The 72,089-nt window shown below is 38.9% G+C and overlaps 2 protein-coding genes across 2 annotated transcripts; one reads left to right on the top strand and one right to left on the bottom strand.

Annotated features, from left to right (window-relative positions):
- The first annotated feature begins 40,947 nt into the window (after nucleotides 1-40,947).
- LOC127129279 (F-box/kelch-repeat protein At3g23880) lies at nucleotides 40,948-42,463 on the top strand. Its single transcript, XM_051058510.1, has one exon. It carries the CDS (start codon nucleotides 41,028-41,030, stop codon nucleotides 42,162-42,164), a length of 1,137 nt encoding a protein of 378 aa, XP_050914467.1. The 5' UTR covers nucleotides 40,948-41,027; the 3' UTR covers nucleotides 42,165-42,463.
- Nucleotides 42,464-45,726: 3,263 nt separating this feature from the next.
- LOC127131319 (secreted RxLR effector protein 161-like) lies at nucleotides 45,727-46,359 on the bottom strand. Its single transcript, XM_051060242.1, has one exon. It carries the CDS (start codon nucleotides 46,357-46,359, stop codon nucleotides 45,727-45,729), a length of 633 nt encoding a protein of 210 aa, XP_050916199.1.
- Between the last annotated feature and the right edge of the window lie 25,730 nt (nucleotides 46,360-72,089).

Below are 72,089 nucleotides of genomic sequence, written 5' to 3' on the forward strand. Positions count from 1 at the left end.
GAAGATGAGAAATGGAAGTCAACTGCCAATCTATCTGGACTTAGGTTAACTCCACAGATGATCACAGGAATACCAATGCCACGTTGCAGGGACTTACAATGGATCCTCACATACAAGAACAAAAGCAACAAATGATCACAGGAAAGCAAATGCCAACTTGCTGGGACTTACAATTGCAACCTCACATAAATAAAGAAAGCAAAACATGGATGTCAGATGCCAATCTGTCTGGACTTACTCTAACATACACAGTATGATCCTAGGAAAACAAATGCCGACTTGCAGGGACTTACAGTTGTTTCCTCACAATCAAACAAACAAAACCACATGTGATCATAGGAGAGCAAATGCCAACTTGCAGGGACTTACAGTTGCTTCCTCACATACAATCAAATAAATGCATCAGGCAAAGATAAGATGAGTGGCCAAGGTGATGGTCTTATACTCACTTCCATATCATAGGAGCAATGGCCAAAGAAATGGACTTACAATTGTCCTCAATGGGTAAACAGCAATGATAATGTCACAAAGACAAATGAGATGATTATGCATTGATGAGCAATTAATGATGATGAGTGCACAAAGCATGAGAGCAAACATGTGTATATGAAGCAATCAATCAATCAATCAATATCAAACAGCACACTCTATAGCCAAACAAGGAGGCTCACACAAGAGGGTTTGACTATGAAAGTCCACTGTAATGGGTAAAGGTCGCTCTTAACCTTGCCATTGAGAGGCTAAGGTGAAGCAGATGAAAAGGAGATGAGGGGTGTGCCTCATTGCTTCTATCCCTAATCAGGGAGAGCATCAAATAATAGAAAGTGGGGGAGTTCAGAAAGATGGAACTCTTTCCCCTTTATTGACTCGATTAGATCTTGGGTATTTATCTCAATGCTTCAACCATGTAATGGGAGCAAAGAGAGGACACACTGAATAGTGGGGGATAGATTGCTTATCCCTACCTTCCACCAATTGCCTTACTTGAAGGACTTTTCCTGCTTGGGACAAATTTAAACAAACACAGGCATTGCCTCTTAAGGAGGACTTCAGACAGTTTGCCCGGTCAAATAACAGACCGGGTCTCCAGACTACATGAAGAAGAAGTAATTATACCTCAAAGCAAATGCTAAATAGCAAAGCAAGCAAGTTCAAAGAACTTAAGCAACTAAAGTACCTGCAAAAGTCAAACCAATTAGTAAACAGCTCAACAGTCAAAATCCAAAGGAAATGAACCAATAGTCAACCACAGAGGGACCAATTGTGCAAGGCACAAAGACTCAAGCATATGAGTCACCTACAAAACAAAGGTTAGCACATGATAAACAATTCAACTCAATCAAATTGGAAAGGTCTTTGGAGCACTGGTGCTTAACCTGAAACAGATGAACTCAACATAAGCTTAGAAGACCACTAGGACTAGCCTAGGGTCAAAGATGGAAGAAAAAGTCAAGGCAGCAAGGAAAAAGTCAACCCAAACCAAGTCTAATCATTCAAGAAGCATCCTCAATTAGATTCAAACTTATATCATGCATCATGGTCATTTCATATGCAAAAGGATGCAAAGCATGGCAAGAGAAGCATACAAAAGTCAACAGCAAAGACTTCATTCAAAAGTCAACTCAAACATTCTCAAAAATTATGAAATAAATCACACTCAATCCTAACATCTAACATGGTAAGCATGTAAAATTTCATGGCATTTGGATGAGAGGAAGGCAGTCAAGTAAAATCATGAAGTCAAACCAAATTCAAGTAAGCATGGTGAAAGTCAACAAACATGGGTCAACTTCAAAAAATCATATCAAATTGAAAACAGAAGAGAAATGAATGAGATTAACACCAATGCAAAGCTTGAGATGTCTAGTTATCACATGTGAAATTTCATGGTCATACAATAAGATTTGAGAATTTCACAAAAGATTTGGCAAGGCATAGCACAAAAAGTCAACAAATGACCAAGTATGGAAGAAAATTCTCAAATAAATGGAAAACAGCAAGATTAATTCCAAGAAAAATCATACACAAACTAGACATGTGATAGATGATTCGTGCAAAATTTGAGGTCAATTGGATAAGAGGAAGCATGTGAACAAAAATTGGGAAAATGCATGATCATGGTATAGCACCAAATGTAACACATAACTTCAGAAAATCATAACTCTCAATCCACAAATGATAAATGCACAAACTTTATATGGAAATGAAGGTCAATGTGTCTAGTTTCACCACAAAAAATTTCAAGCTCATTGGATGCAACATGACAATTTCACAATTGAAATGGCAAAGGGTGTCATTTTGGCATACATGTTGGGAAAACAATTATCATTAAAAATCCAGCCAATGAAAAATTAATTAAAATTCACAATAAAATAGAGGACACATTCATGAGTTTAATGCAAAAAATCCCACAATTTTTGGAGTTAAAATGAATAAAAAAAGAATTATGGAAGTTGAGTGATATTTGGAGCAAAACATGAACAAGATAGCATAGCATAAGGTCAAACGGGTGGTCAACGATGGCAAACATGTAATATCCGCCTCACTAATCTAAACTGCTGCGTTTTGGGCAGAGGAAAGGAAATGTTCCTATTGGCTCTCAGCCAATGGAACCGTACATGCTGGCCAATGCACTTCAAATGTTCTGGTTCTCTAAAAACCCTAGGGTTTAACAGCCAAGTTCAGCATTCTGCTTCAACAATCGATCAAAAAACAACAACAAATGAACAGCAACATGTAACATAACAAATGAAACAATCCAGCATCCATGTCCAAATACAACAAACACAAAATATATGGATTTTCATGGGCAAGTTCAAGACAGCAACAGGGTTTTAGCAGCATGGCTTGGCATTTTCATACATATTCAATCAACATCCAAGCAAATCCAAACATTAAACGCACAACAGCATAGCATTCATGATGATGTTCACACAACAAACAGACAACAGTAAGACCAAGCAAGTTTCTGGGTTCAACAGCATGGTTCATCATGTAATCAACATTGAGGTCATGGCAATCGAAATTCCAACAACATACAACTAACATGGCATTGGCATAGTGGATCTCAAGCAATATCAACCAACAACCAAACAAACATAAATCATAGAAATTCTGGGCGTGGCAGGGTTCAAAACAGCAGCAGTATTTCATCCTTCAGTTTCATCATCATGTCGAAATCAAACAAAACATGGAAACCACATGGCAACACACACTCATGATGCTTATATAGCAGACAGCAAACAACATACATGAGCTGGATTTCTGGAAAAAGTAAAGGGTTTCAGAACAGCAACAGTATTCATCATCATTCATCATTTAAATCAACAGCACATGAACACAGCAATCAACCAATAATCAGGGCCATGAAACGTCATCATCATGCAATATTAACTAACAATCAAACCAACAAAATCATGAGAAAAAATTCTGGACATGGTAGGTTTCGAAACAGCATCATTCATCAAGCAATTAATTACAATGAAATCCAACAACAGCACATAGACAGCATGGCATTGTGATCCTCAGGCATCATGCACACATAATCCACTGTTCATTTTCATCAAAGCATATAAACCAGCTAGATTCGAACAAAAACACATATGAACCCTAAACTTCAAATCAGCATATTTCCAGAAATACACAACCAATTTAAGCAAACTATGGTTCAAAATGATCAGCACACGAAGATCCATATGATACATAGCATGGTTTAGGCAAATAAGAAAGTCGAAAATCTTACTTGATTCGAAGAACTCGATGATGCAGTGTTGTTTGAAGGCTACAGCTCGAAACAGGTGGCTTTTGTGTTTTGTGTTGATGGATGATGAAGCTATTTCCACTCCAAGATGCACAAGTTAGCTTGCAATGATTTCTGCCATTGAAGGGTGCCTTGAAGATGCAGTATTCGAATGATAGTTCCAGTTGGTAATTGATGGTTTGAAAAGCCTCTAAATATTGTCTAGAGCAGGGAGGAACCAAGGGTATTCGAATTCCTTTGAATGGCTATGCAGAATTTCTGTTTTGGCCAATATGCAAGAAAGAGAAAAAATGTATTTCAGTGTAGGCTGCTGTCAAAACTAGGGTTGCAAATGGCAGAAGAATCACTTTATATGACCTGTTTAACATTACTTAATCAAATGGTAAGTTGGTTTTTTTGCTTAATGACATGATTTGCAACTTTGCTAATTTGTACCAAAGTGGATAATGGAGGTGTGTTTGCTGCTTGAGTGGGCTTGGACAAGCTGCACAGACTATGCAAAATGCTGTTTTGTGGTTTGCTTTTGACTGCTGTACTTGCTTTCACTTATTTGAAGCCAATTGCCAATTTTCAAGTTTTTGCATTTTGGTCAAAATGATAGTGTAAGGGTGAAATGAACATGGTTTAAGGCTTTAGACAAATCACAAATGATGTATGGAAGCAATCTCAAATGGCAAAATGGTGAAAAAAGTCCTAATTCAAAAAGTCAAAGTTTGGTCAAACTTTGAATTTAAATGAAAAGGTCCAAAAATGCCATTTTGAATGGTAAGGTTTTAGGTCATGAAATTTATATTTTTGGAAAGAGGATGAAAAATGTGGTGTGTAGGAAAAAACCCCACCAAATTTGGCCTTATGGTTTGAGAGATATGGCTTGTTGAAGTTCAAAAATTGGTGAAAATGATTTGATCATATCTTGACAACCACACATGGGATTTGGGAGTTCTTGGACTTTTTGAAAATGGGAGAACAAGATCTTCAACTTTCATGTTGGGAAAAAATTCATTTGAAGCTTGTATCATGATGTAAGTTGAAGATCAAGAAGTTTCCATTTTTGGCAGTTGAAATTACAGGTCCACTTTCTATTTCTGGAAAATTTCTGATTCTACTTCAAATTCTCCCATGATGAGGTTTGACATGATAGATGAGGCTTATACAAGCATGAATGAGCTCCTTCAAATCAATTCTATCCATCAAATCTCTGATTAAATCCTCAGTTGACCAAGTTTGACTTTTCTAGGGTTTTGAGTGACTGGACCACTTCTGATGAATTCCAAACCCTAATTCCTTGAGAACTTGACTTCAAATGATGTCCCAAGACATATGAACTTTTGATTAATGATCATGGTGCCCAAATTCTGCAAGAATGGCCACCATCCATTGCTTTGATTGACTGTTGATTGACTTTGACCTACTTGCTGATGATTGCTTCAACTGCAAGCAACAAGGTTAGACTGACAATATTTTTGTACTTTTTGGTTAATAAACATGTAAAAAGCAAAGATATACAAATGCAAAGTATGCTTGGTGATCAAGAAATCAACCCACAAGGCAACCTACCCACTAGGAGGGGACAAAGGCATGCAATGATCCTTGAGGTTATGATATGAATGATATGGGCCATGAGGGATCTTAGGGCCCAAAATTGGGGTCTTACAGTTACGTACAAAGATTGGCATGAGATTCTGCCATTTGCTTTGCATGGATACCGTACATCTGTCCGCACTTCAACATGGGCAACCCCTTTCTCTCTTGTTTACAGCATGGAGGCTGTGCTCCAAGTAGAGGTGGAGATCCCATCAATGAGAGTCTTGATGGAATCCAAGTTGACTAATGCTGAATGGGTTCAGAGTCGTTATGACCAACCGAATTTGATAGAAGAGAAGATATTGACTGCCATGTGTCATGGCCAGTTATATCAGCAAAGGATGAAGAATGCCTTTGATAAGAAGGTCAAGCCTCGTGTGTTTCGAGAAGGTGACCTTGTGCTCAAGAAAGTTTTGTCTTTCACGCACGATTCCAGGGGCAAGTGGACTCCAAACTATGAAGGTCCATATGTTGTTAAGAGAGCCTTTTCAGGCGGTGCTTTGATACTTACAACTATGGATGGGGAGGATTTCACTCGTCCTGTGAATTCAGATGCAGTCAAGAAATACTTCGCCTAAAAATAAAAATAGAATAGCTCGCTAAGTTGAAAACCCGAAAGGGCGGCTTATGCAAAAATGAGCGTCTCGGTGGATTGAAAACCCGAAAGGGCGATCCAGGCAAAAGTTAGAGACATATAAAAAAATGAATATGTACCCCGCTAGATTGAGTACCTCATTCTGGGGCAATCTAGCCAAAAATTAGGGATTTGGCAAGTAACTGCATCTTGACAAGACTTTGTTCTACAATTGTTATCTGTCAAAGATTCTCGCTCAGTCATTGTCAACTGAAGCTTCAAATACATCGGATTCAGAGTTGGTGGAGAAATGGTCATTATGTTCAATGTAGCCCTTTTCCAATATATATCACCAATTTCAAATTTGTAAAGATCCATGGAGTCTTGCCATTTGCAGACTACCATTCCATCAAATGAATTTGAGCCTTTACCCAATTCTTTGCACTCTTATTTGTTTCTATTCAAACAAATGTTTTGCATGTTTTAATTGAAAAATATCATTGTCTTAAATAAATAAAATTTTCATAGATTGTTTTAAACAAAGTGAACATTCACAATGACAAAAAGGATACTTGGGACGTCTTCAGTGCTCTCCCAAGGATGGTATGATCTCCAAAAGGGTAAGACATTTGTTCATATTCCCAGCATATTCGTATCCTCTTCATCATCTTTCAGGTTGTCTCCTCCACAAGCATAGAAGAAAGTTGGTGACATCCCACCAAATCCCCCAGGGAGCTTGGAGTTTTGGATGCGGTCTCAATTCTCTAATTCCCAGTGAGTCTGTATTTTAGCATTTGTGTTATCAATTATATGGTTGTCATCCTTGCGTGGATTGACCTAAAATCCCTTATAGATTGATAAATGGAATATGCTAATCTTTCTGAAGGAGTTGGTTTTCCCTCACTTCGAGTTAGAAATTTCTCCGCCAGAGTAAGCAGGAAATCCCCGGCATAAGCGGAGTCATCATCAAGTTTGATTCGTAGCTTTTCCCCTATGGACTTGTCTACTTTTGATCTCCAGCAGAATTTGCTCCTCGACCATCCTCAGTGGGGTTGATCCCACTCTTATTCCCTAGTATAGTCACCAGCAGGGTATCCCCAGTAGTTGCCTACGGGTAATCCCCGATTTGGTCGTCAGCAGTGTTTCCCTAGTGGAGTTGTCTGATCAGAGCCCGTTTATGTTTTCCTCCCGGGCAGAGTGGTTGAAGAAGATGTTTATCTTCCCTTCCCCATCGAAGTAGTGTCCCTTTCTCCTCGGCAGATATGATTTCTTCCGCAGTGCAAGAAATGTGGTAGCATTGGAACCTTCTGATTGGTGGTTGTCCCCCACAGAGTTTCATTTCCCTCTTCGATAATTTCCCAAGTAAAGTTGCTTCTACAGCGAATTTTGTCCGTGTTTAGATCCCTGCAGAGATCTTTGCTTCCTGGTATTTGTTGCCCCCATCAGATGAGATATTCTCCAGTGGGCCTGGCTTTCTCTTTTGAGATGTAGTACCAGATGTTTGTCCATCAATTCTTGGACCTGTTTGTGTTAGATATATCTGTTTGTCAGCATTCATCATACATAAACCACGCATATGCATGTATATTTTGACATTCAGATATTCATGTTGCATTTTTTTCCATATATATCTTTGTTTGTTGTCTTCTGCTATTTGGTGATACATATTTCTTCAAGCAGATGTCGGTGTCTGATCTCTCCATATAGAGTCATCCCTATAGGCAGAAAGAGTCTACCATTTCTCTCATATTCCCCACTGAGTTATGTCTTCATGGATGATTGTTATTTTAGTTTCCTCCCAACACATGTATTGGGATGGAATTCTCCCCTGAGATATATCCTCATTGGGTTGAGTCTTGTTTCGGTGTGTCTCTTTAGTTTGTTCCTAGATCGACTCCTTTTGATATTTCCCCTGCACTTACCCGTAGCTTTAGATGAATGATTGCTCGTTAACCAATAATTATCCATCTACTCCCCGGTGGAGTCTGTGGCCTTCTACCCAGTAACCAGTAGTTGTAAGTCCTACTTCTGTGGTTTTCTACCCTCATACCGGTAGTTGTAAACCCCATTTTATCCCCTTGCGGAGTTAACCTCATTTTGTTCATCCTAACCGATGACGGTTACGCTTCTGTGGTTTTCTACCTAATATCTGGTAGATGTAATCCCCTCCTTGTTGGTTATCTTTATCCAATATTCGGTATTGATATTCCTTCACTTTTTTGAGTATATCTCCTAGTAATCGGTGATATATCTCCCAGATAATTGCCTTTACCAATGTATCCCCAACGAGTCATCTTTCATTTACCCTTGGTTGGTAATGATCGTTTCTCCCTTTGATTGATCGTCATTTTATACCTAGTATTCGGTATCATGTCCTTTCCTTTCGGTTGATTTATCCTTTATTAACCCAGTAGCCGATTATGGATAATCTTCCATGCGAGTATATTATCTACGTTCTGAGGGTAATAGATAATATATCTCATGCGCTCTTTGGTCGAAGTCTTTTGCCCTTCCCCAGTCGAGTAAGATTCATATTTCCTTATGGAATCGAATGTCCATCCTGTAATCGAGTTTTCTTTTTCAGCCCTCCTTTCGGATGATGAGTGTCTTGGAAATATTCCCCAATTCACGCTTGGTTGGTCACCTATTATATGCCCAGTAACCGATATCCCCGGTGTTCCTTCCTTTTCTTCTCCCTATTATGACTTTTTTGTCCCCTGTGGAGTCAGATTTCCTGAGTCAAAATATACCTTTTTAGGTCTTCCTCAGATGTTTTTGGATGTTTGATATCCATCACCCTCATACCGGTCTTAGATATTCATTCTCCTCGAGCGTGTTATTCTCTCACCCTCATACCGGTGTTTTGATCACATGTCTCCTTAAGCTTATTACCCAGTAACCGGTAATACCTCATCCTGTTGTTTCCTCAGATAAGTCCTGTTGGACATTCCCCAGTGAACTCCCTTAGTGGATTTTCCCCATCTGAGCCCGGATTTTCATCAGAAGTATCCTTTGTGGATAGTTTTGATGTATTGGCATATTCCCCAATACATGCATCTTTGAGTCAGCTCGAGTCCTTCCATTGATTTATTTTCATGGAATTCCTCTCGTGTTTCTCAGTAAGTCTTAAGTCGTGGCCTGCTCACGCATTTTATTCCCTTTCTTATCCCCATAAGAGTCCCCAGAGTCTCTGTCCCATTGAGTGTATTACTCATATGGATTGCTAGTTTCTCCTAATTTCTTTTCTCTTTGTGGACACATATCTCCACAGAGTATTACCTTTTGCATACATACATTTGCATCATGAGGTCTCTTAGGGACCAAAATTCGTCTCTTTGTTATTATTTAAGCCCATTCTACCTCGTCGAGACGAAGATTTTAACCTTCACTTCTCCGGCTAGAATGACCTTAAATAGGGGCATCTGTAAGACCCCAATTTTGACCCTAAGATCCCTCATGGCATCATAACATTGCATTTGCATTTTGCCTCAAGGATCATAGCATCTTGGCTCTTCCCTTTGGGTGAGAACTTTTGTGAGTTGGTTTGAGATCACCAAGCATGCTTGAATTATATATTATTGCTTTTATCATTTTATTTACTAACCAAAAGCACAAAAATACATCACTAACATCTCTTGTTTGTAGCTTGAGCAGTCACAAGGTCCAAAGCTTCTAGGAGATTCTATGCTTATTGATAGGGCTAGGAGGAGATGAAAGCAAGCATGGAAATGGTTCCCAAAGCTCTCATCCATCAAATATGCCTCCCAAGTATCTCAATTCATCATTTTGATCAAAGCAAACCAAAGGGTTTGAGGCTTGTTTCCCAAGGAAACCCTAATTCATCTATGTGTCAACGGTGCCTTGCTCATGAAGCAACCTCAATCCATGATCAAATGAAATCAAGGAAAGTTCTTTAATTCATCATTTCATGCATATTTGAACTTATTTGAGTGTCCTCAATCATCAATTCATCAAGATATGAGTTTTGGACTTGAGAAGTTGATCAGTCAATTCATCTGAGTATTTGGAAGTACACTGAGACCTAACTTTTGATGTGTTTGTCAAATGGATATGAGCCCAAGATCACAAATATTCTTAAGAACCATATGAACAACTTTCATGTTCATTAAAAATTTATTTGAAGCTTGGAAGGTCATCATACATTTCAAAACATTATAGGCCATTTTGACTGAAACCCTAATTTTGGGTCAACTTCCCAAGGACATAACTCCTCTATTTTTCATGATTTTGAGGTGGGATCAAATGAATTGTAAAGCTTAATATGTCTACTTCAAATTTTATGTTTATAAAAATTTCAAAATCCTAAAATAAATACATGTGATAATGCAAAACATTATAGGTCACTTTGGACCAAAGGTATTGAGATGTGAAAAAGTCCAACTTCAAGTGTCCATAACGTCTTCATCAAAAATCCAAATGATGCGAAATGGAAGTCCAAATTGATTTTCTTGAAAAGGTATACAACTTTGATGTTAAAGATTTTGTCATTTGGAGCTTGCATCATTGAAATAGAAGGGTTTGAACTTTGGCCATTTTTGAAATTCTCATATGTACATGTTTTGCACCCTACACTTCATGACCACTTTTCATCAATTTCCAACTGTCAAATGAAGTTTTGATCAACATAACAAATGATCCTCATGAAAAAAGCTTTCCAACCATTACTCATAAGGTTATATTTCAGTTGTGGAAATGACATTTTCGAAAGCATGAACAAGTTGGTACAATTTTGGAAACCATTTAAATTTGCATTGCATGAAATGATTATGCACAATTTGCACGACCAATTTGATTCCAATTAGCATCAGCTTGCAAATCCAAGTGGAATTGGGCCCTCCATGCGCTTGTATAGGCCCATGCATGAAGGCCCTTTCCATTCATGCAACACTTTGATCATGCATCTCAGCCATGCTTTTGCTATAAATACAAGGCCAATGCTCTTCATTTCAGCAACCTGAAGGTGCCCTAAATGCTGCACAATTGATTCCCCACCCACACTCAAAAGAAACTCATCATTTTCATTCATAATTTTCAGATCTAAACTTCAATTTCATCAATTGATTTTTAGATCTAAAGTTCCTCACCCTTGCTCTCTTTAATCCAATGATCATACTGCAAGCATTAACATCAAGAATTCGTGCCTTCAAACTCTGCAAATCAGAGGTTTACTTCAATTTTTATTTTCTTCGAATCCACTAATATATTCCTTGTTTATTGCTGTTACTGTGTTGTCTGAAGTCCTCTTCATAGAGGCAACCTTGTAGAGCTTTGAATTTTCAATTTCCAACAAGTTCAGTTGAACACCAAAGAAATTCCATCTCCGATTTCTCTCAATGTAGAAACCTAGAGTGGATTTGGTTGGCACAGGGGTGATGTACATCACCCCAGCTTTCGATTGGTACCTAGATCGTGGCTTTTCATGCACATTTATTTCTCTGCAATTTTTACCTTCGCCGGAAGCTGGCCGGAGAAGACGGTGGCGCATGTCACCGTCCAATCTCCAGATTCAATCTGAGCCATGCGTTTCCATTTCCAGATTAGATCTCATCCGTCCCATGTTATGACTTGTTTAAATGCCACATGTGTTGCATTGACTAAGGAACATGGTAGACGCGCGTGTGTGAGCCATGTGATTTTCCAACTCAATTAATGAGCTCTGCATCCAACGCTCCATGATTTTTTTCATTTTTTATTTTCTGATTTTATTTTCTTTTATTTCTTTTAATTCCATTTTATTTTAAAAATTCATATCTCCTTCATTATTGGTCCAAAAAATGTGAGACCAATTTCATTTTTTTTCTTCTAATTTCTAGTTTCTAAAAATGATTTTTAATATTTTTTATTTTATCATTTGATATTTTTTAGGAATCATCTCTTTTCTGGTTATGTTTAATTCATTTTAAATAGTTTTTGACATTCAAAAAATACAAAAATATTTTTCCAACCTCTTTGAATGATGATAGATCTATGAAAAATATTCTTATCAATTTATTAATTGATTTGAGATTTATTTGAGATTTTAATTTAATTAGGTTATTTTTATGCATGTTAATTGATTAAAAATAGTTTCTGACTTCTAAAAATGCTGAAATTTTTTGTCAAACTTTGTTTGACCTTGTTGACCTTGGGATAATTCACTTGGACTTTTCAAAGTTGATTTGAAGTGAGTTTGAAGTTTGACCTTTCTTTATTATTTTAATTCAAGTTTTATTTTAATTTTGAAAAATACCAAAAATATTTTATTTGTTTCTTGACTTCTAATCTTCATCTTACTTCTGTTTACTATTGTTTGACCTTGATCTTCTCCATCTTTGGTAATTGCTTGTTGATTATCTCATTCCATTTCCATTAATGTACTTTAATATTCTTCTTCTTCTTCTTCTTTTTCTTTTTCTTTTTTGACCAATGAGTTAAAGATTGGTGGTTAGCCTTGACACATGGGGGGTTTAACCTTCCTTGATTCAAGTCTAATTCAACTTGATCATGGATCAAGTGAGTGGCTTTGCATTAAGGATAAGTTGCTTCCTAATCAAGCAAAGAACCTAAATCAATACAAGAACATTTCTCATCTTCTTTTTGGCATGACAAGTTGTAGGAGTTTGATTCCCTAATCAAAATCTCTAACTTGTGTTGTTGCCTACATTATTATTGACCAGCCTCAGATAGTTGTGACTTCTACATAAGTCCAATTATGATTGCTTAACATAGCGCTAAATTGCCTTATGGCACACTAACTCTAACACTAACCATTAACCATTAACATTTAATTCTTGCACTTTACATTTATGCAATTTACCATTCTTGTACATATTATTCATTTGCTTTTCCCCTTTGCTCATTTGAGCACATGTTTATGTTAATGCAATTTGCCTTTTGCTCACTTGAGCACATAATTGTGTATATATTATTGTGCTTGTGCTTTTGTTTTGATTGTTGTGGACCAAATACAAAAATGGACAAAAAGGACTTAGATTCTAGGACATTCCCTATGCAAAATGGAGTAAAAAGGCCTTAATGTTGAAGATGGATTAGAAGGAACAAATATAAACTCACTCTTGTCCATTATTGATTTACTTCATGGAACTTTTTTATGTGTGTGCTTTTGTGCTAGGGAATCCTATTTGAGCCAAATTGAAGAACCATTGTCATGTGCATCAAAAGAGAGAGATCCAAGAGTCATTGGAAGATTCCTAAGAGCTTTGCTTGATTGATTTGATTGCTTGAGTTTACACTTATTTGCTTGCTTATTGTCGCATCCTGCGAAAAATCAACCGGCGAGGCTCGAAAATAAAACACACACAGAGCCGCCACTGCGCGTTATTTATCCCAAGATAGGGAAAGGAAATGCTCAGAGAAACCTGGAAAGGAAATGGTCTTGCGACCAAAGAGAAAGGGTAAGGGAGTCGGTTACGCAAGGGGAAGGTATTAGCACCCCTCACGTCCGTCGTACTCGACGGGATCCACGTCCTAGAATAAAGAATAGGTTGCTAAACATCACACACACACACGGGGAACGCAGGTGGGGTTAGGAGAAACGGGCTCGATAAGGTATCGCACCTTATGCCTACATATCTTGTCTGGAACAAGAATCAGAGCCACTGTAGTTCGGCTTACGCACGCCAAACAACACAAAACAGTTAAACACACAAGGGTGGCAAACATGGAGCCCGACGACCACTTGATGGAATTACGTCGGCATCCGAACCAAAACACACTCAAAAGGGCAAACGTGGAGCCCGACAGCCAATCATTGGACTTACGTCGGCATCCGAGCCAAAACACAATCAGACAGCAAGTAAACACACGCAAAAAAGAAAAAGGTTGCCCGGAGTGGTCTCGCACGACCACCTGCCTACATACCTCGTCTGGCACGAGGATCAGGGCGATGTAGTTCCCCTGAAAGGGACTGAATTGCTAACCAGAAACCGGGGAAAGACACACTACTAGGGAGCTGGACTCGAGCCTAGTGTTGTCATGCATCGTTTACCCTAAGTTCGGTTTTCTATCCTACTTGCATAAGCAAGCCTATCCTAACCAGGAAAGAAGCCAGCACACAAGCATACAAAATAATTCAAGCATACATCAAATGAGAACAAGCATCTCAACCAGATATCCACACAGCACGCACTATAACCAAACAAGTGGCTCACACAATAGGTTTGACTGCCGAAGCGAGTCGTCTGTACGGGCTGGGTTTGCTCTTAACCTTGCCATTACGAGGCTAAGGTGAAGCAGATGAAAGGATGAAGTGAGGATGAGACCTCACAGCTCTTATCCCTAACTAGGGAGAGCTTCTGACAAATGAGCATGGGTCCAGAATGGGGGAACCCTTCTATACTCAGAGACTCTGACACAACGTGCACTGCACGGATCTTGGGCTTGTGATCTCAATGCTACAACCATGTAATGGGAGCAAGGAGAAGACTCAACTGAATAGTGGGGGATAGATTGCTTATCCCTACCTTCCACCAATTGCCTTGATTAAGGACTTTACCTGCTTAGGCACAAAATTAAACAATCACAATCATCGCCTCTTAAGGAGGACTTCAGACATTTATTTGCCCGGCCCGGTAACAGCCGGGTCTCCAGACTACATGAAGTCAAGAGGACCTACCTCAATGCAAGTTGCTTAAGCAACGCAAAGCAAAAGTTCACAAGGAACTGAGCAACTAAAGTACCTGGAAACAATCAAACACAGTTAGTAATCAGACAGACAAACCATAAACAGCAAGTGTTCAATCAATCAAACTATACAAAGCAATGAACAACAAGGCAAGCTCAAAGCTTAAGCCCAAGCTTCACCACCTACAAAACAATGTTATGTTAGTGTACAAATATCAAACAACATCAATCCAATTAACTTGATTCATCATCCATGTGCATTATGCTTTTGATCCTGAAAAATTAAGCAAATATTAGCAACAAGACCACTAGGCTAAGCCTAGGGTCCAAAGGCAAGAAAAATTCCTAAACAGCAAGGTATTCACCAACCAAAGTCAAATTAATGTCAAACAAGAGCAAACACACTGGTCTCATGTCCATATCATTCATCATGCTCATGTTATGCACAAAATAAGGCAAACTAGTTCAAATGAAGCATCAAACATGCAAACAGAACTATTGCATTCAAATCCACACCAAAACAACTTCAAAAATTCTCAAATAAATTACACCTAAACAGGACCTAATCCAGGTATGGCACACCAAATTTCAGCTTAATTGGGCAAATGGAACCATGTCAATGAAAATCAACAAAAACAGACACAATTACATGCTCCAATTCACAACATCAATACATGAACTCACTTCAAAAATTCACAAGTTAATGAAAACAATAAAGAAATGGATGAGACCAAAACAGGGATGTCATATCATGTGTCTATAACTATCATATCAAATTTCATGACAATCCAATACCATATGAGCATTTCTCAAAAGATTTGCCAACCTATGTCACATGAACTTGCAATTTCAACCACCAGAGATGAAAAATACCAAACAATTTGAAAATGCAATGTAAAATTCCACAAAAATTCATATAGCATCTCAACATGTTAATCAACCTTCATGCAAAATTTCACATCATTTTAACAAGTATAGGTCACTCAAAAAAATCCAGCAAATTGGCATAATGAGGTGTGACACACATTGTCACACCTAAGTTCAAAAATTTGTATCTCAATGACCAGGTATCAAAAATTCATAAAGTTTACATGTAAATAAACCTCATCCAGTCCTCAATTGCCACAAAAAGTTTCAAGAATTTATTTGCAAGTATGTGCATTTCACAACTAAAATGGTAAGATGTATCAATTTTGAACACATGTGAAATAAGCCAAGGTCAAACAATATTTTTGCCATGCACAACTTTGACCAATAGGTCAAAAAAATCCTACACTCAACAACAAAGTCAACACAAAAATTTCCATATTTTTCTGAATTTTCTACAATTTTTTATGATTTTTTTAATGTGTTAATGAATTTTTTAGAATTTATTAAATTAATATAATTAATTGGATTTCATTAATGGCATTTTCGTAATTGTTGTGAACAGTACCGCGGGAAACACTACATTTGAAAGGGAAATGCAGAAAATGGATCGAATACTGTAAGTTTTCCAGAAATCTTCTTCTTCTTCGCGGCATACACGAGCTTGGAACGGTAAATGCGGTTTCGCTCATTTCATCACCAAATCTCACAAATGAATAACCGTTGGAATCGTCTCAGTGTATAGATCATGAATATATAACCTAATCAACCTACATCTAACTGTATAAACCGGATCGATCGTTTAAAGTTTCACATTCAAAGCTTCGAGTCGCGATTTCTCTCAACTCGCTCAATCATTTTATAAACCGATTGCTACATGTTAACCTATGACAAATGACCTACCCAACGCATATGACAATTAGCAAAATCGTGAGACTCGAATTTTGAGTACCTTGAGATTGCAGTGTTGGAATCGGAGCTTTCAAGGTGTTGTGACGCGAAACAGTCGAAGAACAAGCTTCAAGAAGTAGCCTGGAGCGCTCGAATTCGCTTGGAGTAGCTTCTAGCAAAAGGAATTTTGAGTCACCATGGACGGAGCTCACTTGCACAGTAGCGATTCGAAGCTCTTTTTGATTCCAACTTCAAAAACAGTTGATGATGAAGATGAGAGGAAATCAATGCAAAAAGAATTTCGCAAATTGAGCAAAAATTGAAGAAGTTTGATGAATTTTTTTGGTTTTGTGTTCTTGGAGAATTCTTGAGAGAATGAAGAATTTTCAGATCTGTTTTGGGGAATTGTGTTTTCTGTTATGATTTGGAAGTGATTAAGCTTATATATTCATGACTAATCCAAGCCTTAATCACACCAATTAACAAAATGCAAATAATTAGTGAAAGTGGTTATTTTCAAGCTAGGGGCAAAATTGACCTTTCACATGCCAGCTCATGACAGCTCAATGCCACCTCATACACCTTCTAAACACCTGTCATGAGCTGTTGCCACTTGTTGGATGTTCATTGGATGTGTAATTCTCATTTTCACTATGTGATGGCTAATTGTCCAATTTTGCAATTTCACTTCACAAGCCAATTTTCAAACCATAAGCCTTTGCCATGTTATGATGATTCCAACAATTTTCAAATACCATTTATGAGGTGCTGCAAAAATCCCCACTCAAAAATTCCAATTATTTTGAAAGTTGGACAATTTTGCCCCTGGTCCATTTTAACTGTCCAGTTGAAATTTGACTTTTTGCATTGGCCACTTTTAGAAAAATCCAATTATGCACCATGAAAGTACATGTCAAATGGAGTTTGTGCATATAAAGAACTTGCAATTTGGCCAAACCATGTGGAAATTATGGCCTCCTGATTATGGGTCATTTCTGAAATTCACTGAGCCCTAATTTTCCAACCATACATGGGATTTTCAAGTTCTTGGACTTTTTGGAAAGGTGAGAACAAGACCTACAACTTTCATGTTGAACAAATTTTCATTTGAAGCTTTTTTGGACACGTGGTCTTGAGGTCAAAAACTTTCCATTTTTGGAAACTTCAGTTACAAGTCACTTTCTATTTTTGGCAGTTTTTGTCCTGGCTGGATTTTCTTCATTCTTAAGCCTTGAGATGTCAAATAACACTTGTTCCAACATGAATGAAGTGTATCCAACTCATTTCCACCTCCAAATCCATCAGATCATGTACAGTTGACCACAGTTGACTTTTCAACTGATAGATGAATCAGGCAATGCATAGATCAATCTGAGCCCCAATCTTCAACTGAAATGGCTCAAGGGTGAAACCCTAGCCTCAATAAGCACAAAATAATCACATAATGAACCCCATAACCATCATAAACCCCATCTCCTGACTATGCCCTGATTGGCCCAATGCAACTGATTAGGGTTGACCAGTGGTCAAAACCCTAATCTCAAGGAATGAGCTTCAATCTTCTGATGACATCCAACCATGATGATGATGATATATCACTTCAATCAAGATGAAGACCAACATCCATTGAGAATCATAAAACCCTAATTCACAGTCCAATCCTCAGATGGCCCATGATCAGTCAATAAACCCTAGGCTTGCACTCTGACTTCCTCATCTTCTGAACAAGACTTGAGAGGATGACTTGCACAATGTAACCACATGATATGCAATATGCAATGCCTAATGACCTACAAATGTATGCAATATGTTAATGCTAGTCCCAAGAGAGGAGGGCAAATTTTGAGGTGTTACAGCTGCCCCTATTCAATCCACTGTGAACCTGTTGATACGAAATAGCCTCGGCTTTCGGATGATCAGGATGAAGAGTGATTGAATACCCAGAAACAGACGAACGATTTGCACTCTGATGGGAAAATAATTAACAACGCCTGTCAGCATCGGCGTAGAAACAAACTCGAAAAACGTCGACCTGGATACCAAAATAAATGGTAACACAGGGATAACCATGGTCTGATCACCACTCATCCACGCGGGATTATTATTCTCTTCTTTTTTCATGCTTTTCTTGAACCCCGAAATTTTCTCTATTTTTCATTTTCTTGAACCCCGAAAATTTTTCTCTGCGCAAACGATCCTCGGATCTCTGCATTTGAACCCCAGAAAATGCCTCAGCACTCCTTTTTGCCAAAATAATGAACCCCAATCTCCAGTTTGAACCCCAGTCGCCTGACGATAACTCGCGATCGCCAATATGAACCCCGTTCTCCAGAAAATGCCTCAACATCTCCTTTTCTCCGTTTGAACCCCGTCTCCAGAAAATGCCTCAACATCTTCTTTTCTCCATTTGAACCCCGGAAAATGCCTCAGCATATCCTTTTCTCCAATCTCTCGTGATAATTCCGCTGGCAACGTCGGAAATAACACCAAACCACTCTGAGGGCGACATGTCAGAGGGTAAACCTTCATAAAGAAGGCAGCATGTGTAACTCTTCCTCAGAAGACACCTATAACGACCTCCATTGGCCTCAGCCAGAGTCTAAGGTAACACATGAACAGAAGATAATCCTAAGGACCTCATCCCGGATATAATCTTCAACTCCATCTCCATTTGAACCCCAGAAAATACCTCAGCATTTCCTTTTCTCCATTTGAACCCCGAAATCGCGTTGATCGCGTAACGTCCTCTGATTTTATTTCCATCTCTGCTCGACGGAAAAATTTCCTCCAATATCGCACTACTGGGGAACACTGTTGATCTGACGTCATGATGCTAAACTCCTCAGAGTAACACCTTCACCCTCAGGCGAAATAAAGACTCCAAGCGGTAACCACGGCTTGAATTGCGCTGAACGCCAAACATTTCCCATCTCGGCTTGACGGAAAACAATTACTCCTCCAGTATCGCACTACTGGGGAATATCTTCGATTCAATCACGATGCTGAACTCCTCGGAGTAACACCTCTTCACCTTTGGGCAAAACCACTTCTCGAACAGTAACCACGGTTTGAGACTAGCTTATGCTTGCAATGATGAATGATCGATTTTTTTCTGCGTAATGCTCCATAATTATGGAAATGCTACGCGACTTATTATTTTTTCTATGAAATATGCTATGCTTACGCTACATGATGAATGCATAAAAAAGTATCCCCCTTAAGGGATTCTGCTGGGGAGCACGAGACACTCCGTTGAGGAACTCGTCAATACTCCGATCTCCACCCTGATGGGGAATATCACTGCTGCTGGGATAAAGGTAACCCTTGCTGGGGAAGCACCTCCTTTGCACCCAATCCACTCGAGAAACCGCTGGGGATAATTACCACCAACGCTCTGCGGGGATACAACAGTCTTGACTTGCTAGGGATATCAATCCTGACTCCGCTTCGGGAAAACCCTCACAGATACCTGCTGACTTCACTGGGGAAATGCTCACAGATACTCCGCTGGGGAAATAACAATCTCCAGACTCATCTGGGGATGCATCACTCTATCACCTGCGGGGCAACCATCCTGACCCTGCTAGGGAAACGAATACTACTCCGCTGGGGACAACCCGCGCAACCCATAGGTAGAATCAACTCAGCTGGTGATGCAAAAATCCGTCCGCTACGGGACTTTGTTCAATCCACTGGTAGGATGAACACTGCTGGAGATATATTTCATTGAAACCCGCTCCACTCGGGGAATAACAACCTTCGGGCCTGGCTGCTGAGGAAACACCGTTGTAAACCTGACGAGGATAACCACCCTCCTGACTCGGCTGGGGAATCCACAGACATTGGATCTGCTGGGGAGCTAGTCCTATGACTCTGCTTGGGGACCTAGCTGAGGAAATGAGAATAGTTGGCACAGAACACCCGTCGACTCCTCGAACCACGGTATCTACCTCCAACACTCATATCAGCTTTCCACATTTGAGAATTCCCAGACTCGTCTGGACCTTTTCTGCTCCATCATCTTGTATTCCAAATCGCTCCGTGCTCAACGGAAAGCGTGCTCCTAGGATTCATACAAATTTCAATCTTTCGACTTTGAAGAGTCTTCTTGATTATCAACAAGGATCGTCGGACGTCCCAACGTCACCTCACCGTTCCTTTATTCATTCGTTCCTGAGCGAACTCTGCGGGGAATTACACACTTTCAAGTCTTCCGACTTTGAAGAGTCTTCTTGATTACCATCAAGGATCGTCGTACGCCTCAACGTCACTTCGTCATTTTTCATATATTCGTCCCTGAGCGAACTCTCTGGGGATCTATTACAAAGCTTCCACATCACAACCTGCAAGTGAGTGAAGAATATCTAACAGTTCCTGCAAAACAGATCATTAGATAAAACCGTGCCCCAGGCGTGTCAAGATTTCAACACTTGGGTCACTCAACCTTCCAAATAAGATTTCAAATTTTCAATCTTATAAACATGCATTGGAAGGAAACCTGTATGTTTTAAAATGCAAAGATTCTTTATCAAAATAATCGGACGTTTTTGCAATCAAAGCGGTAATGAAAGACAAAAACAAAATTATTTGACTGAATGTGCATTTTATTGATTGGAAAAGTGTGGCTCAAATGAGCAATACAAAGGAAGCAATTCCTGAAATGAGGTAATTGCGCACAAAAGGAAAAATCTATCCTAATGGCAATGTGAAACCCGTGATCTCATCGAGTTCCAACTCGGTTACACCCCATATGTCCTCAGACTCTCCATGCTTTCCGCCTTCTGAACAAGACGATTCCAACTGATCCCTACCGGGTATTATCCATGATGCTTTAACCAAAGCGCAAACGATCATGCTAGACGCAGTTGTTCGTTTCAATCCCTCTTTTGCCTGGACCGCCCTTTCGGGTTTTCAGTCCACCGGGATACCCATTTTTGCCCAAGTCGCCTTTTCAGGTTTTCGACTTGCCGGGTGTACAGTTTTTTTCTTTTTATCCCTAATTTTTGCCCGAACCTTTCTTTCTGTTTTTTGGTTCGCCGGGATGCCCATTTTTGCCTGGACTATTTTCTTCTTTTCGTCCAGCGGGTCAATTATACGAAGTATTTTTTAACTGCGTCCGCATTCACAGGGGATGGAAAATCCTCGCCATCCATGGTCGTTAACAACAAGGCTCCACCAGAGAAAACCTTCTTGACCACGAATGGACCTTCATAATTCGGTGTCCATTTGCCCCTTCTATCGTTTTGAGGAGGAAGGATCCTTTTCAACACCATATCACCTACGTGATATACCCGAGGTCGCACCTTCTTGTCAAAAGCACGCTTCATCCTTTGCTGATACAACTGCCCATGACAGATGGCTGCTAGCCTCTTTTCCTCTATTAGGCTCAACTCTTCATACCGGGTCCTTACCCATTCAGCCTCTTGCAACTTCACATCCATTAGGACTCTTAAAGAGGGAATCTGAACTTCCACAGGTAATACAGCCTCCATCCCATATACCAATGAGAAAGGAGTTGCCCCAGTAGATGTGCGCACCGACGTGCGATACCCATGCAACGCAAACGGCAACATCTCATGCCAATCCTTGTAGGTTACCACCATTTTCTGCACAATCCTCTTTATATTCTTGTTGGCTGCCTCAACCGCCCCATTCATCTTCGGACGATAGGGAGAAGAATTGTGATGCTCGATCTTGAATTCCCGGCAAAGCTCTGCCATCATCTTATTATTCAAATTAGAACCATTATCAGTAATGATTCTCTCGGGAACCCCATATCGGCAAATGATGTCTCTCTTGAGGAATCTGGCAACAACCTGCTTCATCACATTCGTATAAGAGGCTGCTTCTACCCACTTGGTGAAGTAGTCAATAGCCACTAATATGAACCTGTGCCCATTCGAAGCTGTAGGTTCTATCTTTCCAATCATATCAATGCCCCACATAGCAAACGGCCATGGAGACGACATCAAGCTTAATGGATTTGGAGGCACGTGCACCTTATCTGCATAAATCTGGCATTTATGGCACTTCCGCACGAAATTGAAACATTGGGCCTCCATTGTCATCCAATAATAACCTGCCCTCAGCAGCTTCTTCACCATTGCATTCCCACTGGCATGGGTACCGAACGAGCCTTCATGAACCTCTTTCATCAATTGGCTTGCTTCTGCATCATCAACACATCTGAGCAAGACCCAATCAAAATTCCTTTTGTACAAGACCCCATCCTTATTCAGGTAGAATACCATGGCTAACCTCCGCAGAGTCTTTCTATCCTTCTTAGATGCTCCCTCAGGATATTCTTGCGTCTCTAGATAGCGTTTGATATCGAAATACCACGGCTTCTCATCATCAGACGCTGTATCAACAGCAAACACATAAGCCGGTCTATCCAGACGACCAATCTCCACACTGGGGAACTGATTCCACCTCTGCACCTTAATCAAGGCGGCTAGAGTAGCCAAAGCATCTGCCAAAGGATTCTCCTCTCTGGGCACATGATGCATCTTCACCTTAGTGAAAAACGTCAACAATCTCCTCGCATAATCTCGATATGGAACCAAATGAGATTGATGCGTATACCATTTCCCGTTAACCTGATTTATCACCAGAGCTGAATCTCCATAAATGACAAGGTTCTTGATTCTCAAATCAATCGCCTCCTCAATACCCATTATGCAAGCTTCATATTCGGCCACGTTGTTGGTGCACTCAAATGTTAGCCGGGCAGCAAAAGGAATGTGAGATCCTTTCGGCGTAACCAAAACGGCACCAACACCGCTTCCATTCACGTTAACGGCCCCATCAAACATCAGAATCCATTCGGATTCAGGGTCAGGCCCCTCCTCCGGGATCGGTTCCTCGCAATCTTTCGATTTGAGAAACATGATGTCCTCATCAGGGAATTCAAACTTCATCGGTTGATAATCATCAATAGGTTGCTGGGCGAGGTAATCAGACAATGCACTCCCCTTAATCGCCTTTTGAGAGGTGTACTGTATATCGTATTCAGTCAAAATCATTTGCCACCTCGCAACCCGTCCGGTCAATGCTGGCTTCTCAAAAATGTACTTGATTGGATCCATCTTGGAAATCAACAAAGTGGTATGAACCAGCATGTACTGCCTTAGTCGGCGAGCAGCCCAGACCAAAGCACAGCAAGTTTTCTCGAGCAGTGAATATCTTGTTTCACAGTCGGTAAACTTTTTGCTAAGGTAGTATATGGCATGCTCTTTTCGACCAGACTCGTCATGCTGCCCCAATACACACCCCATAGACCCCTCGAGGACTGTCAGGTACAGAATTAATGGTCTTCCCTCCACAGGAGGCATCAGAATCGGAGGCTCCTGCAAATATTCTTTTATCTTTTCAAATGCCGCTTGGCAATCATCATTCCACCTGACCGTTTGATCTTTTCTCAACAACTTGAATATCGGTTCATACGTGGCTGTTAGATGAGATATGAACCGCGAAATGTAGTTCAATCTACCTAAGAAACCACGAACCTCCTTCTCTGTTCTCGGCTCAGGCATTTCTTTTATCGCTTTTACCTTTGCAGGATCAACCTCGATTCCTTTTTCGCTTACAATGAACCCCAGCAATTTACCGGACCGCACTCCGAACGTGCACTTGTTCGGATTCAACCTCAGTCTGAACTGTCTCAACCGGTCAAACAACTTGGCCAAATCTACCAAATGCCCCTCTTCTGTTTGGGACTTTGCTATCATGTCATCAACATAGCATTCAATTTCATGATGAATCATATCATGAAACAAAGTCACCATGGCCCTCTGATAAGTAGCACCGGCGTTCTTGAGACCGAATGGCATCACCTTATAACAAAAAGTACCCCACGGTGTGATGAACGTTGTTTTCTCCATATCATCTTGCGACATTTTGATTTGATTATAGCCAGAAAAGCCATCCATGAAGGAAAACACCGAGAATTGAGCTGTATTATCTACCAGCACGTCAATGTGAGGTAATGGAAAATCATCCTTCGGACTAGCTCTATTCAAATCTCGGTAGTCCACACACATTCTCACTTTCCCATCTTTCTTCGGGACTGGCACAATGTTCGCAACCCATGGCGGATAATTAGTGACAGCAAGGAAACCAGCATTCCACTGCTTCTGCACTTCTTCCTTAATCTTCATCGCCATATCAGGTCGAGTTCTGCGCAACTTCTGCTTCACTGGAGGACAATCTGTTCTCAACGGTAGCTTGTGCACAACAATATCGGTATCCAACCCTGGCATATCCTGATAAGACCAGGCAAAGATGTCGACGTATTCTTTCAACAATGCCACCATTCTGTTCTTGACACTTTCCTCCAAAGCAGCCCCGATTTTCACTTCTTTCTTAACCTCGCCGGTACCCAGATTCACGACCTCAATCTGTTCCTCATGCGGCTGAATCACCTTCTCCTCTTGTTTTAACAACCTGGCTAATTCCCCTGGCAGTTCACAATCTTCTTCGTCTTCTTCTTCAGCAAGATAGATCGGATTGTCGAAGTCATATGAGGGTGTAACAGGATTGTTATCAATGAGATCCGGAGAGGAATCGCATCTGCATGAATGTTGATTCATGCATTGCTTTAGAACCGGTGTGAGAAAACAAAAAAGAAAAATGAAAACATTGCCATTTTTATTTGTTTTTAAACTGCAAAAATAAATGAAAAACAGGGAACACCGCTTTTTGACTGAAAAACATCCTTTTATTAATGATGCAGAAAATGCAAATTATGAACATGAGGTGGCCCTTACAATGAACCATTACGTGTCGGGCAACACATATGGCTTCCATGCATATAAACTGAAAACAAGAAATATTACTCTTCCGGATGAGTGTCAGTGACGATCTTGTTTAGGCCTTTCAGCTTCCTGGTACGCACGGCTTTATCCAACCACTGAACTTGCAGTCACTGTCAGTCTCTCCACCTACCGCACAGGCGCGATCTGAATTTTCAGCAATTGCACCCACCATCGCCTGTCCATGCGCCGGCATGGGATTGGCATCAGCATTCAATGACAATGTAAAATTGAGGGCCTTGGAATCCACCAGGTCTTGGACTACGTGCTTAAAAGCTTTGCAGTCCTCTACACTGTGCCCGGGAGCACCCGAATGGAATTCACATTTGACATTTTCATCAAAATTGGCTGGCCTTTGATCAGGTCCCATAGGCGCCAAAGTCCTCAACTGTACCAGCCCCATATCTTTCAACTTTTTCAATAGGACAGAGTATGTCACAGGCGGCCTGTCAAAATGCCGATCACTCATCCTCCTCCTGACTGGATATCCTACCCTCGGAGACCTCCGCTGAAATGGCTGACGCTGCTGTTGCTGTTGTGCAGGCTGATTGTCAGCAGGAATAGTTACCGCAGCGGTGTGCTGGTAGTAACGACCCCTACCGTGTCCTCTCTGGGCGTACACAGCACTCGATTCACCCTCATCCTTGTGCTGGTCATTACCAAAAGATTTCTTCGGTCCAGACGACGAAGCGTTTCCTTGCATGTTCCCCATCTTCAGCCAGTCTTCAATCCTCCTCACCTTTTCGGCAATTACTTTCTGCCCCAAGGCGAACTCTTGCATGACATTGATCAGCTCTCCCATATTCTCTTTCAGTTCGAGGATGTCAGCGTTGGGAGGATCCATCAGTCTGGGAGTATTGCGCCTGGTGTAATATCTGTGAGGGCGTGTTGAGTGCAAAGGTACGGTTCTGCGAGCGCGAGCAATGATTCCTGCAAAACAGCAAACAGGTTAATATGCATGAATGCAACGTCTATCCATATGAGGAAGATTCTGTCCTTCGATCCTGGTTTCATCGAGACAGATAACGTTTTGACATCCACATTCTGAAATTCAAGATGTCTCTCAACCAGATTCTCAATCAATAATACTCCCCATATGGCTAGACATAGGTTCGATGCAGATGAATGCAAAATGAGAATGATGCAGATGAATGCAATGGGCCATCCTCCAAGTCATCTGATCATCTGTTGCTCTGAACCACCACTCGGATCCCTGGACTGATCACAACCATCTGAAGTCTGACTAACCACAAATCCGACTCAAGGGTTCCGAAATAAACGGAAGACTGATACACCATCATCATCACCATCACCAATCTCTGAGCAGATACCCAAAACCATCTGAATCGGCCCGGGGAATCCTAAAATAAACGGATCCCCACTGATAAATAACTCGGCCCGGGGAATCCTGAAATAAACGGATCCCCACTGATAAATCTCGCGGACAGCACTCCGGCGTCTCTGCAATAAACGGCCATAAATCCGACTTATAAATAGGACTCTGATCCACGGAACAAAAAGTCACCATCTGAGTCACCATCTGAACATGCATTTGAATAAATCACCCTCCCCTCACAGGTAAATTCTAAACAGGTCATCCTAAGGCGGATAATAGTCTCGACAATCGGGCAGAGATACTCAATGGGTTTGCCCTTTCGGGTGTGCCATTGTAGCTCCCTTAAGATCGTCTAAACCAAAGATCCGGGAAATGATCGGTCACCAGAGTCAATAGCCCAAAAGAGATAACCCAACCAAAGTGGAAAACCCCACTGGAAGAGCACTTCTCAGATGAACCTCGTCCGGCTTGTGGTATGTCACGTAGCAACAATATGCCCAACCGGCACATGAGCGACGTGAGACCACGCTAATCCTAGGTGTACACTCGGGCCTGGGTTTTAGCCCCACTCAGAACACCCACCCCAAATAACAGAACCACCTGCATAGAGGACGGCAACAGCATGATAGTATGATGCATGCAAACATTAATGCAAATATATACACAGTGGTTAGAATAATAAATGCAATAAATAACACACAACAAGCAACCCAAACCAATCCTAAAACGCTAGGAAGGACTCGCTTAGGGACGATGGACCAACATAGGTCTACATCAGTTTCCCCAGCAGAGTCGCCAGCTGTCGCATCCTGCGAAAAATCAACCGGCGAGGCTCGAAAATAAAACACACACAGAGCCGCCACTGCGCGTTATTTATCCCAAGATAGGGAAAGGAAACGCTCAGAGAAACCTGGAAAGGAAATGGTCTTGCAACCAAAGAGAAAGGGTAAGGGAGTCGGTTACGCAAGGGGAAGGTATTAGCACCCCTCACGTCCGTCGTACTCGACGGGATCCACGTCCTAGAATAAAGAATAGGTTGCTAAACATCACACACACACACGGGGAACGCAGGTGGGGTTAGGAGAAACGGGCTCGATAAGGTATCGCACCTTATGCCTACATATCTTGTCTGGAACAAGAATCAGAGCCACTGTAGTTCGGCTTACGCACGCCAAACAACACAAAACAGTTAAACACACAAGGGTGGCAAACATGGAGCCCGACGACCACTTGATGGAATTACGTCGGCATCCGAACCAAAACACACTCAAAAGGGCAAACGTGGAGCCCGACAGCCAATCATTGGACTTACGTCGGCATCCGAGCCAAAACACAATCAGACAGCAAGTAAACACACGCAAAAAAGAAAAAGGTTGCCCGGAGTGGTCTCGCACGACCACCTGCCTACATACCTCGTCTGGCACGAGGATCAGGGCGATGTAGTTCCCCTGAAAGGGACTGAATTGCTAACCAGAAACCGGGGAAAGACACACTACTAGGGAGCTGGACTCGAGCCTAGTGTTGTCATGCATCGTTTACCCTAAGTTCGGTTTTCTATCCTACTTGCATAAGCAAGCCTATCCTAACCAGGAAAGAAGCCAGCACACAAGCATACAAAATAATTCAAGCATACATCAAATGAGAACAAGCATCTCAACCAGATATCCACACAGCACGCACTATAACCAAACAAGTGGCTCACACAATAGGTTTGACTGCCGAAGCGAGTCGTCTGTACGGGCTGGGTTTGCTCTTAACCTTGCCATTACGAGGCTAAGGTGAAGCAGATGAAAGGATGAAGTGAGGATGAGACCTCACAGCTCTTATCCCTAACCAGGGAGAGCTTCTGACAAATGAGCATGGGTCCAGAATGGGGGAACCCTTCTATACTCAGAGACTCTGACACAACGTGCACTGCACGGATCTTGGGCTTGTGATCTCAATGCTACAACCATGTAATGGGAGCAAGGAGAAGACTCAACTGAATAGTGGGGGATAGATTGCTTATCCCTACCTTCCACCAATTGCCTTGATTAAGGACTTTACCTGCTTAGGCACAAAATTAAACAATCACAATCATCGCCTCTTAAGGAGGACTTCAGACATTTATTTGCCCGGCCCGGTAACAGCCGGGTCTCCAGACTACATGAAGTCAAGAGGACCTACCTCAATGCAAGTTGCTTAAGCAACGCAAAGCAAAAGTTCACAAGGAACTGAGCAACTAAAGTACCTGGAAACAATCAAACACAGTTAGTAATCAGACAGACAAACCATAAACAGCAAGTGTTCAATCAATCAAACTATACAAAGCAATGCACAACAAGGCAAGCTCAAAGCTTAAGCCCAAGCTTCACCACCTACAAAACAATGTTATGTTAGTGTACAAATATCAAACAACATCAATCCAATTAACTTGATTCATCATCCATGTGCATTATGCTTTTGATCCTGAAAAATCAAGCAAATATTAGCAACAAGACCACTAGGCTAAGCCTAGGGTCCAAAGGCAAGAAAAATTCCTAAACAGCAAGGTATTCACCAACCAAAGTCAAATTAATGTCAAACAAGAGCAAACACACTGGTCTCATGTCCATATCATTCATCATGCTCATGTTATGCACAAAATAAGGCAAACTAGTTCAAATGAAGCATCAAACATGCAAACAGAACTATTGCATTCAAATCCACACCAAAACAACTTCAAAAATTCTCAAATAAATTACACCTAAACAGGACCTAATCCAGGTATGGCACACCAAATTTCAGCTTAATTGGGCAAATGGAACCATGTCAATGAAAATCAACAAAAACAGACACAATTACATGCTCCAATTCACAACATCAATACATGAACTCACTTCAAAAATTCACAAGTTAATGAAAACAATAAAGAAATGGATGAGACCAAAACAGGGATGTCACATCATGTGTCTATAACTATCATATCAAATTTCATGACAATCCAATACCATATGAGCATTTCTCAAAAGATTTGCCAACCTATGTCACATGAACTTGCAATTTCAACCACCAGAGATGAAAAATACCAAAAAATTTGAAAATGCAATGTAAAATTCCACAAAAATTCATATAGCATCTCAACATGTTAATCAACCTTCATGCAAAATTTCACATCATTTTAACAAGTATAGGTCACTCAAAAAAATCCAGAAAATTGGCATAATGAGGTGTGACACACATTGTCACACCTAAGTTCAAAAATTTGTATCTCAATGACCAGGTATCAAAAATTCATAAAGTTTACATGTAAATAAACCTCATCCAGTCCTCAATTGCCACAAAAAGTTTCAAGAATTTATTTGCAAGTATGTGCATTTCACAACTAAAATGGTAAGATGTATCAATTTTGAACACATGTGAAATAAGCCTAGGTCAAACAATATTTTTGCCATGCACAACTTTGACCAATAGGTCAAAAAAATCCTACACTCAACAACAAAGTCAACACAAAAATTTCCATATTTTTCTGAATTTTCTACAATTTTTTATGATTTTTTTAATGTGTTAATGAATTTTTTAGAATTTATTAAATTAATATAATTAATTGGATTTCATTAATGGCATTTTCGTAATTGTTGTGAACAGTACCGCGGGAAACACTACATTTGAAAGGGAAATGCAGAAAATGGATCGAATACTGTAAGTTTTCCAGAAATCTTCTTCTTCTTCGCGGCATACACGAGCTTGGAACGGTAAATGCGGTTTCGCTCATTTCATCACCAAATCTCACAAATGAATAACCGTTGGAATCGTCTCAGTGTATAGATCATGAATATATAACCTAATCAACCTACATCTAACTGTATAAACCGGATCGATCGTTTAAAGTTTCACATTCAAAGCTTCGAGTCGCGATTTCTCTCAACTCGCTCAATCATTTTATAAACCGATTGCTACATGTTAACCTATGACAAATGACCTACCCAACGCATATGACAATTAGCAAAATCGTGAGACTCGAATTTTGAGTACCTTGAGATTGCAGTGTTGGAATCGGAGCTTTCAAGGTGTTGTGACGCGAAACAGTCGAAGAACAAGCTTCAAGAAGTAGCCTGGAGCGCTCGAATTCGCTTGGAGTAGCTTCTAGCAAAAGGAATTTTGAGTCACCATGGACGGAGCTCACTTGCACAGTAGCGATTCGAAGCTCTTTTTGATTCCAACTTCAAAAACAGTTGATGATGAAGATGAGAGGAAATCAATGCAAAAAGAATTTCGCAAATTGAGCAAAAATTGAAGAAGTTTGATGAATTTTTTTGGTTTTGTGTTCTTGGAGAATTCTTGAGAGAATGAAGAATTTTCAGATCTGTTTTGGGGAATTGTGTTTTCTGTTATGATTTGGAAGTGATTAAGCTTATATATTCATGACTAATCCAAGCCTTAATCACACCAATTAACAAAATGCAAATAATTAGTGAAAGTGGTTATTTTCAAGCTAGGGGCAAAATTGACCTTTCACATGCCAGCTCATGACAGCTCAATGCCACCTCATACACCTTCTAAACACCTGTCATGAGCTGTTGCCACTTGTTGGATGTTCATTGGATGTGTAATTCTCATTTTCACTATGTGATGGCTAATTGTCCAATTTTGCAATTTCACTTCACAAGCCAATTTTCAAACCATAAGCCTTTGCCATGTTATGATGATTCCAACAATTTTCAAATACCATTTATGAGGTGCTGCAAAAATCCCCACTCAAAAATTCCAATTATTTTGAAAGTTGGACAATTTTGCCCCTGGTCCATTTTAACTGTCCAGTTGAAATTTGACTTTTTGCATTGGCCACTTTTAGAAAAATCCAATTATGCACCATGAAAGTACATGTCAAATGGAGTTTGTGCATATAAAGAACTTGCAATTTGGCCAAACCATGTGGAAATTATGGCCTCCTGATTATGGGTCATTTCTGAAATTCACTGAGCCCTAATTTTCCAACCATACATGGGATTTTCAAGTTCTTGGACTTTTTGGAAAGGTGAGAACAAGACCTACAACTTTCATGTTGAACAAATTTTCATTTGAAGCTTTTTTGGACACGTGGTCTTGAGGTCAAAAACTTTCCATTTTTGGAAACTTCAGTTACAAGTCACTTTCTATTTTTGGCAGTTTTTGTCCTGGCTGGATTTTCTTCATTCTTAAGCCTTGAGATGTCAAATAACACTTGTTCCAACATGAATGAAGTGTATCCAACTCATTTCCACCTCCAAATCCATCAGATCATGTACAGTTGACCACAGTTGACTTTTCAACTGATAGATGAATCAGGCAATGCATAGATCAATCTGAGCCCCAATCTTCAACTGAAATGGCTCAAGGGTGAAACCCTAGCCTCAATAAGCACAAAATAATCACATAATGAACCCCATAACCATCATAAACCCCATCTCCTGACTATGCCCTGATTGGCCCAATGCAACTGATTAGGGTTGACCAGTGGTCAAAACCCTAATCTCAAGGAATGAGCTTCAATCTTCTGATGACATCCAACCATGATGATGATGATATATCACTTCAATCAAGATGAAGACCAACATCCATTGAGAATCATAAAACCCTAATTCACAGTCCAATCCTCAGATGGCCCATGATCAGTCAATAAACCCTAGGCTTGCACTCTGACTTCCTCATCTTCTGAACAAGACTTGAGAGGATGACTTGCACAATGTAACCACATGATATGCAATATGCAATGCCTAATGACCTACAAATGTATGCAATATGTTAATGCTAGTCCCAAGAGAGGAGGGCAAATTTTGAGGTGTTACACTTATTCCAAAGGATGGGAGCTACTTGGATCATCAATATGATCTCAAGAAAGGAACTCCATTTGTGGTCTTGTTTCTTATCCTTCATCTCTTGTATGATTAGGACTTTAGCCATTCTTCTTCTTCCCTCCACTCTAACCCAAGCCAAAACTTTTGTGCAAACATTTAACACTTGTTTTCAAACATTAGAAACCTAAGCATTATGCTTTTGATTTTTAAACTTTCTTTTCATAACACTTATTTTGAATTGGATCTTTAAGTCAACTTTGACCATATTTTGTAAATACTTTTCATTGGTAAATATAATTCATTCAAATACTTTTGTGGTTTCAATGGCCACTTCTTATCAAAAACTTTTCATAACCTTTAGCTATTAGGCTTGAGTTATTCTTGAGGTAGATGTAATACTCACCTATATCCTTAGTGATGGACAATGAGTCTTCCATGCTTATTATAGGGTTAACCCCTCACTAGCATGTTGAAGCTATCCTCACATGGTGGATTTGTGGTTTTAGGTTGAGTTTTCTCCCTTGGATAACAAAAAACCTTAAGGCTTTTGGACCAATCAATTCACCAACTTGTTTTTGAGATTTTTACCCCGAACTAAGAGGTTTTGATCCTAATCCTTTTTAAGATGGTACATAGGCAATGGGTTTATCCAGCCAAACACAAAATGTAAATAACTTGTATATTCTCTCCTCATCTCTTCAATCATGTTTGCACAAACAAATTTTTTCACAAAATACCAACCTTACAACAAGTGTGAAAAGGGCTCCCTAGGAGTACCTAGGATGTTTTGGGTGCTTAAGACCTTCCTATTGCATAACCAACCCCCTTACCCTGATCTCTGACATTTTTACTAGTTTTTGATTCGATAAAACTATTAGGTTTTTGTTCGCTTTCTAACCATTCCTTTGGATAAATAGAAGTGCGGTGGCGACTCGACTTGTATGGTTTACCTTGGATTTAGTCAATATGTCTAATGGTAATGAATACCCCGCTACAAAAACAAAAACCCTAAAAAACTTTTGTGTGGACTGTTGACTTGATCTTGGACAAATTGGACTTAGAGTTTAGGTAACCTGCCTATGCTAAAGGACTTGGCCAATGCCAACTTTTGTGAAACTAAGTGATTGCAATTTGAAACTTCATCTGATACATCATTCAAGATCCCTTTGAGTTCATCTGCAACATGATCATTGTGAAGCTGTTATTTTGAACCTGTGACTTATGGAATTCATTTGTTACGTGGGCTTAATCTGAAGAAGATCATGGAATGGCTAAGCTTGGATATGGCTATCTTTATTTGATGCCTTGCTCTTCAAGTTAATATTGTATCCATTATTTGTTGCTTGATTCTAAAATTTAAGGGAATTTGGGGTTTCTATATGAGATTCTTGCCTATTGGATTGCTACCCATCGGTCAGATCTTTTCAACTCTTAACTTTTAATTTTGTGCATAGGGTTAGTCTCTTCATCTCCTCCCCATTTATTTAATTTCAAAATCTCTTCCTCCTTTCAAAAAACTTCTTTGTTTGAACTTATTATTTTCTAAATTTTGACCACTTTGCAAGATAGAAACTTTGGCCTTATGCCATTGCACTTTTAAACTTTTTTTCTTAATCAAACTTGTAAATAGACTTAACTATACTTGAATTAAAATTTCAAAAGTCAAAAGAGAACTAACCCATTCAAACCATTTTCAGGCCTTTGTGCCTTTCAAACTTAATTTTGTTAAAAGCAATGCATCCACTTTAAAATTTGTATCACGAACTACGAGGTTTTGATCCCTCATTTTTTATGTTGGTACGTAGGCACAAGTCCGAAGGTCTTGTCAAACACAAAAATATAATTAATGAATTCTTTTCTCATCCCCTAACTCTATTTGTTTGTAAACATCACTTTATACAAAATACATATGCACACAAAAAAGGGCTCCCTAGGAGTACCTAGGGCACTTTGGGTGCTAACACCTTCCCTCTGTGTAACCAACCCTCTTACCTGTACTCTCTGACATTTTATTAGTTTTGATTTGAAAACTTCTTACTTTTGGGTTTTGTTCGTACTTTTTCCCTTTTCCCTTGGAAACAATAAAAGCGCGGTGGAGACTCTTGTTATTTGATGTCTAGCTTAACCATAGCTTGATGATAATGAATTTACCGCTACAGATGCACCAGAGGATCACCATCTAGCAAAACGATGGGATCTTGAAAAATATAGACGCGGACTAGAGATATTTTATGGACGAAGTTAATCATGTGGACAAAAGCAACTTTGAGCAGAACCTGGCCCACATAACACCTTGCAATCCAGCAAGGTTCAACTTCTCACCTCCAGACAACAAATTTTGCTCTTTCTATCTACATCCAACCCATGGGTTTCAATGGGATAGAGAAGTTGTAGACAAAGAAGACTTCGGCTATGGAGGTACGAAAGGTATCCAACCCACAGGTTGGGGAAGCGAATTCGGTGATGATGTATGATCCAAAGGCATTAGAAAGGATTTCGATTTATGTAGTCGAAAAAAAATTGAGAGCGGCCTTAGAGGTCGAAGTTAAATACATGGCCATCGAAGCCAAAAAGATTTAAATGCACTTGGAGGGTCCTAATAAGGACTTTGATCTAGAACCACCTGATAATGTTCGAGACGAAGTGCAAGGCCAGAGGCTCGACGCCATCTATGATGACGAGCCTTTGGGTTTCGAAAAGGATCCGCTGACAAATAACACAAAGATGCTAGCGCAAGATCCTCTAGAAAAGATCGACTTAGGAAAATGGGGGATCAAAAGGCTAACATATGTAAGTGCCAATATCAGCCCAAAACTCAAGATCGAAGTGATTCAGTTGCTAAAGGAGTACAAAGACTGCTTCGCATGGGATTACGATGAAATGCCTAGTTTAAGCAGAGATCTGGCCGAACTGAAGCTGTCCATAAATCTTGGGAATAAGCCCATCAAGCATACCCCGAGGTGTTTTGCACCTGAAGTTTTGTCGAAGACCAAAGAAGAGGTCGAAAGGCTTCTTAGATGCAATTTCATCCGCACCATCAAGTATGTCGAATGGATTGCTAATATTGTACCAGTTATTAAAAAGAATGGTACTTTGAGGGTTTGCATTGACTTTAGAGATTTGAATGCTGCAACCCCAAAGGATGAGAATCCAATGCCTATGGCGGAAATGCTAGTGGATTTTGTCACAGGACACGAGTATCTTAACATGCTCGACGAATATTCTGGATATAACGAGATCTTCATTGCTGATGAAAATCAAAGTCATCCAAAAGCTATGGGAAAGTCACACAAAAATACTGCATAATACTTAGAAATTTTTGCATGACCTTTCTATTTTCTAAACTTTTCCAAACCTATTTATACACAAAAAAATGACATTTAATCCAAAATTTACACCATTCAAAAATAATTATTTCCAACAACAAATCAATTCCCAAAATACTTGAAGATGTAGAATGATTCACAAAAAAAATTCAATTTCAAAGCCATTAAAAATCAAGGCATAAATTCAATTATTTTCAAGTTCCAAGTTTGTGATCATTCACCTTACCCCTAAACTTGGTACTTATGCTAAAATCAAACATGTCTTGCTTCGAATTACCCCTAACTACCTATTTTAACACAAAACCATGCATTTACTCATTTACCCTTAACCTGCCTAACTAACTATAACTTCTTTAAAGTTCACAAACTAATACAAAATTAAGCAAATTTTTATCAAACCTCAACCATTGATAATAATTGATCCATCGACTAAGTTTAGTGATCCGCAACTAATTTTTGATTAATTTCTAACCGTTGATAAAGTGATGAGTTAGATCATAATCCAAGGTACCATAATTAACCAAAAAATCTATATAAATCTTATTTTTTTCCCCAATTTTAAAGGTTAATGACTCTAACCATTTTTTCACCATTTTTGCTTCTAACCTCTAAATTTTCTCTTAACATTTTAACAATTTCCATAACCTCCACCAAAGTTCACCATCATTACCATCTAGAATTTCACATTGAACTTCTAGTTTTGGTAGAACTTAACCACAAGCATTCAACAATTATCATTCAACATTAATCACAATTCAACAATTCAAGATTCATCATCATTCTCAACAACTCAAATGTTCATCAATTTTCAACAATTTTATCAAGATTCAAGCATGGGTCATTTTTCTACCATCCCCTAATTGTCATCTTCTAATCATCAATATTCATCTCATCATTTGGATCATTTTTGGACGATATGGAGAAGAATTGTGGTGGTCAATCTTGAAACTCTCACATAATTTTGTCATTTTCTTGTTGTTCAAGTTTGAACCTTTGTCGATGATAATCTTGCTTGGGATTCTATAGCGGCAAATAATCTCCTTCTTGATGAAGTGGGCAACCACTTGTCTTGTCACATTGGTGTAGGAAAAAACCTTTATCCATTTAGTAAATTAATCAAAGGCAACTAGGATGAAGCGATGGTTATTGGAAGCTTTAGGCTCTATAGCACCAATCATGTCGATGCCCCACATTGAGAAAGGCTAAGGCGATGTCAAAACATTCAACAACATTGGCGGTACATGCATTTTATCAGCATAAATCTGACATTTATGACATTTTCTAGTATATCTGAAACAATCAAACTCCATGGTCAACCAGTAATAGCCAGCTCTCAAAATCTTCTTGGTCATGGCATGCCTATTAGCATGTGTTCCAAAGGATCCTTCATGACTCTCTTTGATTAACGGGCTTGCTTCGTGTCTATCCATACATCTGAGTATACCACTAACATATGCTATATTCTTGACAGATCGAGCTGCTCCAATCATTACCTTCTTACCATCTTCCAATACAGTAGCATTATACCTCCAAGGAACATCATTGTCGGATTCATACGGAATCGGTCTAGGAAAACAAATTATCAAATGAGCCATAACACTTTCCTTGCTCTGGTAAGTAATTTCCAAAGGCTCCGAAATATCAAGCTAAGGAAAAATAAAAGATATTTCATCCTCGTATGCTTAGTACTGACTTGTAAAATACACTGGTCCATCAAGCCTTGGATATATTTCTTCACTAACGTGCATCCTTCAGGATTTTTCTCACACAAGTAGCAGTCTGTATGGTTATTCTCAAACAAATAAACCTTGCATAACTTGGCATGCATATCAACCATAGGAGTCTTCACTAAATCAAACATCTGAAATCAAGCAGTCTTCTGGACAAACTTCTGCCATGTTGACAAAAGGTCTGCCATGTTCTTGTAGAGGATTAACTTTCACATTAGGTCTGACATCTAAGAACTTCGACAACCATTCTTGACGAGCTTCTGAACTTCTTCTTTCAACCAGAAATAGGTTTTAAGATCATGCCCCGGTGCTCCTTGATGAAAAGCACAATGAGCTTCAGGTTTATACCACCATGGAAGTGGGTTTGGAACAGTCGGTGGATATCTGATTTCAATGATAATGATGAAGCAAAGGTCAACACAAAGCTTTAAATCTAGCATTCTGGGAAATGTTATAGCAAATAATAAATACAAGCTTTAAATCTAGGTCGACCACCTTGTCCTAAAGAGCTTTAAGGGCCTCTGCTTCTTTCCGATACTTTTCCACATGGTAAGCCTTTCCCTTAGCAGAATAAGAAGTGACCTTGTATCCCTATTCTACACCCCAAAGGAAACCCTCGAGTTTAGTCACAAGAGCCTTCAGGGGAGAGGGATGGCAATGTATTTCCACTTCCTTTTATAAAGAACTAGCATCTTTGACTTTCTCCTGCAGCACAAGGAGCTCATTCTGAAGATTAGTGTACTTCAATTCCATGGTTTTGGCTTTCCCCTTCCAAGTATCCCTTTCCTTGAAAGGGTTACTCGGGGCCAAGATATCACCCCGTCCAACAGAGACAAGTGAAAAGAGAGAAATAACTTTAAACATGCTACGAGTGAGCTCTGAAGCCATTTTTATTTTATCCCCCTCAGGAAGATTCTGGACGAAAGATAAATTCGATGTCGAGACAATAACAACATCCTCCTCATGAGTGCATGGATCCGAGAAGAGAAAATGTATGATATCTTTATGAAGGGAGTTACCTTCCCGTATGTATTATCCTTAGCAATGCGAGTCCATTTTAGAGAAGCCTCGCTCTGAGGAGATTGATGTTCTTCCTCCGAGACCCTCTTTCTTGAAGCCATAGGAAAAATTAGATTCCCCACCGTCAAGGTGGCCGTAGAATCTGCATGACGGTCCACCCCGAACATGGGAGCCGAAGATTCTATAGTCGGGGTAGAAGAAAGAGCCAGAGCAGAAGTGAGGGTAGAAGAAAAAGTCCTAGTATTTGCCGCAGCCTGGATACCTTGGGCTTCTGCAAAGCTGTGGAACATATTTAACTTGCTTATTTTATCCATGCTATATGCCAAATGAAATCATGCGTGTAAAAATAATTAAGACTCTATTGTCACCAAAGTTTTCCATTTCTCTTCAAAATCGATTGCGTGTAAAAATAATCCTCCTTTTCTTCACTTTGATAGGGGGTACCTCATCGGGGCCGAACCCTTCTTCATAATCAAGTACTTGAAACCAAGATTTCATTTTCTCCTCGAGTGTCACCTCGTTCAGAGAGAGAGAAACCGACTTAGTACAATAGGAGAGTGTCGACCGGTTAAAGTGGAACTTGAACCAATAATTTGAATACGAAAAGTGACAGTAGCAAGGAGAATCAACAATGTTGTAGCAAAAAACAAAGTGAGTTGTAGGAGTGAGAGACTTCACCAATACGAAATGTCCTAGAAAATCGTCACAATCCAATGTAAATGGGTCAAACATGGTGGACTGGATGGAAGTAAATTTTCTCCTGATTGCAAACGTTATCCAGGGAAGTACGCCTCAGATGTAAAATATCAAAGAATAAATTAAGAAAGTGTTTCCAAGACTTGTGCTCAAAACACAGTTGGAAGACCCTTATATATGCCCTTGATTTTGGATGAAGTTGGGAATGAGCAAATTTTAAGTGTTTATAGACGACTGTCTCAAAATTAGAGAAAGGAAATTAAATCCCTACCTTGTAAGCAAGCATCCGTATAAAGGGACCATCCAGTCATCGAAAGAACTGCATATCCTCTTCTCTCCTGGAACTGGATAAATCGACGACTCCAAAGGGTCGCCGATTGCAATAACATAATCTCTTAGGGCGGCCTCGGTGCTAAAAATTGAGGAAGTGTTTGCTAATTTTACATCTACCCAATCATACGTCCGATCGACGTTGGAGATTTAAATCCCTCAACACCTCAACACCGCTAGGCTCGCAACCTACGATCCGTAAGCAAGTCTGATTGAAATTCCTAGCAAGGTATCTCCTTTGCAGATTGACTAGTATCTCCCCTCCCAATAAGGAAGAAGGGGGCATAAGGACCTCGATCCGATCCGTTCTCTCGCCAATGTTTAATATAAGAGCATCTAATGACCCCAAAGAAGAAGTTTCTCCCTCAAAGGAAGTCCCAAACATCTCTTCTGACTCAAAGTCATAAGATATGATTATAACCTCTAGCCCTACGCGATCGCCACTAAAAGTGGGACGAGAAGAATTAGAGGGTGACCCATATGAGGTTTCTACTTCAAAATTTCTCATCGAGTCAACATTATTATCCCTCATTTTGGCTAGATAAAACAAGAGTTGTTGAAAAGCTTGAATAAGAAGGTATTGTATCAAAGAAGGTTGATGAAGGATGAGGAATGAAAAAGGGAAAAAGCTTCAAGCAAAGCTCAAACATCATTTCTAAAGATATTCTCAAGAGGAAGGAACAAAGGAGTTTTCCATAGAAATTGTAATTGAAAGCTTGAAGCTGAAAAGTAGCAAAAACTTATGGATATTCAACCCACTCTCTTTATAAGCAATATATGTCGAAGGGTCGAGGCCAAATATAAGCAGAAATCATAAGATCAAACGACTAGAATTCCACTCATGAAAACACGTCAAACTCAAGTGCAATTAAGAACTCTATAAGCAACGCCACACCTTAGGTAGTCACGTCATCATACATGTAAGGAATGAGTGACAAAGCGGATCAATGATGGAACCTCATTAAATGCACATGTTTCCCATTACTTTCTCAAAGTTGATCTCAAACGGTTCAGTTTTATTCCACATCATAAAACAACATGGAAGCGGGTCAATGACACTTAAGACTTTCCCCCGACTCTTTTAGTGTCTGCCAAAGCCTTGGGGGCAACTATTTCGGATTGGCCAAAAACCCAATTGAGCCATGCCCCATCCATCTTCAGCCCACTCTACTCGACTGGAAGATAAAAACAGTTCACACATTATGAGAAAGTACATAATCTTTGATCTTCAATTTCACTTTACTCATTTTAAATCTTGAATTGACTTGGACGTTAGAGTGTTAACCATACAGATTCACCCCACACCTTGTAAAGGAGATAAAAGATACGATTCAAAATTAACGGTTATTCATCTATCATTATTTTTTATTCCTTTTTGAAGCTGGAACATCCATTTATTTTTCAAACAGAATAATTACTAAAATAATTTTCTCATAAAATTGAAGAGTTTACATCCATTTACTTATGTGCTTTACAAAAATACTACTAACTTTTAATTTTCCTCTTCATTTTTGTTTTAATATGAGTTAAATATGGTATTAATCGAATTTGAAAAATTGTGTATACTTGATTTTCGGAACTTCACGTGTGAAGCGGGTTAAAGAAAAAATTGTGTGTATTCTGTTGTTAGGGCTCAACGTTTCAACTCTCGTAAACACCGAAATGAATCTCCTCCATCCCTCTCATTCGCGGCGGCGTACACCCAACGCGTCGCTGTCACCGACATTCATCCCCAATGAACTTGTTACAGACGTGTTATCTCATCTTACCGTAAAGCCACTTTTGCGACTCAGATGTGTGTGTAAGTCGTGGAATTCCCTCATCTCCGATCCCACCTTCGTCAAATTACACCTTCATCGATCTTCACAAAATGCATTTTACACGCTTGTAAGTGGCATTGATTTCATTGTAGCATCCTTCAGATTTGATCCTTTGTTGAAAAACTCTCCAATCATTTTCAAACTTCCCAAGGATCCTTACTATCAATCAAATAACAATGAATTCCAGAACGTGGTTGGTTCATGCAATGGATTGATATGTTTGGTAGGATCTTCTCGCGTCAATGAGAATATTGAGTGCTGGTTTCGCATTTGGAACCCTGCCACTAGGACACTGTCACGAAGATTAGGTTCTTTCCGCGACGATCTAAGCACCACCCGTTATAATTTCACGTTTGGATTTGATAAATCAAACAACACATATAAGGTGGTGGCCTTAACGAGAAAGATTAGAGTTTTCACCTTGCAAGATAATGCTTGGAGAAATATTCAAAATCCTCCTGAGGTTCATTATTACGCGATGGCGAAGCTAGTGTATCTGAGTGGAAGTGTTAATTGGTTGGCCATTCACAATCACTTTGGTCTTACTAATAAGCCATTTGTGATTATTTCACTTGATTTGGTCACCGAAACATATACTCAATTGTTACCTCCTGAGGGTGAAGTGTCATTTATTAATCACAACCTAACTGTGTTAAATGATTGTCTTTGCTTTTCTCATGATTTCAAACAAACTCATTTCGTGATATGGAAAATGAAGGAATTTGGAGACGAAAACTCTTGGACTCAATTCCTTAAAATTAGTTATAATAATCTTCAAATAGATTATCCATTTAATGGATTCAACCTTTCTTTGTTACCATTATGTTATTCGGAGAAGAATGATACACTATTATTGACAAACCAATATAGAGAAGGGTCAATTCTCTATAACTGGAAAGATAATACACTAGAGAAAATTCATGGCCCTTGGTTCTACACTTGCGTGAATTTTGTTGAAAGCTTGGAATCCTATTGTTGAAAGTAAGTTCTTCTACCACATTTTTCTTGTCTCAAGTTGATTTGCTAGTATGAAGTTATTTTTGCAAATTAATATATGTTGAATACTCTGTTCAGATTGATGCCTCTCTGCCAAGCTTCACAGTAGTCATGTACTTGTTGACAATTTAACAAGGCATTTCGTCAGCAAATTCTTGCTTTTAAGTATTTGTTTCACTTACAATCTTTATACAAGTCATGTATTTGGTTGAAAAATGGATCTTGCTATTTTAATTTTCTAGTGTAGAGGTTGGATTTTATATAGAAGTAATAATGCCTCTCTAATTTCAGGTATCTTTGCATTTCCATAATAGTCTATGTTTTGTCTATGTACTTGGTAGTTACTAATTATATGTATGCTTTGTTTTGTTTCAAAATATAGTATATGATTATGATATTTAGCTGGTTCTATGCTATGCTTTGATTTGCTATGGTGCACAAACAAAAACTTTGATGAAGGTTTTGAAACGGTTTTCCTCAAAAAGTTTTATTTCCTTATGCCACAGAATCAAACATATCTAGAAAATTTATTACACAAATGGCTAAAAGGAAGAAAAGGACAGGAATTGTGATTCATGCCTAATGTTCTGATATGAAATGTTAATGTAAAATATAATTTATATCAGTGCTATACACTGACTGGCTGGAGAGTTATTACAGAACTTGATAATCAATAGTATTGATAATATATGGTAGGCTATGGACTATTGATAAAGCTATCCATAGTGCTCACAGTTCCAACTACAATCATACTACAAAGATTTTGAATCTGGAGTCTAATTCGCAACCTAAGTTTCCAACCACAAAAAATATGCTTTTTTATACATGTTTACATGACCATATTTTATAAATGAGTGGAGTTACTAGTAATGATATTTTTCAATGGAGTTAAATTATCACGGTTGGAAATTATAAATATTATGTTATTTACTATTCCCTCTACCCTACAATTATAGTTGTATTTGACCAACTTGTACATTAAAAAATTGATAAATAATTCATAAAAATGTAAATTTACTTGATTATTGATCTTCATTATTATTTTTTTGGATTGTCATAAAGATAAAAATGAAGAGTTATGAATGTTTATATATTAAATAGATGGTACAATTACAAAATGTGACTAAAGATGTATTTAAAATAATAAATAATAAATATTTTAGGTTTTATTGTGAAAAATCTAACCATGATATTAATTTTGTTGAAAAGTTTAATCACACCAAAATCTTTAATAAATCAATGTCAATCAATTAAATGGCTTCAATGTAATAAAAATATAAAAAGCAAGAATACAAAGTAATTATTTATCCAAATCCATCAAATTTATCTACATTGGGGAAATAACAACTCTGATTCATTATACTGTAAAATTGTTAAAAGTGATTATAAGATGAGTTACTTTCAAAGTTCTTAAAAGCAATATCTATTTTCTACCTAAATATTTCTCAATCTTTTAAATTTTATGAATCAAATAGATACATAGTCTTTAAAGTGTTGTTAAAACCCCTTTGATAATCCAAAAGACGGTCAAACTCCAAGAAAATCCTAAGAGATTCTACCATTACTTCTCAATAGGATTTTTGCACCTTATGCAACTCAACATTGTAAGTCTGAAATCGGTCTAAGAGGGGGTGAATTAGAAACCTTGAAATTTTCTTGTTGTAAGGATTATTTTTCTGGTTTATAGTGGTGTTTAGGAAAGTAGTAAAGTGCAGAAAAATAATGACACGGAGATTTATCCTGGTTTCCTTCACAATTCGAAGGTACATCCAGTCCCCTTTCAACAAGAAAGAGATTTTCACTATTTGTTTGGACTTGTACAATGACCAACAAAGACCACCAAGAACAAACTCTTCGATTTCCAACAAAGTCCACTTATGAGAACAATCCTCTCAAAGTGACTCTCTTGTTTCTAAACAAACAAGGAAACCTTCTTAGTTATAAGAGAACAATCCTCTCCTATGCGCCTCTTACTATCAAACAAGTAAGGATAAAACATTCACTATCTTAATTCCACTAATGCTAGAGAAATTAAGATGTGAAGAACAATAAGTGTATAATTTAAATGGAAGTTTGAATAATCTGGAAATATTTGCACATCAATCAAATGATTGATCTTCTCCTTTTGGAATAATCAATCTCACAATGTTTATAGAAGTGTTCAAATGATGCATATGAATTTTGGACACTTATCTTTGAAAATAGTAAACAAAGGAAGATTGTGAAAATTAATTTTTTAAGGAGGTGATTTGCAATCTGAAAATTTTTAGTTTAAATATCCTTCTATGAACCTCTTTAAACAAGTGCAAACAACCAATGGATGCCATGGTTCACAGAGAAGAAGCATGAATTGAAAATATGAAAAGTTGCAATTTTTCTACAAAAATTCCCAGTAGTAACCGGTTGCCCAAATTGTGTTAACCGGTTACATTAATTGTAACGTTAAGAAAAATTCAAATTTTAAACTGTGTAACCGGTTACCAAGAAAGTGTTAACCGGTTACATGTTAACAAAATCTGCCCAGAAATTGAATTTTGTTTCGGGTTAACCGGTTACATCAAAAGTGTTAACCGGTTACCACTATTAAAAAAAGAAAAATTGAGAACTTTTAAAAGTTGTAACTATTTTGAAATAAATTCTAAGTGTCCATATCATATTATGCATGCAACAGTCAATTGAACACTTTATATATAAACATTAACTAAGATTAAATTCCAATACCTTTGTGATCAATTTCTCGAGCGACTTTGAGCTATGTATGATTGAAACTTTGTGTGAATTTGCTCTATTGAAGTCTTGATCCATTCTTTGATGATTGACCCTGTACGTGCATCATTGTCTTCATCAAAATACTCGAGAAGCCATGTCTTCACATTCTCCCCCTTTTTGATGATGACAACCCGATTCAAAAGGTGATCTTGAAAGAGTAATCAGACTTGATGTTCTAACACGTTTGATCCCCCTATGATAATGCTCCCCCTAAATTCTTGATTTATTTGGAGACTTTGAAATTTTGAGTTCCTGCAAGTTTGTTAGATACATACAATATATGCTAGAGAATCTCTTCTCCCCCTTTGTCATTATCGAAAAGGATGGGACAAAACATATTAACAGTTTGGAGATCATGCATATAAAAAGCATACAAAACATCATATAATAAAGAGCCATAATATTTAAAAGATATGAATTAAAAAAATGAAATTTATTTTTCAAAAAAAATAGAACAGCAGCGAGGTAACCTGTTACAGGAAATGTGGTAACCGGTTACGTTAAACAAAAAGTAACACAGAAGTCAGAAACGCTACTGGTTAACCGATTAACAGAAATGTGGTAACCGGTTACCTGATAAAAAAAAAATGCCCAAGAATTCAAAGTTGCTACTGGTTAACCGGTTAACAAGGATGTGGTAACCGGTTACTTATTGAAAATTTTGTAAAAAAGTAGCAATTAAGAGTTCAAAACACCATTTTTTCTATTCTTTGGAAAGATAATAATATTTTTGCGTACCTTTGCCCTGGTTTATCATAAGACAGGTTATGACGAGTTTATATGTCACCTTCATCCAATATTCCAAGCTCTCTTTGAATTTTGTAAAACGGTTCCTTTGCGAGAGGCTTGGTGAAAATGTTGGCCAGTTGGTTATGAGTATCCACAAATGTAACTCCAACATCCCCTTTGAGCATGTGGTCACAAAGGAAGTGATGGCGGATGTCGATATGCTTCGTTCTTGAGTGCATGACTGGATTTTTCGTAATGTTGATGGCACTTGTGTTGTCACATCTTAGCGGAATACATCCGAGATCTATTCCGAAATCTCGAAGTTGTTGCTTTAGCCAGAGTATCTGAGCACAAGAGCTGCCTGCGGCTATATATTCTGCTTCGGCTGTACTCAGAGCAACACACGCTTGTTTCTTGAATGCCCATGAAACTAGTGCATTTCCGAGAATGTGACATGTTCCACTTGTGCTTTTCCTATCTGTTTTACATCCTGCATAATCCGCGTCAGAGTAACCAATTAAATTGCACATGCTACCTTTAGGATACCATAGGCCAACATTTTTCGTTCCCTTGAGATACTTCATGATTCGTTTGACAGCGGTGAGATATGATTCCTTTGGATTAGCTTGAAAACGAGCACAGAGACATACACTAAACATTATGTCAGGACGGCTTGCCATCAAATACAATAAGGAACCAATCATACCTCGATATTTGGTGATATCAATTGAAGTACCGGTTCGTCTTGATCAACATAAGTTCCGGATCCCATAGGGGTAGACATTTGCTTGCAATTATCCATGTCGAATCTTTTCAAGAGTTCTTTGCAATACTTGGATTGATTTATGAAGATACCATCGTCTAGTTGCTTGATTTGTAAGCCGAGAAAATAATTTATTTTACCCATCATGGACATCTCGAATTCTCCTTGCATCATTGAGGAGAATTCTTCACACATATCTTTGTTTGTTGATCCGAATATGATATCATCAATGTATACTTGTACCAACAATGTGTTGTTCTTGATTCTTTTGATGAAGAGAGTTTTGTCAACCTTGCCTTTTTCAAAACCTTTTTCACAAAGAAAGTTGCTAAGTCGATCATACCAAGCCCTAGGCGCTTGTTTCAATCCATAAAGAGCCTTTCTTAGCTTGAAAACATGTGAGGGATTTTTGAAATCTTCAAAGCCCGGGGGTTGCTTTACGTAAACTTCTTCGTTGATGTAGCCATTAAGGAATGCGCTTTTGACATCCATTTGAAAAAGCTGAAAGTTTAGTGAGCAAGCATAAGCAAGTAAAAGGTGTATAGCTTCTAACCTTGCTACCGGAGCGAATGTTTCTTCGAAATCAATTCCTTCTTCTTTGTTGTAGCCTTGTGCGACCAGCCTTGCTTTGTTACGAACAATGATGCCATTTTCGTCAAGTTTGTTTTTGAAGACCCATCGAGTTCCAATGATGTGTTTATTGCTAGGTCTCTGAACAAGTTCCCAAACTTGATTTCTTTCAAATTGATTGAGTTCTTCTTGCATAGCAATGATCCATTGGTCGTCTCCTAAGGCTTCATCAACTTTGGAAGGTTCAATTTGAGAGACAAAAGCCATGTTTAAGCAAGCATCCTTTAAATTCAATCTTGTTGAGACTCCTTGACTAATGTCACCAATAATCTTGTCGATTGGATGGTCTCTATGAGTTCTCCATTCTTTAGGTAGATCATTGATGTTTGCGTCTTGAGGATCTTGTTCTTCATGGTGTTCCGGTTGATTTTCATTATCGGATATGAAATCTATCTCTTGAGGAATATCTACTAAATCATCATCATTATCAACAATAATATCCTCCTTGGAGGGGTTAGTTTCATCAAATGATACATGCATAGATTATTCAATAGTTAAAGTTCTTTTGTTATAAATCCTATAAGCTTTGCTAGAGAGAGAATAACCAAGAAAAGTACCTTCATCGGATTTTTCGTCAAACTTACCAAGATTATCTTTGTCATTGTTAAGGACAAAGCATTTGCATCCGAAGATATGAAAGTAGGCTATGTTCGGTTTTCTTCCCTTGAAAAGTTCATAAGGAGTTTTCTTCAAGATAGGTCTAATATTGACTCGATTACTTACAAAGCATGTCGTGCTTACCGCATCCGCCCAAAAGTATTTTGGAAGATTAGAGTCGCTAAGCATTGTTCTTGCAAGCTCAATGAGAGACCTATTCTTTCTCTCCACCACTCCATTTTGTTGAGGAGTCCTTGGTGCCGAGAAGTTGTGAGAGATTCCATTTTCATCACAAAATTCTTCAAAGGAAGCATTTTGGAATTCTCCACCATGGTCGCTTCTTATGGAGGCAATGGTTAGTGACTTCTCATTTTGGATTTGCTTTGCATACTTCTTAAATGCTTTGAATGCGTCATTTTTCTGCAATAAAAAGAGAGTCCAAGTGTATCTAGAGAAATCATCAACAATGACTAAGGCATAAATATTACCTCCGAAGCTCTTTGTTCTTGATGGACCGAATAAGTCCATGTGCAGCAGTTGTAATGGCCTTGAAGTGGTCACTACATTTTTGGATTTGAAATTGATTTATGTTGTTTCCCCTTTTGGCACGCATCACAAAGTCTATCTTTGATAAACTTTATCTTGGGAAAACCAATGACGAGGTCATGCTTGATCAACTTATTCAAATGTTCCATATGAATATGTGCGAATCTTTTGTGCCAAAGCCATGAATCGTTGTTGTTTGCCATGAGACACTTTACCTTCAAAGACAAGTCATTAAGGGAAATCATAAAAATATTGTTAAGGCGTTTACCTTTTAGTTTAACCTCATGTGTGACTTTGTCTTCTATCAAGCACTCCTCTTTAGTGAACTTGATCTTGAAGCCCTTGTCACATAGTTGGCTAATACTAAGAAGATTGTGCTTTAGTCCTTTGACATAAAGAACATCTTCAATGGATGTGAAAGGTGGTGCACCAACAATGCCTTTACCAAGAATCTTTCCTTTGTTGTTATCTCCATATGTAACAAAACCCTTGGCTTTAAGCTTTAGATTTGAAAATTTGTTGATGTCTCCCGTCATATGGTTTGCTTTTACCAAAAGGTTAATAAGAAAGGAACAAAAGGCCCAAAAGTTTGAATGAAGTTGTTAATTCTTTTTTTTTGTCTTTTTGAAATGTTAAGTCAATATGATTAAGTTTATTTACAAATTTGATTTAAGGAAGAGTTTAAAAACTCAATGGCATAAGGCCAAAGTTTCTAATCATTAAAACAAAGTCTCAGTTTGAAATCACAAGCAAAGAAGGTTTTTGAAAAGGGGGAGAGATTTTGAAATTTAAGAAGTGGGAGGAGATGAAGATGCTATCCTAAGCATAAAATAAAAGTTAAGAGTTGAAAAGATCTGACCAATGGGATGCAATCCAATAGACAAGAATGTCATATAGAAAACCCATTTTCCTTTTGGACTTTGAATCAAGCAATAATCAATGAGCAATCAGCAATATCCAAACATCATGAAGATCAAGGAATCAAATAAAGATAGCCACATCCAAGCAAGCAAATCCCATAGCTAGCAGTCTTCTTTGTCTTCTCATGTACCAGATGAAATATTCCTTAATAAACTTAGAACAAGGCATCGAACACAAGATTAAAATAACAATTAGCACCAAGACAAATTAACAGATGAATTTAAATAAATCCCAAGACTTGCATCAGATGAAGGCTCAGTTCATAATAACTTGGTCTCAAAATGTTGGCATTGGCTAAGTCCTTTTTGCACAGGGAATGTTGCCTAATCCTAAGTCCAAAAGTTCAGATCAAGATCAACAATCCACCAAATACTTTTTAGGGTTTATGTTGTTTATTAAGTGTTTTAAGGTCGTAACACCACAAACAAAATCAAAATTCACAAACAATATATATAATCATAAGATATGGCTCAAATGAGTAAAGTGAAAATGGCAAAACATAAACAAGTTAAATGAAATGTAAATGGCAATGAATGACAAATGACTGAAAGTTAAATTGCATAAAGTAAATGACTTGAAAGTAAAACAATATTAATAAGAGTTATTCAAATATTAGTCAAAGATTAGTCAAGTGTTAGTGATGTATTTTAATTGATAAAGTCATTCTTTGGAAAATACTCAACCAATCATTCACAAGCATGGATCCTTGAACCAAGACATCTTCCACGGGAAGGAAAAAAGGTCAAGTTTCCACACAATACCATGAAGGATGGGAGACTTACAATCTCACTTACTAGAATGTTATGCCTTTAGGGTCAAATTTAGCTCTATGTTAGCAATCGTAATTGGACTTATGTAGAAGTCACAACTATCTGAGGCCGAGCAATACAAATTTAGGTGTTAATGCATGTTAGAGATTTGGTATAATGGACCAAACTCCTAAAACATACCTGTCGCATCTCAAAAAATACGATTTCTCGAGATGGTCGCGAAAAAAACACGTTCGAACAGAGTCGCCACCGAACTTTATTTATCCCAATGAAGAGATAGGAAAATATCGATAAAACCTTTAGGAAATGGAATAATGTTCGTCACAACCATATTTGGGTTCGGGAGTGGATTACGTAAGGGGAAGGTATTAGCACCCCTTACGTCCGTTGTACTCAACGGGAACCTTTTAGTTCTAATTTGTGTTTTGAGTGTTAATTTATGTTTGTTTGTTATCTTTGGGTTATAAAATTATTAAAAATAGAAATGGATGAGAACCTCAGAAAGGAGAAAGGGGAGGTTTTTCATTAATGTGCTCGCGAAGATACAGCAATCTTCTGCCTACGTATCCTTAAATAAGAAAATCAAAGCATTCGTAGTTCGGGAAACTACGGTTGGTTGGTGTCTTTTACCGAACAGCTGTTTAGATCGCGTTCTAAAGTCTAAACGTTGGCTTGTCTACTCTCGGCGGAGGTTTAAGCACTAGTTTGTTGTGCGCATTAGAAAGGATTAAACAGTGTTCTTTCTGAAAAGAGTTTTGATCACACGATGGTGACAAGTTGGGTTAATATGTTGGATGTTTTGATTGGTTGAGGTGTTTTTGGTTGGTTGAGATGTTTTTGGTCGGATGACGATTACTCGGATAGTTGAGTAAGACAACTCGTATCCTAACAGTCGGGAAAGGGAATAGAAGACTCTAAACCACTTTCTTTTTCATCCTTAATTATAGAAAGGATTTGATAATAATTAAGGTGTTTTGAATAGATGATGAATACTCGGATAACTGAGTAAGACAACTCGTATCCTAATAACCGGGAAAAGAAATAGAAGACTCTAGACCGTTTTCTGTTTCATCTGAGTGGTTATGAAAATAAGATTGTGTATGGTTGATGTATTTTATAATAGACGACAAGTACTTGAATGGCTGAGTAAGACAACTCATATCCAAGCATTTGAGAGGAGGAATTGAAAACTCAAGACCATCTCCTTTTTCGTATCGTTTTGATTGAGAATGATTTGACTTACGGTATGAGTTGGTGAAAAATGACAATTGTTCGACTGACCGAGTAAGAGAAATCATATTCAAACAATTGAGGAGTGAAGTTGAAAACTCAAAGTCAACTCCCTTTTCATTTAGTTTACTATGAAAATATTTTGATTAAGTTATATGTTTGTGGAAAAACGATAGTTGTTCGACTAACCGAGTAAGAGAACTCGTATTCGAACAACTGAGGAGAGAAGTTGAAAGCTCAAAGTCACCTCCCTTTTCATTTAACTTGTTGTGAAAGTGTTTTGATTTAATCGGGGTTTGGAAGTTTGTAGAGGAACGACAATTATTTGACTAACCAAGTAAGAGAACTTGTATTCAAATAATCGAGGAGAAAAATTGAAGACTCAAAGTCATCTCTCTTTTTGTTTCTTATTCATAAAATGATTTGATTTGATTGTGCTTAGGTGGATTAGGAATGACGACTACTTGACTGACTGAGTAAAGGAACTCGTATTCAAGTAACCGAGGAGAGGAATTGAAAACTCAAAGCCATCCCCCTTTTCATTTCCAAAATGAAATGGTATTTAACTGTGATTGGGTATTTTAATTTGATTTGGTTAAAAAAGTATCACTTGACGTTGGATCAAGGGTTTGCTTATTGATTGCGAAAGAGTGAGCGTTCCTAATGCCTAAGGAAGAGCTATCAAGCAATAAAAGATAAAGAAAGCGAGTAAAAGCATACATCTGAAAGGGGAGGTACATGTAAAGTACAAGGGAGTGCAGAAAATAAAAGTCAATCGAATGGAAATTCTAAAGATTAAGCTCTATCTAAACATAAATTAGAATTAAGGTCAACCACATGAGAAATAATAGGTAGGTTGTTTGGAGAGTTCTATAAGTCCTAAAACTAAGGGAGCATGCAAGATTAGTCTATTTCTAACACTAGGGGGCGAAATTGTCCTTTGACAATTATGAATAAATTTCTACTTATGAAATTCTAATTAAAAACAATTAAATTCTAAACTAAACTTAATGTTTCTAATATTTCTAAATCCAACTCTTCAAAAAAATTATAACCTGAATCTAAAAATTCTAATGAACCTAAATTCCTAATTATTTTTAATATTTCTAATACTATTTCTAATCCTAAAATTATTTCTAATTAATCCTAATCATAACTAATTTAATCTAATTAATACCTAATCATCTAATTAAGCTAAATAACCTACATTAACTAAACTTAATCAACTAGTAACCAAAAACAAAGAAATAAACCCAAAGAAGTTGAGAATGGGCTCAACAAAGGATAGCAGAGCCCAATCGGATGGGGTGTAGTAGCATTGAGGGAGTGTACACGCAGGCCAAAATCGCTTGGGCCAAAGGCCCAAGTCTCACCAACATGATTTGGTTTCACAACAAAAGCTTCAGAGCGTACCTTCAAACTTTCCCCAAAATGAGCGATTGTGAGACCTCACGGACCAACTGAAGCCGCTCGCATTAACCTCGCATCATTGACGCCGGTGCATCGTTGATGAGGGAGAAAGATCACCTTCAATCGGTAACGCGTGGTCGACGTAGAACAAGAATCAGTCTCAATCGAAAATCTACCGTCGGTAAAAAGCGAGAGTCAATTTTCAATCGGAAATGCGTTATTGATGAAAATTGATCTTTGACGATGATTGGGGTGGAGCGATGCGTCGCCGCTTGAAGTGGAACGCAGAACGACGATGCTCGAGTCGAAAGATGAAGAGCGGAAACGAATCAATTCCGAAAAGGTATCGTCAAGTTTTTTCGCTTCTCTCTTATGCTTCTGTTATTTCTTTTCTTTTCCAACTCTATCTCTCTTCTTCTCCTTCGATTACTGATCGATTCGTGAATCGTCGGTGAAGGATTACCGAGCGTCTTCGTTCTGTTATTGTTGTTGTGTTCTTTAGGTTTTTTGAAAAAAACCTCTGTTGTTCTTGATGTGTTGTTCTAGGTTTTCAAAAAAACATATCGCTTTTCTATCTTCTATGTGGTTTCTTTAGGATTTTTATGAAATATTGCTATGTTGTGTTTATGTGGTTTAGGTTTTTTTTGAAGAATTCTTACCCTGTTGTGTCTATGCTGTTGTTCTTGCAAGTGTTCATGTTGTTCTTCGTGTGGGGTTTTAGAAAAAATGGCTTTGTCGTGCGGTTGCTGTTGTTGTTTTTAGAGTTTTGAAAAATAGCTTTGCTGCGTTTATGTTGTTCTTGCCGTGCCAACACTCTGTTATTTTCTCTCTGTTTATGAAGAATTTTAAGTCTTAGAAAAACTTCCCCTTTTCCGATTTTCTCATCCCAGATTATGTGGGATTTGGGTTGTTCTGTTTTAAGCTAATGCCAAAAGTGCTTTTTGGACGTTTAGGTTAATCTTCTGGGTAAAGCTTCAAACTAAATGATTTATTTAGTTGTTTTTTCAGTTTTCTAAGTGCTTTTGAAAAGTGCTTTTAAAATAAGCTGTTTTTGTTCTCTGCAGGTTACAACTCTGAAATGACTTGATGGAATGGAGTGTATACCCAGCTGATCCAAAGTTTGTATTTTGTTTATTTTAATCCTTGGAACATATCCCATTGTAAGAATCTGTGGGGCGGTATAATCTCGGTAAATTGAAGGCACTTTCACATAATCCATGTTCTTAAAGTTGCTTTCAAATAGCTCAGCAGTAACAATTTAGAAGAAGACTTGTCAAAATAAGTTCCAAGTCCAAATCCTTTAGTAATTTTTAAGTGGGATACTCAAAAAGATTAGTTGGACCTCGTAAGCTAATTGATATTATGGTATCTGTAAGGGCAAACTTCCATACAACATACGATCATAGGTTTCGATGATGACAAATTACCACCATGGATGAATCGGCATTGTCGAATCCACCTCTACAAAACAAATGCAACATATCACCTATCATATCCTTGTCTATGTTCATCTAAAATGTTATATTTCATACAACATATGTGGATAAAATGTGGTCATGACAAAATGCATGAAAACCACAAAAATCTGAATTTTTGCAGATTTGCAGGTTTTGAGTCGACCGCAGGGTCGGCGCATAATATAGTGCAGTTTGTCACGGGTCAGCGCACAGAGGCTTGAGTCGACCGCAGGGTCGGCGCATGAACCACGGGTCAGCGCACGCCGACCTATGGTCGACGCATACTGATATGTTTTTCAGACTATCCAAAACTGCAGGCTATGCGTCGATGCATAGACCTGCTATGGTCGACCGTTCGTGCGCAAACACAGTTTTTAAGTAACTCCCACTTTGTTTGAAAAGCTGTTAAGTGGGTTGGTTGGTTTGTCACTATAAATAGAAGTTTAGTTACTTGTATCAACTAACATTTGACAAATTGATTCAAGTGTACAAAGAACAAGAAAAAGTGAAATAGGTGTCCAAGATTCTTCATCTTCATCTTCAACATCTCACAACATATCAATTACACACAACCATTTTTGAAGTGCTTTGTGATTGGTTAAAGGTGATAACGTTCGAAGCCGAGATTGGGGAATCCGGTTCGGGTTGAAGCTTACGACAGGTTTTTTCTTGAATAAAAACTTTAGGATTTTGTCCTCCAAGACTGGTTTGATTTTTGGGGTGTTTGGACGAATTCTTCATCAATTTTCAGCTGAGCGAAGGTGATTGAGAAGAGGAAGTCTTCATCAATCTAGTAGCGGATTCAGTGATATTGAAGGGAAGATTTCGGGTTCGATTTGTTGTAGTTGAGATCATCCGGGCCGAGGGTTTGAAGAACTGAGAGTTATTCAACAAAGGGGCTGGAATCGGAGGTCTATCAACAACAATCGAAGGCCTTGATTCACCTTGAATTAAGGAACAAGGAGTGGAAGCAACATTCAACGTCTTGAGAATTCTGTTGTATATTTGCTTGTCAATCCTTGTATAAATTGTTATACTCAACATGTGATATCTATTAAAGCAATCTCAATTCTAGTTTTAGAATTGAGGGCAGACGTACCCCGAAGCGAGGACGACGGGGGAACTGCCTCATCAAATCTTTGTCTTCTCTATTTTTCAGCATATTTGTTTTGGCTTAAAATAAGTGATTTTTGTATAAGCACTTTTATCAAACCTTGATATTAATTGAGTAAGAAGTTAAAACTCTGTTTTTGAATCCAAAGTACAATAAGATATTGTACTTGAATAATTGGAATCACTTACTCAACATAAATATCACTTGGAGTGTTTTTGCACACCAAGTGTTTGATAATTTGCCTAAACCAAAATTATCTTAGTTGTGTATCTAGTTTGGTTTGCTCTTTGAATTATTGGAACTAGGAATCCTAGCGAGTGAAACAAATCATTGATAGTGTGACTAGTGTAGTGATTCTTATTCTACATTATCACTAATCCATAAGCTAAACGCATATCCGGTTTTCTAATAACCGTTCGTTTTAGACTATATTTTCCTCGGCCGCTTCCGCACTTAAAACAAATTTTCAAAACCAATTTTTAATTGGTAGCGCCGACTCAAATTTTAATTGGGATCTATTCAACCCCCCCCCCCCCCCCTCTTCTAGATCCGTGCCATAGTCTAACAAGTGGTATCAGAGCCTAGTTTACTCCGTGCTTCAAAATATAACTTTGATAGAAAATGGCTAACGAACCTAAAGGGGCTTATAATAGAGCTCCCGTTTTCAATGGTGAAAATTATAGTTATTGGAAAGACTGTATGCGGGTGCACATAAATTCCATAGATAGAAAAATATGGAACGTTATTCTTAATGGTCCAATTGAAATAACCATGACCAATGAGAATAATGAATTAGTGCCAAAGCCCGAAGCACAATGGACTGATGATGATGAAACAAAATACAATTATGATTGGAAAGCCAAAAATATCCTAATCTCCTCATTAGGTGTAGATGAATACTATCGTGTATCCCATTGTCCTACTACTAAGGCCATGTGGGATTCACTACAAATCGCCCATGAGCGGACGAACGATGTTAAGTTGGCAAGAATCAACACACTAACACAAGAGTTTGATCTCTTTTTCATGGAACAAGGGGAAACCATTGCTGACATGCAAAAGAGATTTACTCATCTCATCAATCGATTACATTCATTTGGTAGGCCGGTTTCCAATGATGTCGCTACTAATAAGATCTTGAGATGTCTTAACAGGGAATGGCAGCCGAAAGTGACCGCCATCAAAGAAGCAAATGATCTTACCATATTAGACTTGACAACACTATTCGGCAAACTACAAGAGCACGAACAAGTACTCTTGAGCCTAGAACAACACGAAAAGAAAGAAAAGAAGGACAAAACAAAGGTGAGTGAAAAGAAATCTATAGCTCTTAAGACTTCCTCCTCGAAGTCTCAAGCAAAAGAGCAAAGTGATTATTCCTCGAGCGACGAAGAAGAAGAGGACAAGAGCGAAGATATGGGGTTGTTCATTAAACGTTACAATCGTTACGTGAGAAAGAACGGCATCCAACATTCCGAGAAGAACTTGGTAAACTTCCAGAAACAATCGAGGTACTCTAAAGATGATGACTCAAAAGGTAAAAAGACTAGAGGGTCGTGCTACACTTGTGGGAAGCCCGGTCATTACAAACCGGATTGTTCGATGAACAAGAAGACAAAGGAAAAGGAATCATACAAATCACATAAGAAATCATCAAAGCCAAGGAGAGCATACATAGCTTGGGAAAGAGATAGCGACTCCTCCGATGATGAAAGTTCTAGTGATGAAGATGAAGCTGCAAACCTATGCCTCTCTGCTCATCAAAAGAACAAAAAGAAACAGGTACGACATGCTAAATATGAAAAATACTCTAGTATGTCTCATCATGAATTACAAGCTGCATTTGATACTTTACATTGTGAAGCTAAAGAGGCCTTTAAAAGGCTTGCCTCAAATAACCAAATTTTTATCCATTTGGAATAAAAAATTCGAGAATCCGAAAGGAAACTTGAGGCACTCAAAGCTTCTATAGTAGAAAGCACAAAAGCAGGTTGTGAGGACCTTAGAAATACGATAATTAACTATGGGTGTGATTCTTGTTATATTTGGCAAGGTGAAGTAAGAAACCTAAAGACCAAACTTGACAAGGCTCTTGAGCCCAAGATTACCTTTGCAATCGATAAATCAAACTTTCGAAAAAGTATGGTTAATCCATATCAAAAATATAAATATTTTATAAAGGATGAAGATAGCAAAGGCAATCAAAATGTTAATTTCTCTTGTCTTTATTGTTGCAAGAAAGGTCATTCCATTGCTAAATGCAGGTTTAGGAGATTCTTAGTTCCTAAAGGCATTTATCAATGGCTGCCCAAATGCAACCATCTCGTTACTAACTATTCAGGACCCAATAAGCCATTGGGTACCTTCTCTTATTAATTGCATTTCCGTAGGTACAATGCCTCGAGACCACCGAGAGAAGATGGGTTTTGACAGTGGATACTCAAGGCACATGTTAGGAGACATATCACTCTTCACTGACTTTGTGGCTAAGAAGAAAGGATATGTAACCTATGGTGACAACAACCGTGGAGCAATACTAGGTAAAGGTAGTGTAGGTAACCCTTCTTCCATTACTATTTCTGATGTATTACTTGTCGAAGGTCTTAAACACAATCTACTTAGCATCAGTCAATTATGTGACAAAGGATACAATGTATCTTTTTCAAAAGATTGTTGCAAAATTGTACATAATGATGATAAGAAGAGTATGTTTAATGGCCTGCGAGTGAATAATGTCCATATGTTAGACTTGAACGAAGTATCATTAACAAGTGACAAATGCCTTGTAACAATGAGTGAAGATTCATGGTTTATAGGCGTTTAGTACATGTTAACTTTGACTTACTAAATAAAGTAGTCTCAAAAGATCTAGTCTTAGGTCTCCCCAAAATAAAGTTCACCAAGGATCACCTTTGTGATGCTTGACAAAAAGGGAAGCAAACGAGGATCTCATTTAAATCCAAAAATATCGTTTCAACAACGAGTCCTCTCGAACTTCTTCATATGGACTTATTTGGGTCATCTAGGATTAAAAGTCTAGGAGGAAATTATTACGGTTTCGTAATAGTGGACGATATTTCTAGATTTTGTTGGACTATCTTTTTAGTAAGCAAGAGCGATACGTTCGCCGCCTTTGAAAGGTTTGCTAAGCTTTCCCAAAATAAATTAAATACAAACATTATTTCAATTAGAAGTGACCATGGGGGTGAGTTCGAAAACCATTCATTTGAAGAATATTGCGGTAACCATGGTATCGATCATAACTTCTCCGCTCCTCGTACTCCTCAACAAAATGGGGTTGTGGAGCGTAAAAATCGAATTTTGGAAGAATTGGGAAGAACAATGATTAACGAAAGTGGTTTACTGAAATATTTTTGGGCCGACGCCATTAGTACGGCGTGTTATGTTTTGAATAGGGTCCTCATTCGCCCCATTCTAAATAAAACATCGTATGAGCTTTTAAAAGGGAGAAAGCCAAATGTTTCTCACTTACATGTTTTCGGTTGCAAATGTTTTGTATTAAATAATGGAAAGGAAAACTTGGGCAAATTCGATTCCAAGGCCGACGAAGGTATCTTCCTCGGATACTCTCAATCGAGTAAAGCATATAGAATATATAATAAACGATTACTTGCTGTGGAAGAGTCTGTACATGTCACTTTTGACGAATCCTATCCGAGAAACGTCGGAAAGGGTAGTGTTGTTCATGGTGCAGGTACATCTACTGAAGACATACTCAAGGATGGCGAGCCGGGGATTGATCAACCCGACAAAGTCGAAGTTGAGGAGGATAAAGATGTACACCATGAGGAAATCGAGGTAGCTCATCCGCCTTCAAACGATGATCTTCCTCAAGCTTGGAAGTCTCCCAAAGACCATCCAATTGACAACATTCTCGGAGATATCTCAAAGGGTGTTACAACTCGATCGAAGCTAAGTAATTTCTGTTATCACTTCGCTTTCGTTTCACAAATGGAACCTAAAAACCCTAAAGAAGCCCTACTCGATGAACACTGGTTTTTGTCAATGCAGGAGGAACTAAATCAGTTCACTAGAAATGAGGTTTGGGACATTGTCCCTCCTCCGCGAGGTCATCGAGTAATCGGCACCCGATGGGTGTTTAGGAACAAGTTGGACGAAAACGGGGTAATAACTCGTAACAAGGCGCGTTTAGTCGCACAAGGATATAATCAAGAGGAAGGCATCGACTATGAGGAAACTTATGCGCCGGTTGCCCGACTCGAGGCTATACGCCTTCTCCTTGCCTTCGCTTGTGCGAAAGACTTTAAACTATTCCAAATGGATGTTAAGAGTGTGTTCCTTAACGGTTACATAAATGAAGAGGTCTACGTCGCACAACCTCCGGGTTTTGAATCTCATGAGTATCCCGATCATGTTTACAAACTAAAAAGGGCTTTATATGGTCTCAAACAAGCTCCTAGAGCTTGGTATGAGCGACTAAGTAAATTTTTACTTGAGAAACCGTTGAGAGCATACGTGGAGCATAATGGATGAATGCGCACATGCAAGGCGCCATGTGTCTCGACGTAATTGAGGAACCATCAGAAACGGTTATCTCGATCCAATATAAATATAATGTCTTAGTGTTAGAAGAGTGTGTGTAAAAATATGTACAAAAACTTGTAAACTTACCAAGTACTCGTGTGAAGAAGAATCGTAAATCACAAAATGTACGTTTGTTTACACCAATGTTAGTTACTTCAAAGCAATATAAATTTATCTTTACTTTTGTTTTCCAGAAATATACTTCCTTACTTCTTCATTCAAAACACCCTCCTTTTACTTTGTCATTTACAGTTTTAAGATTTCCTTGTTTTTTTTCCTTGCTTTTAACATTTACTTTACAGTTTTAAGATTCCTGTACTTTCGACATTTACTTTGTCATTTACAAATCCTTGGCAATTTCTCTCGTTCATATCACCCTTTTTATTAGTTTTCAAACTCTAATTTTGCGCTTATTATTGAGCATTCGTTACTACCAAAATTCATTTCAAAAACAATTAGCACATGTCCTAGGATCAATCTGATCGATCCTACAAGTAACCAAATTTAGAAATTTGGAAGGTCAACGGTTGTTTACCGATTTTCAAGGTAAACAAATTGGCACACCCAGTGGGACCAGTGCTAACGTTACGTATTGTGTGTAGTTCTGGTTGTTAAGTTATTTTTTTGGGGAAAAGATTGGTTGTATGTTATTAAGAAGTGGTAAAATAGCCGTAAATGAAGAACAACGAACAGGGAGAGAATCCCATGCGAGGATGGAGAATGTGAATGCGCCAGAGACCCAAAACTCTCAAAATCCATCAACCAATAACATAACGCCCCCTTCTTCTTCGATAGGGGAAAACACGGCCACATCGCATGTGTTCGGAGTAGTTCTGTCTATGGTGAGTTCGATTGCACATTCGATCTCCCATACTGAACCAATTTTAACCTACATTGGGCCTAGAGGACCTCCTCATACTCCCCCACCAATTAGAGATATTCCAAATAGGCCGTTGGTACCCCCTGGTTTCTCAATACCATTTGGTAGTCGAGAATAACCATATGGAATGCCAACTTCAGTGATGGCCAATTTACAGAACGTTGGTTCTACTTTTTCAGAACTGGTGGTTAACATAAATTCTCCAGTGCAAGGGTCTGGGATTAACATGGGTCAAACTAACCAATCTTCAGGTTTGAGACACCCAACACAACTACCTACTCTTACCAATAACTCTGTAGCAGCATGGAGGCAACAGATGGATGAAAGCAATCATGAAATGGTTCAAATGTTGAATCAGACTTTGACCACTATATTGAATCTCTGATTCAAAATACGACTCATTCGAATCAACAGATGACAACACAGGTGGCTCGAATGTCTGAGTTTCTTGGTGTACCTCAGCACCAACGACCTCCTCCTAGAGATTAGGTAAGAGAGAATCAAGAGGCCACTTTTGAAGAAGACCTCACCAGATCCCATAAAACCAAGGGGGAATAACAGTACCCCCTAGGATCGAACCACAAATACCCATGGAACCAAGGATATTAATGCTGAATAGAAACCAAAATGCTGATGATATCATACGTCAAGTTCGACATGACAATGTGGCAGCAGATAATAATCTAGCAGCTATAGTCGAAAGAATCATGGTTCGAAATGGGGTAAATTTCGGTCTTAGAAGGCCAAATTATACGTCGCATTTGTCAGAGTATATCTTACAGGCAGAAGTACCCCCTAGAACCATAATCCCCAAATTCACCAAGTTTGCTAGGGATACTACTGAGTCTATTATTGAGCACATGGCGAGATATTTAATCGAGGCTGGAGATATGTCAAATAATGAGAGTCTTAGGATAAATTTTTTTCCAAGTTCTCTCACAAAGAATGCTTTCACATGGTTCATGACCTTGCCCTAAAGTTTGATCCACACTTGGAACCAACTGGAAAGAATGTTCCATGAACAGTTTTACATGGGGAAAACGAAGATAAGTTTGAAGGAGTTGGCTAGTGTCAAGCGAAAGTTCACTGTGCCAATTGATGACTATCTAAATAGGTTTCGATTACTCAAAGCTAGGTGTTTTACGCAAATACCAGAGCATGAACTGGTCGAAATGGTCGTCGGAGGCGTTGACTATTCGATTAGAAAGAAATTAGATACTCAATACCTAAGGGATATGGCCCAATTGGAGGACATGGTTCAACATTTAGAATGTTTGAAGGAAGAAAAGGCTAGGGCGAACAAAGGTAAAAAGGTAGCCTATGTCGATTTCAGAAATGATGACGAAGGTTCATGTCATGAATTTTCAGACTTTGACGACAATGAGATCGACCTTGCTGAATTGACGCAAGGGACACCATATGCGTACAAAGTTTTAGCACCTTCGAATGGGAAAAATCCTGTCAAATGTTTTCTTTTCAGGGATCTTGTGCAGAATGCCATGTAGGAAGGAAGGCTCAAGTTCGGAGACAAAATACAGAGCCAAATGAAGATCGACTCCGATCCTCTACAGGTAGTTAAGGCCCATTATACTGAACTAGAGGAAGTGAATCTTATTGAAGTTGCTCATGATTTCAACATGACTGAAGTCACCGAAGACTTTGTCAATGGACCTGTTATGGCCAGAGTTCATGAGTACTTCGAGCAAACGCCTCTTGATGATTTTTCTCAAAAGGTTGCAGGAGATATCAACAACAAAAATGTTGAAGTCTCCGATGCTGAGGAAACTGAAAGTTCAAAGTTAATGATGATCACTAAAGAAACTATTGATGATTTCGTTCAGATGGACAAGGCCACTAAGGGCCTGGAAAGACAATTCCAAAGGTTGGATATTACTGAGGATATCCACATGGAGGTCAATATGGTTGAGTTATCTCAAGGAACCTCTATGGAGGTCGACGGTGAATGTCGACAGGAGGACCATGACAAGGTCTCCTTCCCTCAAGAGGAAGAAACACTGCCGGACTTCCTCCTAAGGTGTCAGAAAAAGAAGTCGGAAGTTAGGCTGTGCCCTAGGTGCAATGTTGTATTCGACAAGAAAGCAGCTCAAAATCTTGAAGGGGTTAGGAGAGTAGATCACAAAGATAGTCATAAAGCCATCCAAAATCATCAAGTTGGTAAGCCAAGAAGGGCTTTTGATCTTAGGAGATATCCTGATCCAAGACACCTCATGGTGAAGCTGAGTGAAACCAAGCAAGCAGGGCAAAATTTCAAACCCGTTTCCTTCAAGCCTAGTGTTGAAGGGTCAAATGAAAAGTGGGTCAAGCAAACTGATGGTAGGAAACACGGTCATGGAAAGTGGAAGAAGTTCGAGGTTGAAAGGGGTTCGTCACTGGCTTACCGCAAGGAATTCCGGACTAACAAAAGGATCTCACATGTGTCCGAGAACTATAAGGGAAAAAACCCTATGACCAGATCTCAATGGAGGAGAGAACAAAGAAGGAGAAAAGCCCAAAGAGAAGCTGGTGAGAGGGATCAAGCTAAGTCGAGTACCAATGTGACTGTGAAGAAAAGGGAGGACCCAAACTTCGTCAAAAGAAATCCCAATATTCTAGTTAAAATAGCCAGTGAAAAATACAATCAGGTGGCCGCCGAAGATGAAATGTTGACTGACAACTTCGAATCTGGTTCGGAAGCTTCCTTAGACATCTTAGTCGGGGTGGTATCCATGATGCCAAGGGAATTCGATCGGATTACTGAATTCGAAGACAACGACAGTATCACAGATAGAGAGATGGCCACTCACAAGCCAGTGTGTTACTATGTGATGAACAATGGCTATGTTGAAGAGAAAAATTCCTTTTTCGAAAGGCCTAGTGAATCCATGAAGAGCCACCTAAAACCCCTCTTCATCACTGGAAAAGTCGAAGATGTCCCCGTTAATAAAATATTTGTGGATTATGGAGTGACTATGAACTTGATGCCTCATCGCATGCTAAGGAAAATTGGCAAATATGATACTGATGCCAAACCTCATAATATGGTGCTAACTAACTATGAAGGTAAAATGGGTTCCACCATGGGGGCTATCCAAGTCGAATTAACTATAGGGACAGTCACTAGGTCCACAATGTTTATGATTGTGGAAACAAAGGCTAACTATAATTTGTTGCTTGGAAGAGAATGGATACTTGGGGTCAGTGTTATCCCATCTTCAATGCACCAGAGGATAATAATTTGGCGCCCAGATGGCATCGTCGAAAACGTAGAGGCGGATCAGGGGTACTTTAAAACCCCTATCAATCATGTCGACGGGCGCCAATTTGACAAGCACTTGGCCACCATAGCCCCTTGTGATTCGGCTGAGTTTGCATTTACCCCTGACGATAACGCTTATTGTTCCCTGTCACTACACCCTCACTATGGTTTTCGCTGGGACAGAGAGATAGCAGGCGAAGACGACTTCGAATATTTGGGAGTGTATGGAATCAAACCCACAGGATGGGGAAGTGAATCCAGTAATGATGACTGAGTTTACAACGCTAAAGAGGATTTCAGCTTACATAGCCGAGAGCAAACAATAATTTGCCTTAGAGGCCGAAGTCAAAAATATGGTTGTCGAAGCCACTGAAGTTTCTCAATCGATAGGTCCCAGGAAGGACTTTGACCCAATGCCACCTCATAAAGGTCAGAATGAAGAGCAAGACCAGAGGCTCGGTGCGATTTATGACGATGAGCATTTGGGTTTCGAGAAGGATCCGCTAGCAACAAACATTCAAATACTGGCTCAGGATCCCTTTGAAGAAGTAGACTTGGGAGAGGGAGCGATAAAAAGGCCAACTTACATCAGTGCCAACATTCATCCTCAACTCAAGATCGAAGTGGTCCAGTTGCTAAGAGAGTTTAAGGACTGTTTCATATGGGACTATGATGAAATGCCTGGTTTTAGCAGAGAGTTGGTCGAATTGAAACTGCTGATCAAGCCTGGAAAGAAGCCTGTGAAGCAGAACCCAAGACGATTTGCTCCAGCAATACTTTCGAAGATCAAAGAGGAAGTCGAAAGGCTTCTCCATTGTAATTTCATTCGCACGGCCAGGTATGTCGAATGGTACTTTAAGGGTTTGCATAGATTTTAGAGATTTAAATACTACAATCCCAAAAGATGAATATTTGATGCCAGTGGCAGAAATGCTAGTCGATTCTGCTGCAGGTTATGAATATTTAAGCATGCTTGACTGATATTCTGGGTATAATCAAATATTTATTGCTGAAGAGGATGTCCCGAAAATAGCATTTCGTTGGCCTAGAGCCTTAGGCACCTACGAATGAGTAGTGATGCCTTTTGGTTTGAAAAATGATGGGACAACCTACCAAAGAGCGATGAATTCGATCTTCCATGATTTCATAGAAACTTTTATGCAAATCTATATAGAAGATCTTGTTATTAAGTCTGTTTCAGGGAAGAGTCACATAGACCATCTTTGGATATCTTTTGAGAGATGAGAAAACATGGTGTAAAAATGAATCCTTTAAAATGCGCTTTTTGTATGCAGGTTTGGGATTTCTTAGGTTTTGTGGTCCACAAAAAGGGGATCGAAATAAACCAGAATAAGACCAAGGCAATCATGGAAGCAAAAGCTCTATCGACGAAGAAAGGTTTGCAGTCACTGCTGGACAAGATCAATTTCCTAAGGAGATTCATCTCAAACCATAGTGGGAAGACGCAAGCATTTTCACCTTTGCTTCGACTCAACAAGGAAGGGTTCGAATGGGGGTAGGCTCAACAAGAAGCATTCGATAAGATTAAAGCATACTTGAGTCATCCACCAATCTTGACACCACCTTGTAGAAATAAAAGTAGGAGATTGTATATATATGCATCTGACAAAACTTTAGGAAGCATGTTAGCTTATGAGGAGGATAATGGTGTTGAAAGAGCCGATTACTACCTCAGTAGAGTTTTAAATGATGCAGAAACTAGGTATAGCATGATCGAAAAATTATGTTTATGCTTATATTTCTCTTTACAAAATTAAAACATTATATCAAACCTGTTGACGTTTATGTTTCATCTCATTGTGACGTTATTAAACATATGTTATCCAAACCAATTTTGCATAGTCGAATTGGGAAACGGGCATTAGCATTGACTGAATTTTCTTTAACATACATGCCATTAAGAGCTGTTAAAGGGCAAGTGGTAGCAGACTTTATAGTCGACCACTCCATAGACACAAACGCATTGAACTATCTCGAATTGGGACCTTGGAAGTTATACTTCGATGGTTCTAGTCATAAGGATGGTACAGGCGTCGGGGTTGTAATTATTTCACCTAATAAAATTCCAACAAAATTCCAGTACAAAGTAGAAGGTACTTGCTCAAACAATGAGGCTGAATACGAAGCCCTCATAGCAGGACTTGAAATGTTGTTGGAATTGGGGGCAACTCGAGTCAAAATAATGGGTGATTCAGAGTTGGTCATAAAATAGATCACAAAGGAATATAGATGTGTTAAGGAGAATTTAATCATGTATTTCAAGATCGCCATTCGACTGCTAAAAAGGTTCGAAATGGTTTCTATTCGACACATACGTCGACTAGAAAACCAAGTGGCTAACGATTTGGCTCAGATTGCATCTGGGTATAAAATTTCAAAAGAAAATTTTCCTAAAGTCATTTAAGTCAAAGGAAAGGTCGTGGCAACCAGATTAACACCCCTATATTTAGAAAAGACAAAGCTATGATATGCTGATGAAGGGAATTTCGAAATATTGGCAGTAGGCAATTTGACGGATGAAGATTGGAGAAAGCCAATAGTGGTGTATATGCAGAATCCAACAGCGTCAACTGATCGAAAAACCAGGTATCGAGAATTGAGTTATGTTCTTTTGGGTATAAAGTTGTTTAATCTCCTGAGGGAATTTTGCTTAAGTGCCTCAGTGAGTCAGAGGCGTACTTAACCCTTTCGACTGTACATAGTGGAACGTGTGGGGTACACCAAGTTGGTCATAAGATGAAATGGCTTTTCTTTCGCCAAGGGATGTATTGTCCTACCATGTTGAAAGAATGTGTTGAATTTGCAAAGGGTTGCCAAGAATGTCAAATGCATGCAGGTATACAGCACGTCCCTGCAAGTGAATTACATTCTATCATCAAGCCTTGGACATTTAGGGGCGGCTTTAGATTTGATTGGGGAAATTTGACCTCCATCATCTAAAGTCAAAGATATATATTAGTGGGAGTTGATTATTTTACAAAGTGGATTGAAGATATACCCTTACCAAATGTGAACCAAGAGGATGTGATCAAATTTATACAAAAGCATATTATTTATAGATTTGGAATCCTAGAGACGATTACAACGAATCAAGGATCAGTATTTACTAGTCGGAAAATGCAAGAATTTTCCAAAGAAATGGGCTTCAAATTGTTAACGTCGACGCCTTATTATGCTCAAGCCAATGGACAAGTCGAAGCTGCCAATAAAGTGATCATTAGTTTGATTAAAAGGCATGTAGGGAAGAAGCCTAGAAATTGGCATAAAACTCTGGACCAGATTTTATGGGCATGTCGTACCTCTCCCAAAGAGGCCACTAAGTTGACCCCTTTTCGGCTAAGCTTTGGCCATGATGCTATTCTACCAGTAGAAATTCACCTATAATCCATAAGGATTCAAAGACACCATGAACATCCAACAGAGTCATATTGGAGTATGATGTTGGATGAATTGGTTGACTTAGATGAAGAAAGGTTAAATGCCTTAGAATCGCTAAAATGAAAAAAGAAGAGAATAGAAATCTCTTATAATAAGAAGGTAAAAGTCAAAAGTTTTGCACCTAAAAACTTGGTCTGGAAAGTGATCCTTCCAATGGATCGAAAAGATAGAGCCCTGGGAAGTGGTCCCCAAAGTGGGAAGGCCCTTTCCAGATTTTCCAGATATTCTCTAATGGTGCCTATGAAGTCGAAGAGCTTAATGAAGATAAAAGAATTCTAAGAGTAAATGGGAAATATTTGAAAAAATATAAACCGATACTCCAAGAGATAAAAATAAGAGACGAATAATCATATAAATGAAACAAAGCTATTATGGTAAGAATGCCAAGATGGTTATATTGAAGTCGAAGGTCCAAAATATTAATTACAAAGAAAATTATCATTACATTGCAAAATAGATAAAGAAAAAACTAGAAAGGGAGGTTGGCCTTGATCTTCGACATCTCCACCTTCTCCCGGAGGATCGTTTGCTCCTTCAGCTATATGTAAATCAGCCCTAAGGGTTTCCTCTTCTTCAGCTAATTCATCATCAACCATGGGGTCTGGATTACCTCTAGCCCTACCTTCTTCGCTTGAATTAGTTTCGTGACTGGAGTCGCTGGTTTGAGAATGTTGAGTAGCAGTCTTCGGTGGTGAAGCGTCGAGGTCACCAGGTGGAGGTTGCTTAATCTCACTTATAGACCCATTTTCAGATGATGGTCGATAAGTAGGTTCGCCAACACTATTTAAAACATCGGGTGCGGAGACAGGCGCTTAAGAGGTTGTTTTCTTGGTTCGAACGACAATGCTTACACCATCTTGAAATCAGTACGATTGAAAATTATAAATGGCGAAATGAGGTAAACAAGTTATGTGAGTTAGAGAGAAGTTTGTTATACCTTGTCACCTTCGACCCCAGGGCTGGAGTTATCGCTCTCACTTTGGGTCGCCGCTATCTTCGCCATCTCCTCAAGAGTAGGCTCTTGGATAACAAGTGCATCAGACCTTTTCCTTGGAAGTTTGACTGGAGGCTGGTCTAAAGCATCCATGGCCTTTGTCTGTGGCTTCCTCTTCGTAGAAGTTAGGTCGAGAACCAGTTACAAATCCTCTTCGTCAGATTCTACAGTGACGGGAATGTCAGCAAACTTTTAGATTTTTAAGGGACTTACTGGAGGTTTTCGAGCAGCCTGAGTCAAGAATAGGAATATTAGTATCATTAATGTACAACAAAGACAAAATAAATAAGAAAGCGAAAGGGCACCTTTACAGGCTTGCTGCCTCCTTTAGTCTTCGACTTGACTGGTCTCTTGGTGGTGGGCTTCTTAGGTGGAATCTTGATAGCTAAATGAGAACAACATAAAACACTTAGTGTTAACTAAGAGTAAATTTCTTTCGAAGGGAATGTACTTCGAGGGAAACCTCCTGTGTCACACCTTCATATATGTCCGATTCGATTCAGACATCTTCAATTCCTATATGAAGATGCCTTTTGAAACTGCCTAGAGTATGCTTAGTCGCAACCACCCGCTGAGCTTTTTTCTGAGATTTTTGTTGAAGTATTTTAATGGAATCCCCACAAATAAACCAATCTAGAAATGGATGGGCAAGGGCCACTCCGAAGTCAGCATTAGGCAGTGGAGGAAACTTTGGGGGAAATAATTCAAGAGCCATTTCATAGCGTTTCTCATGAGGAACGTATGAGGGAATCTTTAATTTTTCCATTTTCTTTGAAAATTTCTCTTTAAGCGTGACAGCTGTTTCGCGGATGGTTCGACTAAGATCATCAGGCCTATAGGCAGTTTTAAAATAGCTTTGAAAAGCTTGAATTTCTCTTATAAGTGTATAAATACCTTTCCTGGTGTTTTCCTGCACAAGAAGAAAAGCTTTGTCAAATAGTTGAATAAAAGAGGTGACATCACATAATTCTTCGATGTAGTACTTAGTCCACCATTTCCCAAACTCTCGACTGTAGAGGAAGCTGGGCTCGAAGTTGAATGGAGTAAGATGGGTTCTTCCAGTATATCTGGCTATTTGTTTGAGAGAAGTAGCTTCGGTATGGACTGCATTATGGAGAAGGAGATTACCTTTCGTGTCATACAGACACGTTGGGAGGACCTGAACTAACCCAAATTGTCGAGCGACGAGGTTGGGTTAGCAGGTTATCAAAGTAACCCGAACCTTCGAAGGATTGATTTGAAGGGTTAGAATCCCATGGGCCAAAAAGGCTTCCCAAATCAGCAAGGATTCAGTCTCCTGTTTCTTGGATGGAGAGGGGAAGGTCCTAGTAAACCATTTGGGACCGATTTTCCTGAAGGTGAATGGGGCCATGCTCGAAGTGAAGACATGGCGCTTAGAAAACATCATGATATAACTCATGAAAGTTGGTTGAAAAGCTTGTCCTTCATCACTTGGAGTCAGCTGAGCTAACCTAGGGCCTTTGACCCTTCTGTTCTGGATCTCCTCAGCATCTTCGTCGACGAGGCCTTTGTTCGGCAGGTTGGCCTCGAAAGTGGCATTGAGCCAGAGTTGCAATAACCAAAAAGGGCCAGACGGGATAAGGTTCCCTTTGTCCCCCAAATTCTTCAGTTGAGCCACTCCATCGCTCAAAGATTCATAAAGGCTTGCCAGGATCACCTCACTTAGGCATATATCGTGCCTCGTGTGTAATTGGTTCGCTAGAGTGAGGTATTTCTTGGCAACTTGTAGGGATTTCGAACAAAAATTGGAATGTGACAACCACAAATCCAAGAAGGCTATATGTTCCACGTCGGAGACAACGTAAGTATATTTATCATGGTAATGAGCAATATGTGTCGAGTATGCTGCTCTGGTGGTTGAAAAGGCGACGGTATCCATATAATCGATGTCGGGGTCATAAGTGTGTCCAGTAGGCTTCAGCCTATGATAGCAGTCATGTCAAAAAGGGTTGGTGTGGCCATACCACAAGGAAGATGGAAGGTGTAATGTGTACTGTCCTAGAAGTACAACGAGGAAATCAACATGGGAGTGCTGTAATCTAAATTCAGTTTCGACAACATAATCAGGTCATATATTCTGATGTCTTTCCAAGCCTGGGCTTTCTCTTTCTCTATTTTGGTTAACCAGTTTAGGTAATCAGTAGGATCTTTAAAGGTGGGAGTAGCACGGAAGGCTCTGAACCCATTATTTGTAAACCTCAGATCCATAATATCCCCAGCCTTAGGGTTTTCAGTGGAGGTAGTTTCAGCTCTAGGGTTTCTAGCCTTCCCTATGGGTTTGCATTTGTGGTAAGAGGGGAAGAATTGTCTAAGCTTACTAGCATCAACATCTAAATCATCTAAGGGCCCAGATAATGCATAAGTTTTTTCAGAAACAGAGACAGGAATAAGTACCTGATAAGCGTAAATTCTACGTTGTTCTTCTGTTTGAGGCTTTAGTATGTATTGTCGGTTACCAACCGCGAGTGGAGCAAACAACATGGAAAATGGAGGAAGTTCAGAGATATTTTTTTGGAGATTTTATCATGTTGGCGGTGGTTTTGACAGAGACACCTGTTCCCTTAAGAGCTTTGCTTGAGGTTGCCATTGTTAGAGTTTGAAGGAAATCTGGGTTTAGTTTGAAGAATATTTGAAGAAAGGAGAGCTAGAGTGTTTGGAGACTCAGAAGGCGTAAGAAAAAATGTGAAATGGGTAAGCTAATGAGTTTTATAGGCATGCTTGGAAGAGAGAGCATTTCAAATCAGTATTGATGGTGGACTAGTTAGTAGGAGACATGTCTCCCTTGGGCAGTGTAATGGAAATGTCAATTAATGATGTAGCCCATGATTTTCTAGAAGCTAGGAAACATGATGAGTAAAAAGATTCGGTTTTGGGCTGAAAAGACGTGGGTAGAAAAAGACAATGATGACTCTGACGTCACCAGGCAAGTTGGAGAAACTGAAAAGTTTTGCTAACATTGGGACACGTGGCACAATGTCAGAGTTATCAAGGTGTCGAAACAGGGTCTCAAAAAAATGTCTTTTTCTCACAAGTTTCGAAAATAACATTTTCTGGGGGAACTTTTGTTAGCTCATATTTTCGACACCCATTAAGAATTACCAAAATTGGAAATCATATGTACAACTGTTTTCGACTAGGAAGTGGTATTCGACGAGCTAGAGGTGATTCGTCTGGGTAAGGTGAATAAGGATCAGCATACAGTTGAGACTCCAGAAGAATCTCTTAAAGAAACGGTTGAAAACAATTTTCGATCAAAGATTCAAAATTCAAATAAGGGAGGGAACTTCGCCCTCATCAGAAACCGTTGAGAGCACACGTGGAGCATAGTGGATGAATGCGCACATGCAAGGCGCCATGTGTCTTGACGTAATTAAGGAACCATCAGAAACAGTTATCTCGATCCAATATAAATATAGGTTCTTGGTGTTAGAAAAGTGTGTGTAAAAATATGTATGAAAACCTATAAATTTACCAAGCACTCGTGTGAAGAAGAATCGTAAATCACAGAATGTACGTTTATTTACACCATTGTTAGTTACTTCAAAGAAATATAAATTTATCTTTACTTTTGTTTTCCAGAAATATACTTCCTTACTTCTTCATTCCAAACACCCTCCTTTTACTTTGTCATTTACAGTTTTAATATTTCCTTGTTTTTTTCCTTGCTTTCAACATTTACTTTACAGTTATAAGATTCTTGTACTTTCGATATTTACTTTGTCATTTACAAATCCTTGGCAATTTCTCTCGTTCATATCACCTTTTTTATTAGTTTTCAAACTCTAATTTTGCGCTT

This window comes from Lathyrus oleraceus, chromosome 3 (assembly GCF_024323335.1).
Source record: "Lathyrus oleraceus cultivar Zhongwan6 chromosome 3, CAAS_Psat_ZW6_1.0, whole genome shotgun sequence".
In the NCBI taxonomy this organism is placed as follows: Eukaryota; Viridiplantae; Streptophyta; class Magnoliopsida; order Fabales; family Fabaceae; genus Lathyrus; species Lathyrus oleraceus.

Coding starts and splice junctions, on each gene's coding strand:
- LOC127129279 (XM_051058510.1), top strand. CDS start 41,028: ATGAATCTCCTCCATCCCTCTCATTCGCGGCGGCGTACACCCAACGCG.
- LOC127131319 (XM_051060242.1), bottom strand. CDS start 46,359: ATGGCAAGCCGTCCTGACATAATGTTTAGTGTATGTCTCTGTGCTCGT.